The 72,089-nt window shown below is 33.4% G+C and overlaps 1 pseudogene across 1 annotated transcript; it reads right to left on the bottom strand.

Moving 5' to 3' along the window:
• Positions 32,925 to 68,271, bottom strand: LOC100738304 (annotated as a pseudogene). Its single transcript, XR_001298240.2, has 3 exons — positions 68,166 to 68,271; positions 54,556 to 54,730; positions 32,925 to 33,486 (listed from the first exon to the last, which is right to left on the bottom strand). The product of XR_001298240.2 is annotated as a 40S ribosomal protein S18 pseudogene (transcript).

Genomic DNA, 72,089 nt, shown 5'->3' with positions numbered 1-72,089 from the left:
TTTCACTTAATGCACATGTGTGGTATACATAAGAAAATTACATATACTTCCCCAATCAGTTACAACTACAAAAACTACAGTATTCTGGGGAAGTTGTTTTTATAAAATGTATTTATATTAGGTAGATAATTACATAATTTGATTATATTATTTAATTATATAAATTACTTAAATACTTCTGGGTACTAAGTCATGGTTGAATTTTCCAGAACATGCAATATATACATATAGTGGTTTTGTTTCTGGGGCAGTTCACACACTACCTCAAATCATCAATTAATCCATTCCTTAATTCATTTATGCATGTATTCATGTATCCATTCATTTATCTGTTTATTTGAAAAACATTTATTCAGTACTTTTTCTCAGCTTTACTAGAATTGGATAATAGAATAAGAAGCTTCAAAAAGAATGATGAAAAAATTATATATATAATATATCTGCACATGCTATATATGAGTAAAGTTAGAAGAATCTAGAAAAATAGGCAATTGAATTCCTACGATGGGAATGCTATTATGGAAAAAAGAGGATATATGTGAATTGCTTGGTATATGAAACATTATCTTGAATAATCTGGTATAGTTAATAACTATTTTTAAATTACTATTTATATGATTCATTTATGTTATAGTCTATTAACTTAGGGACAATCAGTCATTTATTTATTTAAGGGCTTATCTAGCCTGCTTTCCTTTTTTTTTCTTTTTAATTTTACTATTGCAATGAAGTGTTTGAGCCTACATGACTATCAGGCTAAAGTACACAGTTATAGGAAGGAGTTAACATACTTAAAAAACAGGGCAAGCACAAATCAAAACCAAACATTACATTCACAAAAAATGAAAAGTACTCAAGCATAAAATAAATGGAGACCATCCAACCAAAAAAAGAAAGGAAGAATGGAGAATCATAGAATCAACTGGAAAACGAGGTTTAAAATGGCATTAAAAAACATCAATTATCACCTTAAATGTCAATGGACTGAATGCTCCAATCAAAAGACACAGAGTGGCTGATTGGATAAAAAAAAAAGCAGTTTTATTTTTGAGTTAATTTTTTAGTGGTATCATTAATTTCCAGTGTACAACATAATGATTATCTATATCTATATCAAAATAACCTTTGATTTTACCAAATAAAATTACTAAATTCCCAGGTGAAATTGCTCATTTTTAAAGAATACCTCATACTACACAAGGATACATACTAATCATTTCTTAAAGATGCATATTTGTACATATTCATAAGTTATTTGGTGATCTCTAAAGAAAAATCATAGAAACATTTGCAGTTGCTGTCCCCTAGAATAGTCTTTTCCTAGATATCGTCAGCATGGTTATCAGCATGATTCACCTCCTTCTTCAATTTGCTCCACTACCTTATCTGAGAGACATTTCCTGATCAGCCTGTTGAAGAGTGGTGCTTCTCTTACATGCTTTGTTTTCCTTCATAATGCTTATCTCATTCTAAAATATTTTATACATTTTTTTCTGTCTTATTGCCAGTTTTGTTTACTGCAGCATTCTTCTAATCTAGAATAGAAGTAGTGTACACTTGATAAATCTTGGTTGAATTTTCTGCTTCTGTGCTGATCAAGCCCCATTCTTTCTTGACCTGTGATTTGCCTACTATACTGTTCTGTAGAGAACATCTTTGTTTTTCCTTTTTTGATAAATACTGCTATATTTTCCCCTGGTTTGGTGAGTAAGAAAAGTAAAACACTTTTCCTGTGTTATCAGAAATTTTAAACTGCAAATTATATCTCCTTTCTTAAATTATTTATTCTTGTGTATAAATTGTGGCAGAGATGTTTTCAGTCTTTTTTGAATGCTTATTTCAATGTTTATTTCAGTCTAATCTCTGGATACTAACATTGTATTTTGAATAGATATGTCTACTTAGTTGATGAACTAATATTATGTATAGCTACTTAGATTTCTAATATGATTGAACTAGTGGTCAGTAGTATATGGTTTAATGGCATTACCAAAAGGAAGTTCTTTGTTATAAAATCCTGAGGGTTCAGCTGCTCCTGTAACAAACTTTTGACACTAAAGGCTCCCATATTAACTTTTTTACCACTATCATATTTTAAAGAATTATTTTTATAGCTTTGTGTGGTGACAATTTAATGAATGCCAGCCTTTGTTTCAGACAGTGAAACTAGACACATGGCCTTGGGCAACCTTTTAATGATTTCAGATTTAAAATGAAGTTTCTACTCATGGTATTCATTATACCTTTTAAAACTAACCAATACTTTCCTATTGTCGTCTTTCAATCACTTACCTCATACAATTCTGCTTGCCTCTTATTACATCAAAACTTGACTGAAATTGAGGTCTACATTTTAATACATGGGATGGAAAATCAATAAAAGATCTAGAATTATATTTACCCTAACTAAAAACACTATTAAGGAGGTAAGGTGGAATAGTTTGGTCAGGATGCATTTCATTGTGTCTGCCGTCTTGTTGCTCTAAAATGAGACTTACTGGAGTTACACGCCTACTGGCAACTCTTCCTATCACTGCTGCAGCAAAAAACAACCTCCAGCTTTTTAGAAAATTAGATTTGTCAATGTTATTGAGTTGTGTGGCTAAATACACAGTAGATGAGGATGAAAGATTAAACTTAAGCCCTTAAAGTCCTTTTTATTTACTTATTATTTAAAAGTAAGATGTGTTTGCCTTCCCTGAATGTGCTCTGAATGCATTATTGTTTGGTTATTTATAAATGGCTTGTGAGATACTACGTTCATTATTTTGACTGTTCTTCATAGCATGCATTGGAATGTTTATTTTATTGTTTTCCTGTGTAGAATTCTGAGTGCATTGTTACCATGAGAAAGAACTCACAAATTCATATTTAAAATAAATTTGATTATATCGCAGATGGAAAACACCTCACATGGCACAAGAGGTGTATCGATTATATTCGGTATTTGGGAATTTTTGTATATAAATAACCAGTGTTATGAGTATGTGTATATATATTATATGTATGAATGTATAGATGCTTTGTGTTTATGAACACACATGGCTCCAAGGAAAGAATTCTCAGGAAATAGAATGTTCTATTAAACCCAAATTATTAATAAATATAGCTTAATCAGTCCATTTGGAAATTTTTACTTTATATTGATCTCAGGGCTTATTGAATAATTATTTTTGTTGTTTTAATGGCTAAATTTAAATATGTATTGTTAATTGATTATCTCTTTTAAACAAATTTTTCAAAACCTAAATTTTTTATTCAAGCTATGATTACATATAAAATAAATATCATAATAAAACACTAAATAATACATGAATGTAAAAGGTTAACTGCTTAATCACTTCATTTTTTCTATAATGTCTGATTTAATATCATCCATAGTATATCTGAATATTTATCAATCTATCTATATCCAAATTGCCATATTGAATAAGATCACAGAAGGATAAATTCAATGAATAACATTTATTTGACAAAAATGAATTTTAACTGATATAGTATAATTTAGGATATGAATCTCAATTTATAATTTATAAATTTATAAATTCAAGGGTACCAAAAAGAGTTAAATTTCTTTAGTTTATGTGTCAAAGTATCATTCTGAATTGACACTCTGGTGGATTAGTAAGAAATAAGTAACAGTGATTATCAAGTCGAAGTCCATTTGAATTGACTTCAAATTTGAATTTGAATTGATTTGAATTGCAGAAACCTTCTTTAGTCATTAAGTATTTGTTTATGCCACTTATTGAGGTGCCTATGGCTAATTTAATAAGTTGCTTTCGGGTCTGATAGATCTGTTGCTTTTACGAAATGACTGAGAATAAATCTTCGATCAGTTAATTGAAGTGAATTAGGACAATTCAAGAAAACTAACCCAGTTTTACTTCCAACCAAGTCAGTATCTTATTTTCAAAAAAAGAACAAATTTATAGCTATAAACCATTTTGTATAACCTTCCTCTTAATAATTTCAACAGCCTTGGACTGTCCCTATTTCTTAACTTGTCCTAACATCCTAGACAGTGAAATTGCAAATAATAGAGGACCTAGATTTTCTTTATTCAAACACCTTTTAATGGCCTTCTTCAATTAAACCTAAAATGGAGGAAGTGTTTTAAATATTAAAGATTTTTATCATGTAAAAATTAATAATAGTAAAATGAGCTTCCAGGGTTCACATGAATCTGAGGATGACATCAAGAAGATGGATTCTAAAACCATAGATGTGACTGTCTTTCATTGTAAAGAAAAAATAAAAGCTCCTTTTGAGAAAAAAATAATTTAGTTCATTAATTCTAACTTGTCTGCCATCTCTTGAATTTCAAGTATAGCTATGAGAATAATGAAAACAGTAAGAGATGACCTTGCAATTGATGAATCAGTTGACTCCAGGCTGGAACTATGCATCTGGCGATAGCAAGTTGTTTTAATGTTTGTTAGAGAGAAAGCTAAGTTCAGATGGGATTTTACATTCACGTCCCCAGAATTCTCAGAAAGATAGTATAGTGTGATGTGCTCTAATATAATAACTGTGATTGTTCGAGTATCATTTAGTATTTTCTAATATGTTATAAAGAATATAATTGAATAGATGAAAAGTATATAAAAATACTAAGAAAGATATAAAAGTTATTAATTTCCTAGCAATATTAAATGCAAATCTTCAGTGCTTATTAATATCATAGAAATCTGGATTCCACTATTAGCACATATCGTTATAAACCATGGATTCACAACTTGTGAATTACACTACCTAATTACCTTCTAGTTATTGTCTTCCTGGTCTAGGTTCTTTTTTTCCATTTCCCATTCTCATAGGTTATTTTAGGACTATAAAAACAACCCACTGAGTCATTTCTTCTTGTTATACATTATTTCCCCACGTCACTGCCGCTCTGTTCTCATTCAGTTTGATCATCTCACCTGATTGTGAAGATAATGGTAAACATCCATACTGATTTGCACTCCCGAAATAGAAGTTTGGAATAACCGAATGTCATTTTAGTTCAGTCCTCCAAGATAGTTGTCACTAAAAAAGGACATTTTAAACACTGCAGAACAAGTTTGTAAAAGTGGCACGTGGCAGCATGACTGTGCTGTGGCAGTAATTTTAAGAAGAGAATAGAGACTCTGTGAACTCCCTCACACCATGGATGGACAGTCTTCTTGTCTCATGGGTTGTCCCAATCGCTGCAGCCACCAAGCTCCATTCTTTACCTCTCTTCTGAACTGCATCGCATGTCCACAGTCTGCTCACCTCTCAAATTTCCTCCTGCTTTCCACTCTTTTTAGGGGTTGACAGAGGAAAGCCTTTATCTCCCTATCTGGAATCTTCCCTTCCTGTGTCTCTGTTATTGATGCCCCTTTTTCAGTTGCTTAAAAGAGAAACTTTCCTCTCTTGTCAAAAGTGAACCTGTCACAAATTCTTCTCCCTCTTTACAGTCTCGATGGTTTCTCTTTTTCAGGTATTCTGTCACCGGTGCTGTAAGCTTCTCCTTTCTGCAGTATTTTTGCTGGTAACCTCGAAACATCTTAACTTCTACATTTTTCAAAAGAAAACTAAATAAAACGAAACCCCTTTTGATCCTCACATCCCTCTGTGGCAACCGTTCTACCTCATTTATTCCCTTCATATCTAAAGTTCTCAAAAGACAGACCTGGACATACTGTTTCCATTTCCTGTGCTTCCCATTCATGTTGCAACCCCCGTATACACTTGCTCATACATCTGTCACTATAACAAACATGGAGTGATTTCAAGCCAACCAGTCACCTCAGTTTAGCTGTTGTACTGACTTAAATTTTAGATATTAAAGCAAGCCTTAACTGAACTAACCACTTCCTTAAGAAATTACTCTTCCCTTTTATGACTTGATTCCACTTTTTAGAGGTTTTTGAGCCACAGTCCAAACTCCTGTAGATTTCTACTCTTCCCCCCTCTAATTGATGCTATTCTTTGGGACTGTATTCTGACCCTTTCTTTCTCCTTTGCTTCTCTCTCCAGGAGATTTTGGCAACTTTGAATGCCATATAAATATATATATATATATATATATATATATATATATATATGCCATGTATATATATATATATACACACACGTGATCCCTAGGTGGTGACCTTTATTTGGGATAGAGATCTACCCACTTCACATGTCTACCTAGCTGCATTACACGTATCTACCAATCTGCCCACTTCACATGTCATCTTAGCTACATTACAGGTATCTCAAGTTTACTGCATGCAAACTCTGGCATGTCCTATCTTAATTCCATGTTTTTTCACTGTCAATGTCATTAGCATCCAACCACTTGCTAACCTTTGCCAGTCATCCAACCCAGAAAAAGATTGTTCCTTTAACCCATCTCTATCATTTCACATTTGAAAAGCCTATTTGTAAAATGCCCATAATTAGTCATTGTAAATATATATGCTAATTTAATTCTTCATTGCTTCTTTCCTTAGATGGAGTCTACTCTAATAGGTACTGATAGTGCTCATATAGTCTAGTTCATCTCTCCCTGTTCTACCAGTCGGGATAGGTGGAGCATCTTTGATCCAGGCCTTTAATCTGTTTGATTCCATTAAAGAGAATTTTCTTTAAATCACCAAAAAATTAGATTTTTCAAAGGATTTCAAAAACTCAAAAGGAATTTCATTTTACCTTTTGTCTACTTGCCAAAATTTTGTTTTTATGATGAGTTTCACCCCCTCACTAATTAGGAGCCCCATTTTGAACTCAAATTCTACCAGCCACCATGTATATGATCTTTGGCAAGTTATGCAGTGTCTCTGTGGTTTAGTTTTCTTGTCTGTAGAAAAAAGTCACTATTTTATAAGGAAACAACCTAAGAGTATTTCTTTTAGGTGCACAGTGAGAATTCCTGGTGCATAGTAAGCACTCAGTAAATGCTATGGCACTGGTTATCCTCTCCCTTCTCTTCCTCGTCATCATTTTCATTTTTAGTGCTAGGATAATACATAACCACTATTATATTACTTAAGAAGTGTGAGCATGTCTTACTTATCTTTGTATTCTCATAAATTAGTAATTCATGGTTTCTGTAACAGTTTACAACAAACTTAGTGACTTAGCAGAAGTTTGTATCTTATAGTTCTGTAGGTCAAGTCCAACATGGAAACATTGGGCTGAAATCAAGCAGTCAGGAGGGCTTCATTCCTTACTTAAGGCTCCATGAAAGAATCAGTTTCTTCCCCTTTTCTAAGTCTGAAGCTACTTATATTCATTGATTTGTGGCATCTTCTCCCTCTCTCCATCTCTCTCCCTTTCTCTTTCTCTCCCTCTTTCCCCTCTTTTTTCTTTTTTTGTCCCTTCATTTTTTCCTCTAACTACAGTCAGGAAACATTCTGTGCTTTTAGGATTTGTGTGATTAGATTGGATCTACCTAGGTAATCCAGGCTAATCTTCCCATTTCAAATACCTCAATAAAGATTACATCTGTCAAGTGTTTTTGGTTCTGGAGACTGGGAATCCATTATACTGATTACAATGCTTATTTTCTAATACTGCTCCTAACACATTGAGTCATAGGTGTTATATGGAAGATGAAGAAAATCGCTGATAGAAATACCTTATTTTTTCTCACAAATCTTTTCTTTCTTAATAACATTGTAATTAAAAGTTATTCTTGAAATTTATTTGCACTCCTTATATAGATTAATACTTTGGATATAATGCAGTTTAGAATGTCATATATTTCTTTTTGTTGTGCATAAACAATGTCTTAAGGGGAGGCAATTTAGTTCAAAGGATCATGCATTATTGAGAATGGTAAAATAATTAGCTTTAAATATTAAATTGTTACCAATATATATTAATATTCAAAGATGTTAAACTCTGAATAGAATTCCAAATTTATCCTCTGTGACCACTATTTTCTAATAGGAAGCCATCTGGAAGCCATTATGTGGGAGAGTAGGAAAGTCACAGCAGTTCAAAATGCTCGCACATTCTGTAGAGTACTTTTTCTTTAGGGGATGTTAGGGTTGTTACAGTTTTAGACTCTTTGAGACATTATATATATGCGTTATTTTCAGTTCATTAACACCTTTCCTTTATTTGCTGTTAGTTGCTTTATTGTGATTGCTACTGAGAAAGAGGTTGATTATTGGGAAGAGTGTATTTATACTAAAGAAGACAAGAAGAAGGATGAAGGTAGATTAATAAACTAAAATAGACAAAGCTATGTATGTATATATAGCAGGGAAGTTTTGGAAGGATAATACGAAACTTGAGACAAAAGAGTAAAGATAGCTTTCTGCTTGTGTTTTTAAAGTTTCTAAGCATTCAAATGAAAAATAAGCAATTTACAGATACTGAAAGAGGTTTCTCTTTACAAGTCATAGAAATGTATTGCTTTTTGTAGGTGTATTCATTATTCTTTTATTTTGTTGAAATTTGAATGTTTCTGACATATTGAACCTAGGTTGACATTTTCTGCTATTTTAAAAAAGAAAAGTGAAAGTAATACACGAATGCAATCTAACCATCAAAGATTCATGAAATACATAATTATATAGAATAAAAGTTTAAAATCTTTTGACCCTGGTCTATCACATTACCAAATTCTTGGCAGAAATAAACATGGCTAACATTTTGACAGGTGTAGTACACACACATACACACACGCATTACACCAAAAATTTCATTTTAATAGTGATTGAATCATGCTATACTTTTATATATATTTTAGTCTTTAGCTACTTAACAGATTTTCCCTCTTGTCCTATGTAGGTATTATTCTTTTTTAAATAGCTTGCATGAATCCCTATCAAATTACCCATGACATTTTTCACAGAACTAGAACAAACAATCCAAAAATTTATATAGAACCACAGAAGACCCAGAATTGCCAAAGCAATTCCAAAGCACAAAAACCAAACAGGAGGTATCACTCTCCCAGACTTCAGGCAATATTACAAAACCACAGTCATCAAGATAGCATGGTACTGGTACCAAAACAGACAGACAGACCAATGGAACAGAATAGAGAACCTGGAAAGAAATAATCCCAGACACCTATGGCCAATTAATCTTTGACAAAGGAGGCAAGAACATAAAATGGGAAAAATACAGACATTTCAGCACATATTGCTGGGAAACCTGGACAGCTGCATGCAGAAAAATGAAACTAGAACACACCCTTACACCATGCAGGAAAATAAACCCCAAATGGCTTAAAGACTTAAATATAAGAAAAGACACCATCAAACCCTTGGAAGAGAACATAGGCAAAACATTCTCTGACATCAACCTTATGAATATTTTCTCAGGTCAGTCTCCCAAAGCAACAGCAATAAGAGCAAAAATAAACCAATGGGTCCTAATCAAACTGACAAGTTTTGCACAGCAAAGGAAACCAAAAAGAAAAAAAAAAAAAGATAACTTACAGAATGGGAGAAAATAGTTTCAAAGGACCCAACTGACAAGGGCTTAATCTTTAAAATATGCAGGCAACTTATACAACTCAACAACACAAAAGCCAACCACCCAATGGAAAAATGGGCTAAAGACCTTTATAGACAATTTACCAAGGCAGATGTACAGATGACCAACAAGAACATGAAAAAATGCTCAGCATCACTGATTATTAGAGAAATTCAAATCAAAACTACCATGAGATACTACCTCACACCAGTCAGAATGGCCATCATTAAGAAGTCCACAAATAAGGACGGGGTGTGGAGAAAAGGAAACCCTACTGCACTGTTGGTGGAAATGTAGGCTGGTACAAACACTATGGAGGTATCTTAGAAACCTACACATAGAACTACCATATGACTCAGCAATGCCACTCTTGGGCATAATCTGGAGAAAACTTTCCTTGAAAAAGACACGTGCAACCACATGTTCATTGCAGTACTATTCACAATAGCCAAGTCATGGAAACAACCCAAATGTCCATCAATAGATGATTGGATTAGGAAGATGTGGTATATATACACAATGGAATACTACTCAGCCATAAAAAAGAAAAAAATCATGCCATTTGCAGGAACATGGATGGAACTAGACACTCTCATCCTGAGTGAGGTAAGTTAGAAAGACAAAGACAAATACCATAGAAAATCATGGACTTGGAGAATAGAGTTGTGATTGCCTAGGGGGAGGGTGAGGGAGTGGAGTGGTTGGGGAGCTTGGGGTTAATAGAGACAAACTATTCCCTTTGGAATGGATTAGCAATGGGATCCTGCTGTGCAGCACTGGGAACTATGTCTAGTCACTTATGATGGAGCATGATAATGTGCAAAAATAGAATGTGTACATGTATATGTAACTGGGTCACCATGCTGTGCAGTAGGAAAAAATTTGTATTGGGGAAATAGCTACTAAAAAATAATAACATAAATAGCTTTCATGGTAGTCATAGTACATAAATAACATTTTTCCATACTCTTCTTTTAAGGAATGTTTAAGTTGTTTCCGATCGATTGCCATTTCATATTCTGTTGTAACAACCCCATTTTGCACACATATTTTTATGCACAGGTGTGGTTATTATTTGAGGATTCCTTGGAAAGGGTTACTGTCAAATATGATTCTCAGTGTATATTTCTAGGCCACAATGGTGTTTAATTTCCAATGAGTAATATTCTGCCATAGTCCTTCAATAAGTATTATTTCTTTTTAGTACTACCTAGGACTTTAATGCTTATTTCCACCTATTGAAAAATTACCAAATCTTTGTACCTTTATTATCAGGAATGAATACATTTTACAAATCATTGTTAAGGTGGTATGCTTTCATTTAAAGTTGAAATGATCATCAGTTATCTTCCCTTACTATCTTCATTTACTTATTGAGCAGTTATTTATTGAATGTCTACTATGTGCCAGTCTGGGGATAAAGATGTAAGCAAAGTAGATGAGAAGTCTTGTTCTCATTGAGATTACATTCTAGAGAGAAAGAGGCATTCAATTTTAAAAAAAGGGAAAACAAATACCATGTAGAATGTCACATGGTGAAAGAACTACCAAAAAAATGTTTTTTAAATAAGAAGTGTATGGAGTCTGGATCTGTGAAGGGAGGGTATGTTGTAATTTTAAATGTAGAAATAAGGAAATATTAGCTTTCATTCCTGCCTCAGGTTGTTAGCCTGGAAAACTTTCTTATACATATGTTCATGACTTCCTCAGTTGTTTAGTGGATGGGATTTAAGCTAAAAAACTGAGGAAGTCATGAACATATGTATAAGAAAGTTTTCCAGGCTAACAACCTGAGACAGGAATGTGTCTGATATGTTTAAAGATCATCAATCTTGATGATGTGACAGGAAAGACTGATCTGGGGTGAGCAGTAGACAGTGAGATCAAATAGATGACAGGGGTAGGACCATGTCTATTCTTTTAGACAATAATGAGAACTTTGGTTTTAATTATGACTCATGTGGAGAGCAAAACTTTTGAAGGGTATTGAATGAGTGACTGTCAGCATAAAACACGTGTTTAAAAGATACTGGCTTCTGGGTTGAAAAAAGATCATAAGAATCTCATATTACAAGCAATGAGAACAAAATTAACTTGTATTTTCCTATGTGTGACATGATGGCATCTATTTTCAAAATGTTGACTAAACATGTCGTGATAAATATTCTGATTCCAGATACATGGTGAAAGGAAAGCCTGCCCAATCTTTAAGGAAAAAAACCCAGAAAACCAAAAACAACAACAACAAAATGCTAGAGAAATTCCAGAACGACTTCTCAGTGTCTCAGTGTTATAGAATGAGCAAATGTAAAAATAGAATTACCATTTATTAACGTAGAAGAGGGAGAATTTATGCAATGGAGGAAGAGGTGAATAGGGACTGATGATCACTGTACATTTTTCAAGCATGTTGCTTTTGAGTTGTCTGTTAGGGGAAATGTCAAGGATGTCATTGAAGTCATGGATGTCCTGGATGTCATTGAAGTCATGAATTCATAGTATTGTCAAGAGATAAACACTTATGAAAGAGATGATATTTAAGTAAGTTGTACTGAGTAAGTGTGAATAAAGAAGAGTGCCAAGGCTTGAATTCTGGAGCTTTCTAGCATTTAGTGATATCAGCTGCCTGGGATCGAACCTGCATCCCAGCACTCCCAAGACGCCTTCTATCTCATTGTGCCACAGCAGGAACTCCTACAAATTGTTTTAATAACTCATGAAGGGGTGAATGAAGAGAATATTAACTTTTATGAAGTTTTCGGTGTTTTGTCTTTGTTCTCTCTTTTTGGAAAATTATTTTATTCTACTTACTCAGAAATGACTTCTAAACCTTCCCGCTTCCTCTAGATCAGATTTCTTTTAGTAACTGTAGGCATTTCACCTTAGTCGTACTAATCAAAAATGGGGTGCAAATGTTGGGAACCAAAACCAGGGGATACCTTGGTATTCCTTATACAAGAACTTTGGCATTCTTACAGACTGGTTATATAATCATATACTTTTATTTTGTATATTGCAGGGGAAACTTTTTCTTTGCTAAAGAGAAAGCTAAGAGTACTAAAAGTAAAATATTAACCCATTTATATAACTCTTATTCTTTCTGTAGTAATTTTTCTTCTCCTTACTAATATTTTTCAAGTTTAATATTTTACAATGCAAATTACAAAAGCGTAAATTTAAATGATTAACATACTATTTCTGAGTAGCAAACAATAAATATATATTATTCAATTGTTTCTCAAATTTAAAATAATGTTGAATTTATACTAATGGAAAAATATAAACTTTAAATGTGCCCCTTTAAATCATAATTGTATATGGTTACAATTATAGAAAAAGTTTGTAGGGATAACTTGTTGGATGAAATATAATTTTGGACCTTCATGAAAATAAATAACACACACCTATTAGAATAGCTAAAAAATTATACTACTAATTATTGAGAACTTAGAGCAATTGTAATTTTCACATATTGCTAATAGGAATTCAAAATAATATAGCCAAGTATAAAATTAAATATTCACTTACATTTTTTTCATTTAATAGTCCCAGTTAAAGGTATTTATCCAAGAAAAAGAAAAATGTATATCCTCACAAAATTATTATGTAAATGTTTGTAATGATTTTATTCATAATCATTAAATATAGGATAAAATACAAATGTCCATCAGCTGATCAATGAACAAAAAATTATGACACGTGTACTAGATTAAGAAAAATTAATGATTGCATGCAACAACATGGAAATATCTCTAAAGCATAATGCGAGTGCAGTAAGTCAGAATAAAAGGGCTATAACCTGAGTGACCCCATTTATATGTTCTTATAGAAAAGGCAAAACTATAAGCACAGGAATCATATTAGTGGTTCCAGGATAACAGGGGTGGAGGGAAGAGAACTGACTACTAAGATGAACTGACTACTAATATATGTATTTGTGTGTATGTGTTTATGTATATATACCTTAAAAATAGGTGTTTTTATTGAATACATAGATTTAACTGAAAAACATATGGCTAAATGAGGTATATTTTACTGTGCTTAAATTATACCTCATAAAATATGACTTTCATAAAAGGAAAAATACAATTATAAATCTTACACTCTGCTACCTTATTTCATTTTGAAAAATTGCTAACTAAGCTTTGAGATAATGTGTCTACATATTCCCCCTACAAAGATCTTTAAAAGAGATATGTTTGACTAAAAAGTTTTTACTATTTTTATTACTTTCTTGTACAAACTCCTCACTATTACCTCTATTTCTCATAGTGTTCCTGAAATTTGACTGTCAGTGGAAATGAGATATATTATATTTTATCAGGTTCATTGGTATTTTATGGAAACTTACACTCCTTCATGTAACTTCCTACAATGCTGGCTTGGCTTTTTCATCAGTTTTACTAATAATTTAAATGTATAATGTATATAAGTGCTTAGCCTAAGTGCATAAGAAATACCATCAGCATTTATTAAATGTTAATTATTGTTATTACTATTGCATTTTAATAATTAATTGCAAAATCAATTATTTGCACAATCTAACATGTATAAAGAGTATAAGCTTTGTGAGAGGAGGCTCCATGGTTTATTCATGACTGCTTATATTCAGAATCTAGCATAATGCTATGCAAAAATGATATTAAGTATTTCTTAAATAAATAACTATGAATAAATAAGGTCATAAAGAAACATAAAATAATAATAGTGTTAAAATAAATTTAAATGGAATAATAGAAAAGATCCTAAACCTAAACTCTTATTTTGTATTTGAGCCTTATAGGAAAAAACCACCACCACCACCACCACCTAGAAAGATATGTAGAAGAAAACTGCTAAATTTAAATATCTACCGTAAAAATACTTGCAAAATTACCATCTAATAACCTACATTAGTTTTGGTCATAAGATATTTATACCTTTCCTAAGTGAAAAAGAAAACAAACAAAAACCAAATGCTGTTTTCATTTCATTTCAATGATTAAGATAATCCTTGAACCAATACATTTAAGTTGTCCTTTTCTTAGCACTGAGACTCTTTGGGACATCAAGGTTTATTCTTTCTAATGGGACTCACTTTCCTTAGCTCCTTTTTCTGAGATGGTGTTCCTGAATGATGTAGGGGAAGGCAGTGTCTAACACAGTCCTTCAGAAGATGGCAAGAGCAGGTATACTGGCTTGAAATCTTCTACTTCCCCATGACCTTTTCATCCCTCCAGTCACTCATTGCTAGAAGGGCATCTGTGGCTGAGGTCTGAAAATGTCCTTCAAATTGATCAGCCCATTAATCTTCCCAACTGTCTTGGTTTCACCATGGCTCTTGTGGCTGGTAAGTCCCCATCTTTTTCATAGCCTACCTCTTGTGGTGGTACTCTTATCCTGCCACAGTGAACCCCATGCTACATTCACTAGCACTCAACTCAATGTCCACCCACTCAAGAGTGGGACAAACCTTAGGGTCAACTTTGGCTGCAGTGTGTCAATAGGTTGATCTGTATCTACATGATGACTATCTACTGTGGAAGCCAGAGAGCAACTGTCTTTCTAGAATTTTAATTGGTGGGTGGGTGCATGAATTTACTCTTCACTTGTCTAGTCCTTTGAGCAGAAGCCCAAAGAACAGAAAAACGTGGACCAGATTGGTGCAATTTTATATCCCTTCCTCTCTCCTTTCTCTAATTTCCTCAGTTCTTAGGCTCTCTTGAGGTTTCTTTTTGTTATTGTTACTATGTTTATTATTACTGTTATTATTATTTGCCATGCATCTGATTCTTACCCTGCTCATAAGGAGCAGAAACCATGGTTCCACTATCACTGAGAGAAGGTTATTTTCTCCAGACAGCAGGAGAATTTTATATCATTTATAGGCCTCAGTCAATGGCACTTTAATGAAAGTTTGTAGGTGAGGAAAGAGGTCATAAAGCAATTTCAAACAGCTTCCTTCCAGGTAACAATCTAGATGAGGTTATAGGTTCCCTGAAAAGTTCTGCTTAATGTGTTGAAAACTGAACATTGTCTCTATTTTCCGTATAATCTTTCCAGTCAACCATATTTTTAACTTTAAGCAGAGATATTTCATACAATAACTAGAGTAAAGGTCATGTATTCTGAAGAAGATTGGGAGGGGAAATTTTCTTTAAGCTCACAATTTTGCCTTACAAATATTTTCTTCATAACATTTTTATATGCTATCTTATGCTATTTGTTTATATATCTTTACTTTCTGTCTCTAATGGAATGCAGGCTCCCAGAAATATGTGTTTAATCCTATTTATCAGTCTGCTCACAATGCCTACAATTGTGCCTGGCAAATAAGAGTTAAATTTAAAATTTTTGTAAGTTAAACTGGCAAAATCAGTTAAATTTTTAGATTCAGTAAATGAATGGAGTATAGTAAATAGTTTTAACAGCTTTTAACAAAAAGAATGAAAAATTTGAATGTATTTCATAAAAGAAGGTTTAAAAGACTGACAGCAGTTTTGGAATCTCAAGATTAATTCTAATTGTGTTTCTTAGTCTAGTGACTCAGTCAAACCCATGACTTAATTTACCACATTCATTCTTGCTACTTTTGCCATTCCCACTCTTGAAATCTCCTCTGTAATATTCCTTATGAATACTAATATTTTCCACAGGGGCAGAGCTTCTACATATTGTGTTTTGCTTGCCTTTCATCTTCCTGCAATATTGTTTTCTTTTTCTTTTTCCATTTCTTACATTTGTAATGCTAAAAAGAGTTTGATTTGATTTATGCATTACTATCTAGAGTAGAAATCTGGTATAGGCTTTGAATCCCACACTAGACCATATCATATGTCACTGACCTTCTATCAATGTCTATATTTGAGGCAAATATCAGACTACAGCCAACTTAGCAGGACTGTGCAATACAAAATATTGTAGAACATCCAAAAATAATTTCCTGCAGCATTAAGTGGAAGGAGAACTTCAGAAGAGCGATCATAAAAATTTTTGACTTCTAAAAATGAAGACAACCTACTGAATGGGAGAAAAATATCTACAGATCACATGGCCAATAAAGGGTTAATATCCAAAAATAAATAAATAGCTCATACAACTCAACATCAAAAAACAAATGACCTGATTTTAAAATTGGAAGAACTTAATTGAAAATTTTCCAAAGAGGACATGCATATGTCCAACAAGCATATGAAAAATAGTCAACATTGCTAATCGTCAGAGAAATACAAATCAAAAGCATAATGAGATATCACCTCACACATGGTAGAAGGGCTGTCATAAAGAAAAACAGCACATAAATAACAAATGTTGAAGAGGATGTGGAGAAAAGAGACCACTTTTACCCTGTTGCTGGCAATGTAAATTGATGTAACCACAGTGGAAAATAGTAGGGAAATTTCTCAAAATACTTAAAATAAAACTACCATATGACCCAGCAGTTCTTCTCCTGGGTACATAGCCAAAAAAAAGAAAAGAAAAGAAAACAATAATTCAGAAAAATACATACACCTCAATGTTTAAAGCAGCATTATTTACAATTGCCAAGTTATGGAAGCAACCTCAGTGTTCATCAACAGATGAATAAAGATGTGATTTTTATATATTTTACATGCACACACACAGAGTAGAATACTACTCAGCCATAAAAAAAGAATGGCATTTTGCCATCAGCTGCAACATGGATAGACTTGGAGGGTATTCTGCTAAGGGAAATAAGTCAGACAGAGAAAGATGAATACTGTATGATATTACTTACATGTGAAATCTAAAAAAAAATTAACAAACTAGTTAACAAAAAAGAAGCAGACTCACAGATACAGAGAACAAACTAGTACTTGCCAGTAGGGAGAGAATAGTGGGGCAATATAAGGGTAATGGATTAAAAGGTTCAAACATTATGTGTTAAATAAGCTCCAAGGATATATAGTACAACACAGGGAATATAATCAATATTTTATAATAACTATAAATAGAGAATAACCTTTAAAATATGAAAATCACTGTTGTACACCCATAATTTATATATCATACATCAATTATACTTCAACAAAACAAGTATCATTGACTTTTATTTAATGAATTTTAAATATTTTATTGAACTTGTGGAAAAAACTACTTATCCATTGGTTAATACAATCAATTATATCATTAGAATCCCTAACATTAAATTATCTTGACATTCTTAAGGTAAACCTTACTGTAGATGAAATTATTCTTTGAATATACACCTGCATTCTTTTTGCTTCTCTGTTATTTTTTAATATATATGTAGATTTATAAATGAGATCATTCTTTGTATTGCACAAATCAGTCTACATAATCAAGATTTATTTGCTTTAAGAAAATTCACAGCTTTCTGTCTTTTCATCTACTCTCTACTGTGTTTCAATGATAAAGTATCTGCCACTTAAAAGTTGAAAAGAATTCAGCAGTGAAACTTGCTGAAGAAATCAATTTAAATTAGATAAATTTTGTCCATTACTATTGGTCTGTTCATATTATATATGTATTATGAGATTGTTTGGTGTTTGTTTTGTTGAAGGAAAAAAGTGAAAAGTGACAGGAGGGAAAATTTCATGATTTCCAGACCTAAACCCACTGAGTCACACCACAATATATATTATAGCATGCCCTGTAGAATTGCTGAAATGTCAAACTCAGGTCAAAAGTGAACTTTGGGGGATATTTTTGTTTTGTTGGGTTTTTTTTTTTTTTGCTCTTTGTTTCCTCTTCCTGCTAATACATGACACATTCTTTAGACTAAGTCAGATTGAGATAATCTGCAAAGGCTCTAGGTAATAAAGTGAATGTGTTAATTCTCATTTTTCCTTCAAAATGAAAATAATAATAAAACAGCATTGTGAAGCATTATAGTTCTGATATTTTATGAAGACCTCGATGCTATTTTTGAAATATCAACTGTCAGATTCTTTTCAAAGTAATATTTGGTATTGCTACTTTGTAAATTCTTACACTATTTATTTGTTTATTTATTTAGATCTTTTTAGGGCTGCACCTGTGGCATAGGGAAGTTCCCAGGCTAGGGGTTGAATCAGAGCTGCAGCTGCTGGCCTACACCACAGCCACAGCAACACCAGATCCAAGCCGCATATAAGACGTACACCACAGCTTGCGTCAGTGCAGGATCCTTAATCCACTGATTGGGGCCAGGGATCGAATCAGCGTCCTCATGGATACTGGTCAGGTTTGTTACCATTGAGCCACAACAGGAACTCCTGCAATGCATTTTTGATTTCCCAAAATAGTATTGTAGCATTGTGAGGAGGATAAAAGGTCTTCATGTATATTTGCAGAAGATATTTTGAAATTCAGAATGTACATGGAATGTGATCCTATGTTTACCTATATGTTGGCAATGTGCTTTGAAACTTGAGTAATGTACATTTAGAGGAAAACTTATATTCTTTTTTTGATGTATATAATAATTAACTGTGTATTTTAACTCAACAAACTTTTAGAAATTGCATGTTTATAACCCAAATTCATGAGAATTTAGTATTTTGTCTTGTGCAGATAAGACATATGAATGCCAGGACTGTGAACGATTGTTTCTTACCAAGTTTTTAGAGATAAAAGTCTTTATGCACAATAAAATTTATTTAGTCTAAGAAAATAATTATCAAAGGTAATATACACTACTAAAAAACAGTATTGAATGAATTGAAGTTTACCTTTTTGAAGTTTTGGCATTTAAAATCCCATGAGATTTCATGCATGGACAAAAAAAAATCATAAACACAGTATAATTTTTTGTAAATTAAATCAATACAGAAGTTAAAAGTATGTTTCTCAAGTTGTTTTTAACAAAACTAAACATACACACAATTATATCTGAAATTGGCCTTTTATACATGCAAATTTATGATAAAGTATAAGTTTATAAGTTTGAATTCATCTTTGGGGATTTGTATTCGTTTACAAATGGAGTTTACATACAATTACAATTTACTTATGGCATTTAAAATATATTTTGGTGTTTTCCAATTACTATTATGGCATAATTAGTAAATAGTTAGCTGTCTTAGGAATCAAATAATTTTTAATTGACTTTACTGTTCAAAGAGTTTTAGGCTCATAGCAAAATTAAGTGGAATATACAGAGTTCTCATATCTTCCCAAACAACTTTAAGAATGAATTCTGTAGAAATTATGATTTTTTTCAAGCTTTGTATTTTTTGCGACATTTGACTAATACAAACCACTGTCTTTATTAAGTAACTGGTACCAAATATACACTTAAGTGAACTAAATTCAGTTTTAGCTCACTGTAATCTTTGAAAAACAGTTATCCAGGTGAAAGAATGCTACTTTAAGAACATGACATTAGCAAGCAAGTTCTATATAGTTGCGTATATTACAATAAACAGATGACTAAGCAGTGGAAATTCCAAAGCTGGAGGCATCATTGTGATTTTCCCTTTTAATAATTATTTAAATTCAGTTCTTGAAGTACCCTGGGGGTTCATCCAGTTAAGGAACTTGTGTTATCACTGCTATGACTCAGGTTGTTGCTGTGGCAACATCCCTGTCCCCAGAACTTCCGCATGCCACAAGTGAGGCCCCCCCAAATGTTCGGTTCTTGATTATTTCTGCTATAATATATGCACTTGACATATGGTCATTTTTAATGCAAATATTCTGTAGCTGAAGAGCAACAGTCTGTGCTTTTTTTGGATATTTTCAAGAAGCTGAAGTAGCTTGATGTTAGTTAAAATGTCTGAACATAAATTTGCCTTGAATGTCCATATAGAAGTAACTGGAAAAAATAAATTTAAAAAATGGAATGTTTATTTTCCTTCCACCTAGAGGAGAGGAAGAAGGGAAAAAAATTGATCTGGCCATCTATAAATAATGAACACATTATACAACAATACTTCTAATGCACACACATTGATTCTTTAAGTTAGAGTCATTAATCAGGAAATAATAGCACAGCTTCTCAAGTCAAAAGTGTAAAAATAATGAGAATATAATTCAGTTCCAAAATTTAATTTGGTTAGATATGCTAATGATACAGCCATCAGCCAGAAAACAAAAAGAGAACAAGATTTTCTAGTTAAATTGTTTTTGCAGTCTGGTTTTCTGATTTACTTTCAATAATAGTGTTATGAAGTAAGTTAAGCCACTAAATTTAATTCATTCTGCAGCTATTTTTTATGTAAGAGGAAAATATGATATCCATGCTATTCAGTCAAACATAATTAAAATTATTTTTAAAAATGTACTTCATGAGTTCCTTTTGTGGCTCAGCAGATTACGAACCTGACTAGTATTCATGATTGTGAGAGTTTAAGCCTTGGCCGGGTTTAGTGGATTAGGGATCCAGCATTGCTCTGATCTGCAGTATAGGTCTCAGATGTGGCTCAGATCCAGCACTGCTGTGGCTGTGGAGTAGGCTGGCAGCTGCAACTCTGATTTAAGCTCTGGGAACTTCCATGTGCCCTAAAAAGCAGTATATATCTATATCTAATTCAGTCATTTTATTAATTTCATTGAAATAAAACATAATGAATACTTAGTGACAAAGATAAATCTTTCAAACAAATATATCGCCTTTTTGTTCCTTTTAATGTACTGAATTTGTGGTTGAGGTAGGGTTAGATATTTCCTGTTTAATTTCAACTTAAAATTAATGCTTGATGTACATTTAAAAATTACTATTATGTTGATAACTGAGGAAGCTTAATCTTAAAATTAAGTCCAAAGGATTAATATATTTTAATATAGTATAATGAAGAAAAAACAATTCATTTAGGACTTAGACATGAGCTTACTGTGGTTTGCTAGAGTTCCAAGTATCTATTTTAGGCTTCCAGGTTTTTTTCTCTGGCATATAATGATCCTGAGAATAGCAAAAGAAATGATTGGAGTAATAAAACTGAGAATTTTCTAAAATAAATGACACACAGGGCTATAGATTAAGGAAGCTGAGAGAACTCCAAGCAGGATAAATACCAAAAAAAAAAAAAAAAAATGTATCTAATCTATCACATTCACACTCTAGAAAACTAAATGCAAAAAGAATCTTGAAAGAAATTAGATAAAGAAATTCCTTACCTCTAAAAGGATACAGATAAGAATTGTGGTGAATGTCATGTTTGACACAATGCAAGCAATCATTAAATGGATTGAAATATTTTAAATGTTGAACAGAAGAAACACCAGCCTGAAATTCTCTATCAAGTGATATCTCCTTCTAATGTGAATGAGAAATACAAATTTTCTAAGCCAAGCAAAAAGAGAAAGTTTGTTGTTAGCAGATTCTTGCCTGCAAGAAATACCTTTTTAAAAAAGTATTTCAGGAAAAGGAAAATTACATGAGTAAGAAGCTCAAGTCAATATTAAGAGAGAACATCAAAAAGGAATAAAAGAAGACAGAATGCATTCTTTTGTTATCCTTAAGTGATCCAAAATACAACTGTTTCTGTAAATTAATCGCAGTAACAATGTGCTGGATGCTTATAACATACAAATGAAATTAATGATAATAAAGACATATGGTGGGGGGGAAGTATTTGGAAACACTCTGTTATAAGGTAGCTGCAGTACCTACCAAACACTATATTGTTAAATAAATATTTTAGAGTAATAAAACAGGTAAACCCAAACAAAACATTAATTTTTTTTAAAAAAAGTGAAATGGATAAAATTATATAAAATGTTTAAAGCCAGAGAAGAAAAACAATTAAAAATAGGGAAATGTAAAAAAGAAAGAACAGGGAGTTCCCGTCGTGGCGCAGAGGTTAACGAATCCGACTAGGAACCATGAGGTTGCGGGTTCGGTCCCTGCCCTTGCTCAGTGGGTTAACGATCCGGCGTTGCCGTGAGCTGTGGTGTAGGTTGCAGACGCGGCTCGGATCCTGCGTTGCTGTGGCTCTGGCGTAGGCCGGTGGCTACAGCTCCTATTCAACCCCTAGCCTGGGAACCTCCATATGCCGCGGGAGCGGCCCAAGAAATAGTAACAACAACAACAACAACAAAAGGCAAAAAAAAAAAAAAAAAAAAAAAAAAAAAAAAAAAAAAAAAAAAAAAAAAAAAAAAAAAAAAAGAAAGAACAAAAAATACAATGAATGGAAAACAGTTACAAATATGGAAGATTAATTCAACTATATCCATAATGATATAAATGTAAACACTTCATATTCAGCAATTGAAAAACAGACTGTCAGAGTATATTTGAAAAACAGACTCAGCTATATGTCTATAAGAAATCCAATTTACACATAAGCAGTCAGGTTAAAAGTAAAGGGATGGAGAAAGATAGGTCATGCTGACACTAATCAGAAAAAAAGCTGAAGTAGCTATATCAATTGCAGGCAAAACAGACTTCAGAATAAAGAAAATTATTAGGGATGAGAGGCTTTACACAATGATATGGAGGTCAGTTCTCCAATGTACAATTTTTCAACCACTGCTTATTGTAGAGACTATCTTTTCTCCACTGCATATTCTTGCCTCCATTGTCATGAATTAGTTGGCCATATAAGCATGGATTTATTTCTGGGTTCTCCTATTCCTTTGATATATATCTATTTTTTGTGGCAGTACCATCATATTTTGATGAGTGTTGCTTTATAGTATTGTTTGAGGTCAAGGAGCATGATACTTTTAGATTTGGTCTTCTTTCTCAAAATTGCATTGTCTGTTTAGGTTCTTTCATGAAAGCAACCAATCTGTTTACAGTCAAAAAATTCCAAACTTTGCACAAGGAAAAAGAAAATTAATAGGCCTTTATCTTTTAAAGATATTGAAACAGTAACTAATAATTTTTTAAAACACATAGTACTAGTTCCAGGTGGTTTTCACTAGTGAATTCTACTAAACATTTAAGGAAAAAATGGAACCAATTCTCCACAATGGTTTGCAAAAGAAAGAAGCAAAGAGAATATTGACTCTAGCAATATTCTCCCAAGAAAAGATGGGCCCCTAAAATATGTGAATGTGACAGTGTTTGAAAAAAGAGTCCTTGAATATGTAAGTATTTTAAAGGTCTAGAGATTAGATCATCTTTAGTTAGAGTGGACACTAAGTCAAATGTCATTGTCTTTAAAAGGCAAGATAAAAGAAAAGAAGGAAAGTACTGAAACAAAGAAGAAGGAATGTGAAGATGGATGCAGAGTTATGTAGTCCCAAGCCAAGATATCTATAAACTTATTCTAAAGTTTATAGGGAAAGGCACAGAACTTAGAATCAGTAACCCGAAAGTGTAAATAAAGAACAAAGTTTTAAGCCTAATAGTACCTGATTTCAAAACTTACAATAAAGATACAGTAATCCAGACAGAATAGTATTGGATAGATCAATGAAACAGAATTGAGAGCCCAGATATAAACCCACATAAATATAGTCAAAATGTCCGATCTTGGGCAAAAATGCAAAGGCACTTTACTAGAGAAAGAATATTCTTTTCAAAATATGCTGGACCAGTTAGACATCTATAAGCAAAAAAAAAAATGAATCTAGATGAAGACCTTAAACCTTTGCAAAAATTAGCTCAAGATGGATCATAGACTTAAGTAAAAAACATCTATGAAAAAACATAGAAGAAAATCTAATGTTGTTAGTGGTGATGGGTTTTTAGATCCAACTCCAAAGGCTTGATCCAAGGAAGAAAAAAATAAATTGATAAGTTGAACTCTATTAAAATATCTTCTCTGTAAAAGATAATCTACTAACTGGGATATCATATTTGCTGAACACATAAAGTTTAAAACGCTTAACCTGTTCAAAATATATAAAGAATTCTTAAAAATCCCATATATGAGAATAAATAACTCAATTAAAAACCGAACATAATATCTGAGAAGACATTTCATCAAAGAAGACGCACAGGTAGTAATTATGAACATGCAAAGATGCTTTGCCTTACTTGTTATTAGGGCATCTCAAAATGATGTGATGTCACTACAGACCTATTAGAATGGTTAAAATCTAAGAATTAGATAATATCAAATGAAACAAGAACTCTCATCTATTCCTGGTAGAAATGCAAAATGGTATACCTATTTTGGAAGACAAGTTTGTCAAGTAATTTTTACAAAGGTGAAAGTTGTGTTATCATACACTCTAAGAATCATGCTCCTAGGAATTTACCTAATGGATTTGAAAACATGCTCACACAAAAGTCTTCACTCACATATTCACAGAAATTTTATTCATAATTGCCAAAAACTGAAAGCAATCTAGATGTCCTTAAATAGATGGATAAACAAATTACATTACTCTCATGCAATGGAATAATATTTGGTGATAACAAGAAATAAGTTATCAAGTCACAAAAGGACATGAGAAATTTTTAAATGTTACTAAGTGAAGTCATTTTGAAAATGCCACATGCTGTATAAATCCAATTATGTGGCATTTTTACAAAAGACAAAATTGTAATGATAGTAAAAAGATTAGTAATTATTTGAAATTTGGTGGAAGGGGAAGCCAATTGAATTGGTGAAGAACAGGGGAATTTTAGGGCGGCAGAACCATTCTCTTTGGCACAATAATTGTGAATACATGATTGTATGCATTTGTCAAAACTATAGGCATTTACAGCACAAAAAGTAACCTTAATGTATACAAAGTTTAAAGAATCACTTAGGAGTTCAGGGCACCCCAGGGAGAAATGCATAATATGACAAAACTATCTTTTTTTGTATTTTGTAAATCCAAAACTCTACTAAAAAAGTTTCAAGTATCTAATATTTCTGTCTAAATAATTATAGTAATCCTTTGTTATCAAATCTTTTTAATATATTAAATATATTAATATATTAATATTAATATATTAAAGGTAGCTTTAATATATTTTGAAAATGATTATTTAAAATCTTTAAGAAATCTTCACCCTCACTTTTCATTAAGCATGGAAAGATAAGGCAAAAATATTTACTAGTGTTCAAAAATAAGAATTCATTGTTTCACTACGCACGAGTGCTGGACTCTGGGATATAAATGATTGCTAGATGTCCACGTATAGGGTCTTTATGTATGCATTTAAAGTAAAATGAGATTGCGAAATAGTGTTGTGGGCAGAAGTAAAAGATAATTGTCTTTTCCTAGTTTTTTGCCATTTAAAGAGGACAGTGGATTTTTTGCCAGTGTTCCAAAGCCACCTTCCTTTTCCTTTTTTCCTCTGGAAAATGATATGTTTGAAGTAGGGTTATTTTCCACGTATTCCAAGAGGCTAGAATACCCCTCATCCAGCTTCTCACTGAAGCAATCTGATGTTTCTGTCAACAACCCAAATCTTTAGTCCTTAAAGTTTGACTAGAAAATATTTAATCAGTGGTAATAAATGTTAGAAGTAGTTTAATCTCAGTCACCACCCCCTCTCATCTCTCAACTACAGAAAACATCAGGCCCTAAACACTGAGATTTCATATTACCCAGAATTTACATTAGACTAAAATATCATAGATCTAGAAGATATAAAATAAGTTCAAGCAGTTCTAGTTCTGGATATTAACAAAAGGTTAACTAGCAGAATACATAAAATAGAAGGCAAAGGAATTAGCAAACAAATAGTGATTTTACTGGGAGATGTGATCATACATTTATTATCATGTGATACTGTATACAATCTTTTAAAGATTATTTATAAAAATAATAAAAATTGGCATTTTTGAGATTATATAATTATATACACATGTATATTAGAGTAATTAAAAAATAAAACCCTGTTATTAATGGGTACTTAAGGATTTGGAACATATTTTCAGAGAGCATAATATGTAATTTCCACAAGTACTTTATCTCATACTGTTAAGACATGTTGGAGGCTGAAACACTATAAATACTGTTAGATGACACCAAAAAATGTGTGTGATACTGAAAGCATCAGGTGTACAAATGATTTTAATTAAAATTTATTTATGAAATGGAACGTACAAAGGGAAGCGTTTCTAAGTTAACCCTTTGCAAATTTAATGTGTTTAGTAGTAATATGTGTTTATTCACTTATTAAATAATTCTATCACTTTTTGTACCCTTCAACATTCATGTATTTAAGTTTGACCAGTTTTTTGAGAGTTGATAAGGAAAGTGGGTATCTATTTTTATAAGTGGTCTAAATTATGGCATAGAATGGATGTGAGTATTGTATTAGTCTGCTTGTACAGCAGTGTAATAAAGCTCATAATAAAGGAACGTTTTAAAAAAGCACAAGCTAGGGAGAAATTCAGGGCAGAATTGATTCTAAAGTTTAACACTTTCCTTTACTGATTTGTATGTTTTCCAAAGGAAACCGTCACAGTATTGCCCTTGCCAGTAGGATAGACCCAGTATTTAACTAAAGAACATGAGCTATTATTATTACTAGGTCAAGTATTGTGACTGCCTTTAAGATTTAAAGATCTGAGAGCAAGAAGAGAGATCAAATGGGAATAAAGAACAAAGGAATTCACAAGAGAGATTTGTTTAATGTACTATTTTGTAATGTGAAGGACTCTAGTTGTCATTTTTCAGTTAGCTCAACATTATTTCAACTTGAGCATTTAAATTGGAAGTGTTAGTTACATCTACCTTCAGTGTGAAGAAGGAGAGAAGGAAAATGGTCCATTGTCCATTACTCAGAATACATATGCAAAAGGAAATTCTAGGGCACATCCGTCATTTCACAAGATCTATAATCAGAACTGCCTTGGAGCCACAACCCAATTGATTGTGGGCTAAGAAGTTGGTTTGTGGACCTCATAAATGTCATTAAGCTATATAGAGACATCTGTGAAAAGATGCTGGGTTATAAAAGCAGTTCTTTGAATGAGATTACTTCTTTGTCCACTAAACACAGTATTTAAATCACAAAACGAATATATGCAAGTGTTTAAAAAAACCAAATAGTAGCAAGTGATACATAATTTAAATATCCCTCTTCTGCTTTCTAGTCTTTATCAGTTGCACTTTTTCATTGAATCACAGAGCACAAAATGTAATTTGAGTATTTTCTCATTTCTCCCTAAAATGGTACATAACTAGTCAATGTGGATTAAAACATGTAAGATTACTGTATTGTATACATGGATATATTAGGACATGCATGATTAATCCTTACAGAAAACCCCACTTGAAAAACACTGTGGTGTTTATGTTCACTTATCCAGCCTCTTCTTGGATGGGCAATTTTCATTTGGTAGGTAAGAATCCATAAGAATCTAATGCATATACAGGTATGTAAGCAAGTGAGAATGGATGCATACATATGAGTGCATGTGTATGTATGCATGTGTGGCTCTATACTTTTATAAAAATACAAGTATGCTGTACTCCTAGCTACTCTAAATGTCCAACATCCCAAAAATCTACATTTGGGTTATTCCTTATCAGGTAACTTAAATAAATATTGTTGTTTTTTGTTTGCTTATTTTAATCTGCTTGTATTTATTTAAAAAAATTTTGGCCACACTTGCAGCATGTGGAAGTTCCTAGACTAGGGCTCAAACCTGTGTCACAGTTGTGACCTACTCCACAGCTGTGGCAACACTGGATCCTTAAGCTTCTTCATTACAGGGGAACTTGCTGCATTACAGGGGAACCAAATGACTGGTTTATGACATGGCTGTTATTTCTTTGCAAATATTGTACTGTTAATTATTTAACTTTGGCCCAACTTAACAAGCAATTAATTTGTTTTTAGTCTTTTATCATTAAATACAGTACTACAATGGATAACCTTGTTGTATTTTTTTGCGCATATGTATGTCTGTAAGATAAATTACCGTAAGCAGAAATTATGGGCAAAAAAATAAAAGCACCTTTCAAAAGTATTATATATTGTCACATTATTGCCTCAGGAAATGGCTCCAATTTATACCCTAAACATCAGTGTCTAGAGTTTATTCTGAATGTTTATTTCAGCTTGAGAATTTTATATACCTTGAATACTTCATATTATCTTATTTCTAGATATTTTATATTTGCAGTAGTAAATATCATTTCCCTTAACATTTTATAATTGGCAGCTCTTTGTATAGGGGAAGCTATAAGAAATCTCTTGCTTTGATAGCCTTACTTAATCCTTATATTGTTTAGAATAAGTTTTAATATATTATCTTGGATTAGTATTTTAAAACATTTTATCTTTCAGCCAAGTTGTAGCATCTAGAAATAATTAACTTTCTGCTTCTTTCCTATTGCCATGGTTCACTATTTTCTCTTATCTAATTTATTAGCTAGCCAGAAAACAAACATTTTAAATAATATAGGTGTTACTGTATGTATTGTCATTTTAGTCTTGACTTCAATGTTTATGCTAGGCATTTTGCTTATAACTTATTATGATTTAGATTCTTAGTTATTTCCCAATGATTTCAAATACTGACTTATTAATTAATTAATTTTGCTGTACCCACAGTATATTGGAAGTTTCCAGGCCAGGGACTGAATCTGAGCTGCAGCTGTGACCTACGCCACAGCTACAGCACCAGCTGGATACTTAACCCTTGGTGCCACAGTGGCAACACCAATTACCCTATCTATTTTTAATATTCTCCATTTTGAGGATAAAGAAGATAATAGAGATCTCTTTTCTCTCTTATTTTTTTTAAAGTATCTCATGTTGAGGGCACATGTACTGCATATGCATTGGAAATGACAAAAGGGTGTTGGAGATTTAGGGTAGCTAGTTATACACAATTTCCTTTCCTACGATTTCTACTAATTGCTAATTGAGGAAAATAAAGCAACAGTGGATCATTATTACTATTAATAATGGTAGTGAAGAAGGCGACTTCAGGTCAGAGTGGGATTGGGAGTAGAAAGAATTAGGGAGATGCTTTTCAAGGACATCTCAGCTTGCATTTCAGGCAACTAATCCTATGGTCTGACAAAACAGACCTTTATGTAGTCTAACCAATGCTGGTCTTGGGAAGAGATATTGAGGAATGGTAGGATAAGGGGAAGAGAGATTTAAGTCATCAAAAGATGTTTTCTATCTTTTCTGGGTACCCACAACTGTGCAGAGAGGATGGAATTGCCCTTCTCTAATGTTTCAAAATAAGTATATCATATATATATCACATTCTGGGGAGGGATTTATAAATACAGAATACATATTATGAGCCAGATAAAGACTCAAAGACTTGTTGTATCTCACCTGTAAAATATGAAATGAGGTAGAAAAGACATGTAGCTTCAGTAGCAGTTAGCATCATTATTAAATAGAGTACAGCAAGGCAGTCGCAAGTGGCTTGAAGTTTTTGATTTAGGTGAAAAAAAAACCTGATATCACTGGAGCGCTATCTTTCATCAATTAAAGTATTATACTTTCTATTAAAAAAAAATAAAAACCTAAGTAAGCAATATCTTTAGCCAAATAAAAACCCCAGAGACAATAGAGCCACTGCTGACTGTTGATTTATATAAGAACCTAAGGAGTTGAAAGGAATTATAGGCACACTGCTTCTCTTCCCTTCTCATTCATAACACATTTGAAATGTGAGAAAAATAAGGCCTTTAAGGGATACTGACCAGAGTTGAAGTAAAAGCATATTTTAGTTGGACAGCTACAACATTGGTTTTATTGAAAACAGCAACTAGTTCCCCTCTTACCCTGGAGGGGTAAAAAGAGAGGAAAATAAAGAAAATGAAAAAAATATAGCTCTAAAAATGGATGAAACCTATGTAGAGTTTTAGGATCTTAATTTTTAAAAAGTCTTGAGTTAATTTAATTCACTTTTCTAACTCATCTCTAGATCCTTCTTCATTTCACTGTATATAAAACACTGTTGCTCAAAGGACACCAATAATCTCTTCCAGCCAAACTCTTCTCTTTAGTCAATTGTGGTGCCTTACGCTCCCTTGATTAATATCATGAAAGTCCTTTTGAATTTTATTTTTTTTTTGGGGGGGTGGAATATTATAAAGTCAAGGAGGACTAAAACATTTACTAACAGTAATTAGGTAAGCTGTTTTTTTATACTACCATATTTTTAAGATAAATATATATTTGAATTTAATTTCTTTGAGAGTTTGAACGTGCACTGAAATAAAACTCTAAATAAAAATGAAACTATATTTCATTAGGGAAAGGTGATTTTTTTTTTTTTTTTTTTTTTTTTTTTGCTATTTCTTGGGCCGCTTCCACGGCATATGGAGGTTTTCAGGCTAGGAGTCTAATCGGAGCTGTAGCTGCCAGCCTACACCAGAGCCACAGCAACGTGGGATCCGAGCCGCGTCTGCAACCTACACCACAGCTCACGGCAATGCCTGATCGTTAACCCACTGAGCAAGGGCAGAGACCGAACCTGCAACCTCATGGTTCCTAGTCGGATTTGTTAACCACTGCGCCACGACGGGAACTCCGAAAGTTGATGTTTATAAACATGCTATTTTATATTTTCTAAGAGATAGTGCATTTTATGTGACACATTTTAATTCATTGTACTGAGAACTGCTGAGAGCATTTCTTCCAGAACACTTCCTAAAATATCAGAAAATTAAGGGAGTTCCCACTGTGGTGCAGCAGAAATGAATCCAACTACTATCCATGAAGATGCAGGTTTGATCCCTGACCTTGCACAATGGGTCAAGCATCTGGTGTTGCCATGAGCTGTGGTGTAGTTTGCAGAGGCAGCTTGCATCCTGTGTTGCTGTGGCTGTGGTGTACGCTGGCAGATGTAGCTCTGATTCAACCCCTAGCCTGGGAATGTCCATATGCCACAGGTGTGGTCTTAAAAAGCAATAGAAAAGAAGTAAATTAAAAATAAAATGTTGGGAAATTAGAATGAATCTAATAAATATGATTAAGTCCACTATGATTACATTTCATAGGTAGTCACATTTTAACTCTTTAGTATATGTATCATCTATCTCTATTTCTGCAACACAATTGACACCAAGGTTAAACATTCTGTAGTGAAGTGTAGATATTGTATTCTATGGCTAGGTAGTGTCATAACATCAGTTATAAGTAGTATTCTCTGCAGTTGAGTTTGAATCAGCCACTCTTTCCATGGATGTTAAGTCTGTAGTGTTGGTAATTGATAAAATTATATTTCTTAATATAACTTTTTAAAAATTGTGATTCGTGACTAGTTGATTAGTGTCAATCTTTTTTTCAGGTTTGTCTTGTTTTAAAAACACACAAATTAACTCATTTTTGGTATAACATAGCCTGTATTGATTTTAAATTTTAATCAATAAGCAACCTCACTTAAAAATGACCTTAAATAAGTTTTTTTTTGTTTGTTTTTGGTTTGTTTGCATTAAACATAAGGATATTTAGAAGAAATCTATTAACTCAGCTATTATATCAATATTACATCAATAAGCAAGTAGATGAAACACATTGGAGTGCTTGTGTAATATAGTCAGTCACAAGAACAAGATCTTGTATGTTTATGTGATTAAAGTATTGTTATAATTAAAATATTTAGAGTTTAAAAACCAACATCCATCTGAATAAACATAATTTTATTTATATAATTTGAAGAATCATTTAATAATAATTCATTTCCTTTCTCTGATTTAATGTTATCAGCAATAATAAAGTTGAAAGTACTGCATTCATCTGTATTTACCCCTACTTACTAGTAAGAAATCAGCTACTCCCCAGGAATTTTTTTATTTTTAGCCTTAAAATTTAACTTCCTAGAGTATATAGTTATGTTAACACATTCCAGTAAATAAGTTAGCATTTACAGTTATATCTTAAAAACATTATTTAATTTTATATTTATGCCATAAAGAATGAACCAGAAAAAAGAACCTCAATATTTTATGATGTCTATGATGTCAGTTTACTGGCTGTCTTGGGAATACTAATTTTTCTCTTTTAATTGATTCATTTTCATAAACCCCACTATGACATAATACTTTCTAAATCAAATAAATATAGCCCCAATTTCTCCCCAGTATTTTTGAAACAAATAAATATGGCCAGTTAGTCATAGTTTAGTTTATTATTGGCTAAAATAGCTCTCATTTGTTGCAGTCTCTCAGAAGGTTTTCCACTTTCAAAGTCTTAATTACCAGCTTGCCTAGACCAGCTCACCAGGTGAGGGCTGAAGAACGGGTGCTGTGAAACTTAAGAAAAGGTTAACATAAAAGAAGAGACAGAGACATTTAACTTAATCAAAGGTGGGAGCTGGGGAATCAAGGTCTCAGGGACCAAGCGCCCCGCCTCAAGAAACCACACTGCTTTTACAGTGCTCTTTAGGATTATGTCAAATGAGGTGGTGGCTGTAGGTGCAGGATGTAGTTTTTTTATTTATTTATTTTTTAAGTCATGGAGCTGGTAGCTGGTTAAGCTTTTACTCTGACTTTTAGGCATTTAACAATCATTAGCATTGAGGAAGCCTGGCTTCAGCTATCTATGCATAGCATCTAGAGAATCACCATTGTGCTTCCACAGAAGGCAACCCTGCTTGCCTAGGTTTGCACCTCCTTCTCCTTGCTGATTCATATCCTGCTAAAGACTCTTTATAAACCCCTTGGGGCCATGAGGCTCATCTTCCTCTTATTCTTTTTTTTTTATGAATATGTAAACTATTTATTAACAGGCAGCACCGACACATTTATTTCTTCTTGGACACACCCACGGTGTGGCCACGGCGGCCTGTGGTCTTGGTGTGCTGGCCTCCGACACGCAGTCCCCAGAAGTGGCGCAGCCCTCTGTGGGCCCGAATCTTCTTCAGTCGCTCCACGTCTTCATGGAGTTTGTTATCCAGACCGTTGGCCAGGACCTGGCTGTACTTCCCATCCTTCACATCCTTCTGTCTATTTAAGAACCAGTCTGGAATCTTGTATTGGCCTGGATTCTGCATAATGGTGATTACATGTTCCACCTCATCCTCTGTGAGCTCTCCTGCCCTCTTGGTGAGGTCAATGTCTGCTTTCCTCAACACCACGTGAGCATATCTCCGTCCTACACCCTTAATCGCAGTGGTAGCAAAGGCAATTTTCTGCCACCCATCAATGGTGGTGTTGAGTACTCGCAAAATGTGCTGGAACTTCTCAAGGATTACTAGAGACAGGGCTGCAGCGCGGGTGGCGGCGTGTAGGCCTCCAGTGGAAGAGCTCTTATTCTTAAGAGGACATATCAAGCTGTGTAAAAGGTGTGCCTATCTGCACAGGTCCAGCTTGCCTAGACCAATGCATTGTCTTCATTCAGCTGACCACATGAATAACTTATGCCTTTTGGTCTTTGTTCTTAAGCTTAAGTTATTTACCAACACTGCGATTGTTTTTCAAGCAGGAATATAGGATAAAGCTAAAGGGGGACAAGATGGAGTTTTCAGCACAGAAAATAGAAGCAGAGAGGCTAAGAAAAGATTGTAGAAACATGCCTCCCAACACCAGCTGTATGTTGATGATGTCCCAATCTGTATGTTCAGTTCATACCTTGCTTCTAGTGCCTAGGCCTATGCAATTAATTACTGGATGGATGCATCTTGAAATACCTAGTATACACACAAATTACAACTTACAATTCTCCTTTCAAACTTTTAGTTTCCTTTATCAGTATTATTTTATCATTACTATTTTGGCTTGCTTCATTAGCTGATAGCATTGCCATCTGCATAGTCATCCACAACTCATCCATCGCCTTTGTTCTTAAAATATAGATGATCATTAAATCCTTAGCTTCAACCTCTACTTTCTCAGTTGGTTCAATTCTAACAGATCATTGCAACATTCTTTTAACTGTATTTTGTTTTGCTTTGTTGTCTTTTTTTGCATTTGCCAAAATTCCTCTATTTCTCTACAGACTCTTCTTTAGTGTTCTCTGAGTTGTTTTTTACCAAAAGAGATTTAATATTGTCATCTCTTGATTAAAGATGTGCACTTTTTTTCATGAACCAACTGTTTGAATACAGTGATCTTAGCTTATGCCTTTCTGTCATGCTACTGCATGTGCCATTCTCTCTAAACTGAAATAATTTTCTTTCTTAGTTCAATCATGAAAATCATGAATTTCCTTTAAGATTCAGCCTAAACACTGGTTTTTCTGTGAACTTTTTCTGATACTTCAAGGAAGGCAGTTCATATCTCTTTTTATGTATCTACTGGTATTAATAATAATTAGTTCTCTATTATCAAACATCAATCCAGTCAGTGATCACTGATTGATGATAAATTAATGATTGATAATTTACTCTCTGCTGTGGTGTTAATAATTGTGTCCCCTCAAAATATGTATGTTTAAATCCCTAAAACTATATATGTTTGAAACCTAATATCTAAGGTGATGATATTAGGTAAGCCTTTGGGGTGGTTAGATCATGAGGGTAGACCCCTCATAAATGGGATTAATGTCCTTCTAAAAGATGACTGAGCGAACCCCCTCAATTCTTCCACCATATGAGGACATAGGAAGATGTTGGCATACATCAATCTGGAAGAGGGCCTTTAGCAGAACCATGGCATTTGCCTTCCAGACTCCAGAACTATGATAGTAAATTTCTGTTGTTTGTAGCCCACTCAGTCTATGGCATTTTATTATAGCATCTCACAAGTACTAAGGCATTCTTCAACTCAGTTGTGATCACCTTAGTATCAGAGGTTTTTGTTTGCTTTTGTTCTGTATTTTCTATAGTGTCTATCATGGCACCTTTCAAGTGTTATACTTAACTGAGAAAATGTCCATTAAATTGATAGGTAGAAATAACTTAGTGTCTGAAGATCTGTGTTCAAATTCTGTCCATAACATTTAAAGTTCATTAATTTAAGAGCAATTTTTTAAAGCTACAGTTTAGTAGCATACAAAAGTAGAAATAATATTGATAAAAATAATGCATGGACTACCTAATTCATGGATTTAGTTCTATGCAAACATATTATTGCAAAGAGCATTCAGAGCATTACAGCACAGAACAAAACACTAATCTTTAAGCAGTAGTTTTTAGGACTACAAACCAAAATAACAAATGAGTTAGTAGTTATAATCAGGGTCTACAAATTAATTAGATCGAAAAGCTCAAAGTTCAAAACTGGAAAGTATAATTTCCTAGATAGAATGTACAAAGTTAGATCATTGATTTGTAGTTGTTAGGATGGATATGTTGACATATGAGTATACAGTGTGTGCAGTTGTTTATTTTACACTAAGACTTAGCACCTAACATTTGTTGATATAAGTAGTGGATTGATTCATGGTCAGCAAAGCAGATGACCAAAGTGAATCTAGGTAAATCATATTATCACTCCTCAATTTCAATCTAATAGTCCCTGGAGTGTAGTCTATTGTCGTAAGTGAACCTGAGCCAAAGGAATTTTAAGACTTGATACAGAGAGAGCATCAAGGTCAGTTATCTAAACAAGAAAAAAAAAAATCTCACATACAGTCTTGAAGCTAAAGTCTTTTTCTTTGGGTAAGAGACATATGTATGCCTTTAGCAAATTAGTTAATCCAAATCTAAGGTCTAGGATGTTTATCAAGAAAATCCTCAAAAGAAGTCATACAGGGAACATCAGTTACCCAATTAGTAGGTGATTAAGACAAATAAGGAAAAATAGAAGCCAGTCAGAAAATAGGCTTCCATTGAGGAAAATATAAAGTCATAGGCTATAAGGCATTAACTTGCTCATAAAGGAATGAGAATAACAAACTACTAAGAGAAGCATTCAGAATAACAGAGTTCAGAATGGACTACAGAGTGGTGAATATTATAACAACGTAGTCATGTTTGAGAACAACTTTTAATGAGCCAAGATACTTAGCATATTTTTTTGTAAAGAGTTATAATTCTCAAAATAACACTATTTTTTCTTTTTATTTCTTTTTTAACCTCAATTTTTTGAAATATAGATTTTTTTATATTACTCAATGAATTTTATTACATTTATATTTGTACAGAGATCATCAGAACCAAATTTTATAGCATTTCCATCACTATTTTTTCTAAAAAATAGTGTAATAAAATGCAGCAGATAAAAAAAGACACATTCAACTTTCTCCAAGCCAACTCTTCAAGCCTTCTTGATAATTAGAATATTGGCACAATAAAATATGTAATCTTATGCCTTTTAAATTATATGAAACTTTTTGCAAATTCCAGAACCAAGAATGGAAAATAGAAATTTAGTGTCAGCTTCCACAAACTCTGATGGAAATATGTGGGAAGCTATTTTATAAAGTACTCAGATCACATTGCCCAATACTGCAAGGAAGAAAGATCTACAAATTAGGTTATGGATGGTACATATCTCACCTCCACAGCACATCTTATTTATTTATTTTTAATTAATATATTTATTACTTTTAATTCTTTTATTTATTTATTTTAATAAATATCTTTTATTCTTTATATGTTCTAACAACTGCCATCCTCAAAAATGCTTATTTCTTATTTAAATTAGATGAAATTATCTTGCCTTATCAAATATATTTTTTGTAACTAAAAAGTATTTATTTATTTATTTATTTATTTATTTGTCTTTTTAGGGCCACACCCATGGCATTTGGAGGTTCCCAGGCTAAGGGTCCAATCAGAGGTACAGCCATTGGCCTGTATCACAGCCACAGCAACTCCAGATCTGAGCCATGTCTGCATCCTCAACCACAGATCATGGCAACTCTGGATCCTTAAGCCACTGAGCAAGGCCTGGGATCGAACTTCCATCCTCATGGATGCCAGTCAGATTTGTTTCCACTGAGCCACAATGGGAACTCCTGCAAATAAAAATTTTTGAATAAAATTTTCTAGTTACTGGCATAGTTAAGAAATATTGTTTAATTAACTAAAAGTTTTGCCTAAAAATGAAGTAATTGAAAGTCTAGATTTTCCATATATATAGTTAATATTTACAGCTTAAATATTTTATCTTTATTGTTTGTAATTATATAGGATTTAATAACCAAAAAAGATCCTCAAAATCTTCACATTTGAGCCTTTTAATTCACAGATGAGGAAAATGATGGTGAAATACAGACAGCTGTTTAGTAAGAAACCATTCAAGCCTTTGTTCATACTCTTCATACCATAGCATGTTGACACATTTCAACATTTATCAAACCTCAAAGAAAGCAATCCTGACATCTCAGATTCCAGAGAGCACAGGAGTAAGTTTTTTTAGATTTCTTTGTGATATGTGAGCATTATGTATTGAGGATTCTTAGTTTTAAAGACGTTTTTCAAGATAATCTTTAAAAAAGACTGTAAGCATATTGTGCGTCACTTGGATTCATATGGTCAGGCAAGTGAATTCAGTGCTTCCATTTGTTTTATTTGGCAATGTTGGTACTCATTATTGCTAATTTAATGTCTCTCATTTGCATGAAATACTTTTTAAAAGAGAGAAATATTTTATTATGTAACTAAATTCAATTGGATGTAAATCTATATAGTATCTTCTTGAGTTATTTTAACAGACAAACTTGTGTGAGAATTGTGTCATTTCATTGTAAATCATGGTACAGCCGTGGTAAATTCAAAAGACCATTCTTGAGAACAAAGTCCTTTACATGTTCGCTCATCACTGTAATTCTAGGATAGACTGCAATACCTGAACCAATGTTTATATTCAGTAACCATTGTAGGTTGATTTAATTAATATGAAAAACTATTTAAATTTACAAATAAGATCATTTGTCACATTAAATTGGTGTACTAATTTAAATTTAACTTTTGGATATTTTGTATTTAATTTCTAAATTTATGTTTGTTTCATAGTTGCATGTGTGTAAAAACATAATATAATTAAATCTACCTCTATATTTGCAGATATTTAACATTTTAATAAAATAACATAATTCAGAAGTTCCTACTGTGGCTAAACAGGTTAAAAACCCAAGTAGTATCCATGAGGATGCAGGTTTGTTCCCTGACCCCACTCAGTGGGTTAAGCATCCAACCTTGCCATGAGCTGGTGTAGGTCACAGACATGGTTCAGATCTGGTGTTGCTGTGGTGTAGGCTGGCAGCTGCAGCTCTGATTTGACCCCTAGCGCAGGAACTTCCATATGCAGCACCTGCGACCCTAAAATAAATAAATAAATAAATAAAATAATTCAAGTGGAAATCTATAAAAAATTAAAGCACCTTTAATATTATTCCAGAATGAAAAACATCATACTATTAATAATATAAAACAATCTCACTCAGAGAAGTTACTATATGGATAAGTTCACATGTCCAACTCTAAGTATAAGGGGGAATTTACCTCTCATCTTCTCTGTTTAAAGGCGTAATTCTTTATATTTGAGCTTTTGTCTAGAGAATCAGTAAACTATCACTGTTATATTTTCTTCCCAGTTATGTACTTAAGTAATTATAGCAGCTATAGCTTTCCCTTGATAGCTGAGAAGGATTGTTTCTAGGGCCTATTGGGAATACCAAAATCCATGGTGGCCTCTATATTCCAAGGTCTACAAGTTCCACCTCTGTGGATTCAACCAACTATGTATCATATATTAAGTCTGTGATCTACGATTGGCTGAATCCATGGATGTGAAGGCCAAGATACGGAGGATTAACTGTATATTTATTTTAAAAATACATGTATAAGTGGACCCACACAGTTTAAATCCATGTTGTTCAAAGGTCAACTGTACCATTTTCTCAGGAAAAGAATATAAGTCCAAAGCCTTTAGTAATACCAAAAAGATGCAAAATTATATGAAAAACTGATCTGAAGCTAGAGAAACAAAATGGCAAAAAAACCCTAGCAATCAAATGCCTTGAAAGCCCCTCCCCAGTGTGCTAAAAAATGGACAGGGCTTAAAAATATCTAAAAATTACGTAGGTTAAAAAGCAACTTGTTTATAAGTATATATATTTTTAATCTGTGTTAATATTCATGAGTAAGAAACAAACCCAGAAATAAAAATATAAATATCAAGTTGTCTCTGGATCTACTAACAAGGAAGAAAAGAATCCCATTTTCCTAAAGCAATGTTAGATCATAACTGCAGTTTCATATGCCAAAATCATAGAAATGTAAGGTTTGAGGAATGTTTATCCAGTGGACTCTGTAAATTTTTAACAAAGGAATTATTCAGGGTAACAGAATAGTTGGTAAAACTTCCTTTTTTGCCTTGTGTAGTTGATCTTATTGGAGTTATACCATGTGTATGTTATGACCCTCCCTAATGAAGGTAATTAATATATGTAAAATATAAGAAGAAAAATTCATGAAAAGACATCAAAGAAACAAATACATAATACATAATACTAATTGAAAGAAACTATTCTGAAAAGGCTACACACTGTATAATTACAATTCTATACATTATTTTCATGTTTCATTTTTTTGTTTTTTGTTTCTTTTGCTGTGCAAAAGCTTTTAAGTTTATCAAGTTCCCATTTGTTATTTTCATTACTCTTGGAGGTATATCCAAAAAGATATTGCTTTGATTTATGTCAAAGAATGTTCTGACCATGTCTGGCTTAGGTCTTTAATCCATTAATCCATTTTGAGTTTAGTTGTTATGCAGTGTGATAGAATGTTCTAATTTCAGTCTTTTCCATATGGCTTTCCAGTTTTCCGAGTGCCAGTTATTGAAGAGGCTGTTTTTTCTACATTGTATATTCTTGCCTCCACTGTTGTACATTAATTGACCATATGTAGTTGGGTTTATGAGTGGGTTTTCTATTCTGTTCCATTGATCTATACTTCTATCTTTGTGCCTACACCATACTATTCTGATGACTGTAGTTTTGTGGTAAAGTCTGAAGTTGGGGAGCCTGATTCCTTTAGCTCTATTTTTCTTTCTCAAGATTGATTTGGCTATTCGGGGTCTTTTGTGTTTCCATACAATTTAATTTTTTTGTTCCAGTTCTGTGAAAAATGCCATTTGTAGTTTGATAGGAATCTAGCTGAATCTATGGGTTGCCTTGGGTAGTACAGTCAATTTGACAATGTTGATTCTTCTGATCCAAGAGCATGGGGTAATCTTTCCATCTGTTTGTGACACCTTCAATTTTATTCATCAGTGTCTTATAATTTTCAGAGTACAGGTCTTTTATCTCTTTAGGCAGGTTTATCCCTAGATATTCTATTCCTTTTGATATGATGGTAAATGGGATTGTTTCCTTAATTTCTCTCTCTAATCTTTTGCTAAATTCTGTGTATTAATTTTATATCCTGCAATTTCCCCACATTAAGGAATGAGCTCGAGTAGTTTTCCTTTAGGATTTTCTATACATAGTACCATGTCATCTGTAAAGAAAGAAATTTTACTTCTTTTCCAATTTATATTCCTTTTATATATTTTTCTTCTCTGATTGTCATGGCTAATACTTGCAAAACAAAAATACAACACACAGGATGGGAGAAAAATCTTTGCAAATGAAGCAACTGGCAAGGGATTAATATATAAAATACACAAACATCTCATGCAGCCATTGGCATATACACACTACTATATACAAGAATCTGTCAGTAACAAGGACCTACTACATAGCTCAAGGAAATTTATTCATTACTCTGTGATAGCCTATGTGGGGATATAATTTAGAAAAGAACATATATACATGGCTGAATCATTTTGCTGTACACCTGAAACTAACACAACTTTGTAAATCACCTATACTCCAATAAGATGTATTAAAAATATATACATGACATCCTAAAAAGAAAAAACTATGGATACATTAAAAAGATTTGTGGTTGCCAGAGCTGGTAGAGGAAGAGATGAATTGGCAAAGACAGAAGATTTTTTTAGGGCAAATATTAAAGAGGATTTTAGTGAAGAATACTCTGTATAATATTACAGTGATGAATACATGCCCTTATATTTTTGTTCAAATCCATTCAATGTACAACACCAAGAGTAAACCTTAGTGTAAACCTATGGACATGAGGTGATTTTGATGTGTTTATGTTAAATTCATCCTTGGTGGAAAAAAAAAAACACAAAAAAATAAAAACACACAAAAAAGCATTTAATGATATTGATAATAAGGAGGCTATGTATATGTGGAGATAGGGAGCATATGAGTAACCTCTGTACCCTCTTCTCAATTTTGTCCTATACCAAAAACTGCTCTTAAAAAAATGTAATGCCTTTAACAAGCAAAGAAAGAAGGGAAGGAGGAAGGGGGAGGATAGAAGAAAGGAAGGGAAGGAAGGAAGGAAGGAAATTGGATATACCTAAGGAGTGAAACCTAGAGAGTCCTCCCACTGAAATTATCTTGCACCTGCCTTATACAGTCCTAGATTTCTAGATGAAAAGCGAAATGATTTCCTGACAAGCCAAGAAGTTTAGCTGCTTTGGGAGCCATAACAAAGAGAGGAATCCACTCTAATTTTTATATACTAAAGATAAAATAGGATGGACAGATTTTCCTAGCCTCACAATAGCAAATAATAGACATTATTAAAAGTCCAACTGAAGATATATGATGAAAACTTACAAGTGTATATTAATGTTTTGCCCTAAATAATTTTTAAATACTATATGGATTTGCAAAACAAACCTAAGAAATATTATATGATAAATTAATACTCTTGACATAGCTAAAGAGATCAATCATCCTAATTTTGCTTGTCTAGAAAAATTGTGAAGATTAAAAGATATTAAATTGGTAAAGAATTCTACTGAGCATCCTGTCTGTCACACCCTTTCAAGTTACCTGGTTTTGTCATTGTCCTTGAGCTTTTAAAAACCCTGTAATTGATAGATAACTACTAACAGTGTAAATGAATCATATATAAATATGCAAACAATATCTTATCAAGGAAAAAATGATTCTCTCTACTTCCAGAATCTCTCTTTCCCCTGAAGAGCAGTTTTGTATCTATTTCTCAACTCATTTAAGCATTTCTCAATACTTAGTATTCTGAATCCTCCTGTGGGCAAACTATAGATTGTCATTAATTAATGACTTGAAAAAATATTTGACATATTTTATACTTATATGAGAGACATGGCGTTATCTTTTTAAAAAGAATGTCCTTTAACAACTTCTTTTTTATCAATATTATGTTCATGAAATTTGTCATTTATTCCAAGTAGCTGTAGATCAAGTTAGAATACTACATTGTCAATAGTCTGATGTCTCTATTTTGAGAGGCAACATATTTTATTTTTATATGTATTCAGCTGATAATTTGTATTAATTGCTAATTTGCAAAGTCTCATCTAGAATATATAAGTAAATTATAATCCGATATAGCTGATTGCATATAAGTATCAAGATAACTAGTTGATATCACAAATTTCCCAAACTTATAATCTTGACTATGATTCAAGACACACATTTGAACATATTTACCTATAGTAGAGAGAAGGATTAAATATATATATTTTTTCAATTCATTTTTTCATATAATGTTTTCAAGGTCATACAAATTTTTCCAACCAGATTGGAAAAATTTATTTCTCTACTTACCTAACATTTAATTTTTACATTATGAAATTTATTCTTAAGAGAAAAGTAGTGATAAAAGAGCAAAAAAAAACCCCACAAAGTGTTGGAGCTTCCTATTCAAGTTACTAGAGCTCTCAACAGATGGACTCTCCAGGTAGAGAACAACCGTTTCAGTACATTTCATCCTTTGTCAACTGGTCCACTTATAAAATACTCCTTTGGGTGCTTTTTATTAGGAAACTTGAGTTTCCTGTTTCTTTTTTTACTCATGGTTCTGTTGTCTTAATCATTACGTAGTCACTGGTTCACTAGAAAGAGTTCCAAAAGGATTTGGAAATCTCTGCTAGGTCTCTTTCTCCCAGGAATATTTTCTTAATTCCTGATTTTCCTTCAATCAGATATTGCTTCTTTGATGTTCTGTTTTGGGATCTTCATCAGGACATATATTCCATGGCCAAAATTCCAAGCATGAAGGAGAAAGGAGAAGCAAATAAAAGCCTTAATTTCTGCTGAGGCAAACATTTTATTCTAGGTCACAACTGACCTTTACTGAAAAAGTCAGTAATTCCCTTCATCAACTGATTTGTAGGTACCTAAAGAATTTGTTGCTGCTATAAAAACTAACAGAAGATGTAATTGAAATACAAAACTATGATGAATGGTTTACAGGGCTTCAGATAGGAGGGAAGAAGGGATAATACATAGAGTACAAGACATTTTCAGGGAAGTGAAACTATTGTTTGATACTGTAATGGGAGATGAATGACATGATTTTCCAAACCCATAGAGCTGTACAACACAAAGAAGAAATGCTAATGTAAACCAGGGAATTCAGTTGCTAATAATGTATCCGTATTGGTTGACCAGTTATAATAAATATATCAACCTAAGAAAGATGCTATTAGTAGGGGGAATTGAATGGGGAGAGAGTATATGGCCACTCCCCTACTTTTTGTAAATCTAAAACTGTTCTTTAAAAAAATGTATTAAGGTTGTGATATGCTGTCTCAATATTTGAAATAATCATATGCAAAAAAGTGGACAGTTCATAAGACTTTGGCGTTAAATAAACATTATCAAAATGTGAGAAATATTTTTAAAACTAGACTTGGTTTCACTCCACAGCTATTAAAATAGTAGATTTCTCTTTATTTGTTCTACTTATATTCTATAATTATGTCTTTGATTTTATTTTCTTTTTAAAATATTTTCTATTTTAATTATTGTTGATTATATTTATGATCTATAAGACAGCTATATATGGAAAGATATTAGACTTCATACCATCAAAGTTTCATTTTTAGGAATAAAAACAAAGATAATGTGTAGCATTATTTAAGAAAAGTTACCTCCATTGCAAGATGGTAGAAAATTTCTTCTATTTAATATTAATAAAAGTCTAGAAGAGAATATAGGGTACAAACTACCAACTAACTCAAAACCACTTACTGCTAGACGTATAAAGTGCTTTTAACTGAATATATTTGGAAATTCAGAAGAAAGGAATCATCATGAATAAGTAACTGTTTTATTCACTTGTGAAATAAGCAAAAGTATTTGGCTTTTCCACTTGGAATTTAACTGTAAAATTGCTTGTGTGTTAAGTTGGGAGAAAACAGAGCAAGTAAACTCTCTAAAATTGAAATTTGATAGACATTCTTCTTTGTATAGAAATAAGATTTTCAGTTACTCAGTGCCCAGCATGCTCAAAGTCTTGTATTTATCACCTTATTAAGTTGAGACTAAAGGAACTTATGAAAATATAAAATGTTACCTCTGGAAATATTAAGCCCAGTTTGCAAAGATGAGTCATACTGCAGAGGTAGGGCCATGCTTACTTAATGAAAAGTTCCCCTGGGAACTTACTATAGTATAAAGATCCCATATGCTATAGATATATAGAAGCTTCTGAATAAAAACAGTGATACAACTTCATTTTTAGCATTTCTGGCTGTTTTTCAGTTTCTAATCAGTGGCAGCATGCCACTGTCAGAGAATTTTCTGGGGACGCTATTACTGCTTCAGACTCTTGGACAGAGAGCCTAAAGTGAATGAAAGTATATGTTGCCTTTATTCAAACCACAGCCAACGACTGTCAGTATAGAATTGTGAAAACTGACTTTACTTGACTCTAGGATTGATGATTGATAAACCTTAATGGTAAATTTACACTCTAGAACTCACTATAGGATTGACTTCACTGAATCTTCCTCAGAAATAGCACCTTTGCTTGGCTCTCTGCCATCCCTAGTCCTGCTCCTTCACACTCTACCTTAACAAGTCACTAGCTTATGAATCTTTATTTCAGTGTCTGCCTCTGGCAAATTTTATCTAAGACAGACTCATAGTTGTGCTCTGTCTTATTCAGGATTCAAAGCCAAAAATGTAAAGAGAAACTAGAGGAGAGCTATAGATATAGAGATATGTAAACATACATGTATGTATGAGTACATATACAAGTGTATAAGGATATAGAGAGAAATATAGATATTTCTATATGTCCTTTTTCTTAACACCTTTACTTTAGAAAATTTGTAAATTCCTTTTCAGCACCTCTGCACCTTTGAGATGTAAATTCTTTAAAAAGCCTCTTGCTACTTTCAAAACTTGGAATGTCTCTGAAGAACCTGGGGAAACATCCTTTTGAACTAGAATCCTCAAGGAAGATAGCACATTTACTGCACACACGTCTGTGGGAGTGGTGAAACTTAACTTCTCTGCATGTCTTGCCCAAATTTGTAAAACTACCTTCTGTCTTAAAAGATATGAGAAGCTATTTTGCCTTTGGATAAATCCAATTAGCAAACATAGTGCCTTACCATCCTCCAGTATTTTTCCATTAGCTCACTACAGTGCTTATGTATCCCCTTGCCCTTTATTTCAGTCAAGTTGTGTTCAGACTGAAACAATGGTTTCTCTTCTCTTTTGCAATAGCCTTGAATAGTTATCCTTCTCTGTTGCTCTTTGGTGCAAGTTTTGCTATAGCAGTGATAAGAACTTTACCTTTTAATAAGATGTTGAAGAACTTTGAGCAGATAAGAGACATTATATGTTTTGTGTTTAATTAATACAAAATATATGGAAAGAAAGCGAAGACATGAGTAGTTAGAAGAGTTGGAAAGATATTATAATAATATTATCTAGAAATGGCAGTGGTTAGATGAGGAAGTTCCCAAAAGGAGTAAATGATCACATATGTATATATTTTGTAATTATAGCCAAAAGTATTTGTTGGTAGCTTCTATGTGTTGGTGAAGCAGAGAAAGAGGGATGGAGGGAGAGAGGAGGAAAGAGTGAAATAGTGATAGAGACAGAAAGATGACCAGTCATTGATGACTTCAAGATTATTTTTGTTCCTGAGTTTCATTTAATAAGATGAAAAGATTGTAAGAGGAACACATTTGGGGCATAGGAGTTCATTTTTTCACATATTGGACATGACAAATTTGAATTCAATAGGAAATCAAAGTTGGGAATATAACTATGGCAGATATCAGCACAGGAAGTTATTTAAAGAGAGGAGAGTCAATCAAATTACCAAGGAAGAAGCATAGACATTAAAAAAAAAAAAAATCCAAGGATTAACACTGAGGGCATTTCAGCAGGCAGTTGAAGAAGAATCAGCAAAGGAGTTTGAGTGCATAGAGAGGTAGGAAAAAAAAATGGAAAAGGTATTTTCTGGAGAACAATTAAAGTGCAAGAATGTAATAAACTTTACTGGAGTTGTAACATCGCAATTGTAAGAATGTAATCAACTTTACAGAAGATATGTTAGAAGTTAAGTGAAAAAAGTACTGAAAAATTGGTCCTTGGATATAGCAATTTTGAGGCCACCTATGCCTGTAATATGAGCAATTATAATGAAATTCAGAGGACAAAAGGCTGAAAGGAGTGGGTTGAAGAAAGAATATAGGGAGACAAATTACAGACACCAATTATAGAAAAAAAACTTTAATGAATTTTAAATAGGAAACAAATGGTTCAAAACCTGGTGTGAAAATTGGGTTTAAAAAGGCATACTTATATTGGAAAAATAACATCTGGTTTTTATGCTCCTAGAGATGCTCCTGTAGAGAGGAGATTGATATTATAAGAGCAAGACAGTAGGATTGCTGTAGAAATGTTCCCATGTTCTCATGTAGTAAAGAAAAATGAGGTATAATATAAAATGAAAGTGCTGCTCTTTGCTAGGACAGACAGTTCATTCATCCTGACATGAATCACAGAAGATATGGGTACAGGTACATGCAAGTAGCAGGGTTTTTGGATTTTCTCTTGTGATTGCTTCTCTTAGATCATATTTTGAGAGTGGAAATAAGGAAAGATATAGGTCAAAAAAAAAGGAGAAGTACTGAAGTAGTCACTTAGAAGAATGAGGAAGAAAAAGGACTAGGGAGATATTATAGAATTGCCTATTAAAATAAGAAATGTTACCACTTGAGGTAAGTGATCATCAGTTTAGCTTCAGAACAGTTGGAGTGGTTATGTGTGTATGGTGCTTTTCTAGCTGAGTTTTTCAGTGTTAATATGTGGATGCCATGTGAGTAGAGATTTGATATAGTCAGGGTTGTAATTTGCCATATTACTACAGCAAAGCAAAAAATGAGAAAACAATTAGATGTTATATAATAATTAAACATAGGATTAAAGCTGTGAACAAAAAAAGAAGGCTAGAATCAGGATGAGGGGTATTAGTGGAATCAATGTTTTATAGAGCTCACTGAGACAAGTATATTCAGTGAAGAAATTGGGAGAATGGGAGGTGGTAGCTGGAGAGTGAGGTTCTTGTAATTGAGTTAACATAGTAGGTGGAGCTATTGATAATGAAAACGTCTCATATATAACACTCACAAGAGTGCTAAGATTGGGATGGAGACCTGATAATTTCAAGAGATAACATCAGGAAACTGAGAGACCAGGATAATGGGAGAGTAATTCACAAAGACATTGAAATTACTGAGATTCAGGACAGTAGCTGTGCTGGAGACTGCATCAGTGTGGCACGAGCTAAAGTCTCCATGTCAGGGAGGTGACCCATCGAAAAGGAGATGATTAAGCAATAATGGTGACAGAGTCTGATTTCATAGCTGAATAACTTTTTATTTGTCTGGTGGAGAGAGAAAGAACAATTTGAAGGAGACCTCAGGAAGAGCAAGGAAGAAAACTACCCTACCTTGAGTTTCAGTAGATCAGAAGTACAGAAAAAAATAAAACACTGATACTTTGTCATTGCAACAGTCAACTCAAATAAGAATCAGGTTTCAGAGCAAAATAAAGAAAGGAAAAAAAAGGAAGGAAGGAAGGAAGGAAGAATTGTTGAAGAAAATGTTCCAAAATGTCACAGAGTTTGCTTTTGGGTGACTATGACTTATATAAATGGTTTAGCGCAATATTTTGGTAATTGATGAGGTTTGGGAGATGGAAACAAGGAACTCAGTGTATAAAATCCTATGGGGGATAAAATCCCAGGCAAAAGGGCTTATCTGGCATCTGGCAGAATTGAAGTTCTTGTGTTGATGACAGAGACAGGTTTAAAATGCACAGTGAGATTATACCTGGTATAAAGGAAATTGAAAAAGAAAGAGGAGTAAGTGATGTGGCCAGACACTCAGAGTTCAGGGGATCTAAAAGACACATACTGGCAAAACAAAGATCTTATTCCAATAGCATAGACTCCCTTTTGGTGATAGAGGCCTTGACATTTTTTGCGTCTGAGAATATCTCTCATTTAACGGATGTCAGTTGAGAATTACAAGCTACTGATCTAGCTTTAAAGGGATGAACATTCCCTTGACTCTTGCCAATAAGCATTAATTTGAACCTTCTGAGATCCTAGGTGGTATTTCCAGCAACATGCTAATGAATAAAGATATATATGTAACAAGAGCTAAATAAGATGGTATATTGCATAGCAATTAAAATGTAAATCTTCTTAGTATATTTAATCATACATATTTATTGAATGTGCATGGAATACACTGTGGCTAAATGCTGAAAGAACTACAACAAACAGGACCTCAAGGAAGACTTAAAAATAGCAGAGTATATCAGAGATCTGATCCCTAAGAAACTTCATACTCAGTGTTTTACTTTGTAATTATAACATGTTTTGAGAAGACTATAAGAAACGGAATGTAAAGCAAATTCCTATTACTATTTTCGAAAACCCAAAGTTTTTCTAAATTACTCAAAAAAGTGGTTTTACTAGAACATATTAGTGACTGAATAATTTGCAGAGTCTTCAGCAATTCATCCAACAGATATTGTTGAAATACCATATTGGGTGCAGTAAAACAAATACAAAGCTTTTCTTCCCCCTCAGAACTCAGAGATTATTAGAAGAACGAATTACAGTAGCAAATAACCCTAGTACTGAATGATAGGTATAACCTACTATTAGAGCCCCAAGAATGATTTACCTACTTACTCTGGCACAAGGGTGAAGGGAATTTGAGAGGATTGGCTTAAGAACATAATGTCTGACCTATGTTTTAAATGATGTTTAAGGTTAGGGAATCCGCCCTAGCAAGTTCATAGGCAAAATAATAGCCATTCCCTCATTGTTTCTATTTAATAAAATTCCAATTTTGTTCAAGTGCCATATCTCCCACAGTTTCCATTCCCCAACTCAGACCTTCAGTGGTAGCTCTGATTATTCTAGAGATAATCCCATTCCTCACTGAATGTGACTGGTTCAGAAATGATTATGTTATCCAATTCTAACATGCCTGATGATATATGAGGAAAAATGTACAATTTCCTGTCTCCTAAAGAAAAATCACAGAAAATTATCATACCTTTCATTTCTAAAAATATTGTTATGTGTATATGTGAAGGTTGAATGGCTACTATTATGGCAGTGAAATCAGTACCAAAAGTGGTAGAGTTGAAAGATTGAAAGTTCCTAGATATTGCATACACACACACACACACACACACACACACACACACACACACAGTCTCTTTAGGTCTGCACTTGCAGCATATGGAAGTTCCCAGGCTAGGGGTCTAATCAGAGCTACAGCTGCCAGCCTACACCACAGCCTCAGCAACGTGGGATCCAAAACATCTGCAACCTACAGCTCAAGGCAATGCCGGATCCTTAACCCACTGAGTGAGGCCAGGGATTGAACCCACAACCTCATGGTTCCTAGTCAGGTTCATCAACCACTGAGCCACGATGGGAACTCCTAGTTATATTTCTTGTAATAGCGAGTTGATCAGCTCTGAAGTTTGTCTTACTTTTAGAATTCTTATTATTGGCAATAATAAGTATTATTAGCCAGGTTGAGCCAAGAGCTAAGACACATGCTGTAGAATGCATCCTAAGGTCAGTCACATGTGTATGGAGATACTCAGTTGTTTATTTCATGAAGTTCCAACAGATAAAGCTTGATCATAGGCAGAGGTCATGTTGTATAACTCTTTGTACATATACATAAGAAGGAGCCCAAACTCTGATAGTAACTGATTATGACTTGTTGAAAGGTGGGGAATAAGATGTCAAGTTTGGACTTTAGAGAAGAATTATTGATTTTTATGAGGAAAAAAAAATCTGGAATTAGAATAGTAAGATGTTACTTCAGTAATTTAGACAAATAATTTAAGTCTGAACTAGGGAGGTCAGAAGGCAATGAAAAGGTAGAGTTTTATGAAAATTTTTTTATGAGTTAAAAGTAGCAAAACATGATTGATGACTACAGAGCAAGTAAAATTAGGGATTATTAGGGATTATTTCTGTTTTTCTTCCTTGAGTTAGTGAGAGGCTAAAAACAACATACATTTGATTAGTTTGAAACACAAATGACTAAATTTTAATTTAATGTGTAAATTTAATAGTCCCTGGCTAAAATTCTGAATTTTACTTGCAAGTCAATTGTTAATATTAATTACTTTTTCTAATTGTATACAATTCACATTATACCAACCTTTATAAACATTGAGTTGTAACACATGGGAAAGCTTAAATATAAATATAGAATGTTTCTTCTGGATGTTATATTTGCTAATTTTGAATCAGGTTATCACATATTTTAAGAAAAAACATGTTTTAACATTTTTTCACATATCAGTGTTAGAATCCTTTCTATTTTCTGTGGACTGTGAAATTCTTAACAACTTGGGATGGCCACTTTATGGTTGAGATATACTTCAGTGACCTGAAATCAATGCCCATTTGTCACCACTTCTTTTCATTTGACCTTCCTAATTCCCATTGTCACATAGTTTGATTATGTAGCTAAGCATCAAAGCACTTCTCACTCAATGTTCTTGGCTAGATTATCCAACCCTGACTTTGTGTGTGAAAAAGGTCTTTAAAGTACAAGAGTCTACCAGTGGATTATGTAACACATTGTGAGTTTTTAAAATATGTTACCAATGTCTAAAAAATCCTCATGTTTTTTCTTTTTTTCAAAAATATAGCTACAATGTATTTTCAAGTCATCAAGCATGAACATGAAATTCAAGATATGTTGTATTTCTTCATGTTAATGGAAAGAATCCCATATAGATAGAATTAGTTGGTCACACTAATATTCTTATGAACTGGACTATAAATAAATATAAAAATTTCAGGAGTTCCTATTGTATCTCAGTGGAAAAGAATGTGACCAGTATCCATGAGGATGCAGGTTTCATCCTTGACCTGCTCATTGGGTTTGGGATCTGGTGTTGCTGTGAGCTGTGGTGCAGGGCTCAGATCTGGTATGGCTGTGGCTGTGCCTGTGGCGTAGGCAGACAGCTGTAGCTCTGTTTTGACCTCTAGCCTGGGAACTTTGATATGCTATGGGTGAGGCCCTTAAATATATAATTTCAATATCTAGATAGGCTCTGCAAAAAAATTTTTTTAGATATTTCTTAAAAAATTCCTCTTTGTTCAAATGAATTTGGTAAAATACAATAATATGCAGAAGGCATATCTTGATTCCTCATTTTCTTTAAGGCCTCTTTTTTGCTTCCTAAGCCAACCATGTAACCCTTGTTGGGCAAGTAATTGTACTGCTTGCATCAGAGATCATTTCATTGACAAGCCCAAGACCTAGATGGGTCTAGTTAAAGCCCTTTACCAATCAGAGTGAATGCAAACCTACATAGGTCCTTTTCATACTATACAAAGAAGTTCCCTCTACAGAATGAAGCAACATATAGGAATAAAGAAGTAAAAGCATGATAGCCCTTGATGATGTAAATTTTGCTTTTGGATCTAGACTGTTTATCCTATGGATTAAGTAGTATAATAAATGCATTCTTTAGAAAATTTGGGTAGAGTTGATATTACTTTTTTTAAAGTCCTGGATATTAGAACATATTTCTTTACACTATGGGGCATCACAGAAAATTTTAAGGGTAATTTGTCTCAAGAATCTCCAAACATGTTCACCTAATGTAACTTATTTAACTGTAGAATTTATTTTCTTTTTCTGAAGAAAATACATATTAGATTACACTACTTTATAGCTGTGCAACTAAAAACCTTAGGCTAATAATAGTTAGCCAAGAGGGTCACTGACACATTTGCTTGAAAAGTTAACATTTAGGTTCATTTTTCCTTCTTTGCCATATCTCCAACAAAGATATTTCAGAAAGAAATAATATAGATATTCATAGGTTTTCAATTAGACTGGCTTATTCTGAACAAAGACTAGACAAGCTGGTATAAAGAGGAAAAGATCTGGAAAGAAAACATGCCCGTTTTAAAAGATAGGGAATCTATTTTTCTGTTCTCTGATAGATGCATCTGGAGTTCCACAGAGTGTGTGTAATCACCACATAGCTATTGACTTCATCCATCATAACACAGCATGCCAGGGTTTTAATGCTCATATCTTTGATGTGTTCAGAACAACCATTGATACTACTGATGTTTCCTTCATTCACAGTGATAAATGGGAAATAACAACAGGAGAAGTCTTAAGTTGTAAGTGATAATAGGAAGGATATACATCTAGTTAGATATCTGTGACATCAGATTGGTGCAACCCCTGTGGAAAACAGTATGGAGATTCCTCAGAAAACTAAAAATAGAATTACCATTTGATCCAGCAATCCCATTCCTGGGCATCTATCCAGAGAAAACTATGACTTGAAAAGATGCATGTACTCCAATGTTCATTGCACTACTCTATACAATAGCAAAGACATGGAAACAACCTAAATGTCCATAGACAGAGGAGTGGATAGAGAAGATGTTATACATATACACAATGGAATGTTACTCAGCCATTAAAAGGAAAAAATAATGGCATTTGCAGCAGAATGGATGGACATAGAAATTATCATAAGTGAAGTTAGACAGTGAGACACAAACAACATATGCTATCACTTACATGTGGAATCTAAAAAAAGGACACAATGAACTTTGCATAATAGATACTGACTCACATACTTTGAAAAACTTCTGCTTTCCAAATGAGACAGGTTGGGGGGGTGGGGAGATGGGCTGGGGGTTTGGGATGGAAATGATATAAAATTTGGTTGTGATGATCATTGTACAACTATAAATGTAATAAAATTCATTGATTAATAAAAAATGTTTCTGCTTTATAGCAAAGTGACCCAGTAAACACACACACACACACACACACACATTCTTTTTCTCACATTTTCCTCCATCATGTTCTGTCACAAGTGACTATAATTCACTGTGCTACACAGCAGGATCTCATTGTTAATCCATTCCAAAGGCAATAGTTTGCATCTACTAACCCAAAATTCTAAGCCCATTCCACTCCCTCCCCCTCCCCACTTGGCACCCACAAGTCTGTTCTCCATGTCCATGATTTTTTTTTCTTTTCCTTAGATAGGTTAATTTGTTCCATATATTAGATTCCAGATATGTGATATCATATGGTATTTGTCTTTCTGACTTCACTCAGTATGAGAGTCTCTAGTTCCATATTGCTGCAAATGTCATTATTTTGTTCTTTTTATGGCTGAGTAGTATTCCACTGTGTATATATACTATAGCTTCTTGATCCATTCATCTGTCAATGGACATTTAGGTTGTTTCCATGTCTTGGCTATTGTGAATAGTGCTACAGTGGCGTGTATCTTCTTCAATGAAAGTTCTGTCTGGATATATGCCCAGGAGTGGGATTGCTAGGTCATATGATAGTTCTATATTTAGTTTTCTGAGGTACCTCCACACTGTTTTCCCTAGTGGTTGTACCAATTTACATTCCCACCAACAGTGAAGGAGGGTATTCTTTTCTCCATACCCTCTCCATCATTTGTTATTTGTTGTCTTGTTAATGATGGCCATTCTCACTGGTGTGAGATGGTATGTCATTGTAGTTTTGATTTTCCTAATAGACACTTTCCTAAGTACTTTCACTATGTTAAACATTCATCCTATAACATAGTTGCTATGGTAACTATGATGACAATGGCGGTGGTGATGATGAAGAAAATGATGATGAAGATTCTCATTTTACAAATGACCCAAATATAAAGGCTCAAGAAAGATCCCCAAATGTTAAATAGTAGTCCCTTGCTTACACAGCTAGTACTTGGCAATTTAAAATCAGAATTCTGACTCTAAAGCTTGTGCTTTAACTCATTTATTCAATGATTGCATGAACCTAAATATTAACCACTTTGTTTTTTTTTCTCTATTGGGAATATAAAATTACTTTTTATACAATATTTTTGATGTTCTGTAGATAATTTGAATTACAAATAAATTATTTATGATTAGTTGGACTAAAGCAGACTTACTAACAACATATGTCTTCCAGAGAGTAATGTTCTCTTCTACCCCACAAGAAAATCAGAGGTTCAAATAATTTGAAAATATTTTAAGGATGTCTTTATAGTGAACATCCTAAGATACAGTGTCTCCTTCTAGATGAGAGGGTTACTTTTGCTGTCCAAAAAATAAAAGTAATGGCTCCCTCCAGAACAAAGACTGAGTATATTTGCTATCAGCTCCCTTATAAGCACAAAAGTTCTCTAAGCTCATTTCTGACATATAACATGGACATATTGTGTACATGTCTGCCTGGACATCTGCATCTTCCTTTTCCTCCATGGGACCTGAGGGCAAAAGGAACAAAAAAGAAGAGGAAGTTCTTGCTGCCTGCTGTACCATGAGAATAATGTGCCATGAGACAAGAATCCTCAGAATAGAATCCTGGTCATTCGAACTGAGGCAAATTCACCCATCCCTTATGAATTTTACACTATATGCTTAAAGTTTCTTAATTTTTTATAAATGCATTTAAGCACATTTATAAAATATTCTCTTGGGCCCTGAATCTTCCTGCTCATTAAGATTGTTGTCGGTGTATTGGTCTCAATACTTTTTCTCTTCCTACAAATCTTAAGTATAGACGCCAAGTTTGTACAGGTTTATTTCTGTGAAACTTTGGATATAATTTCCCTAATTTGATTTTTTTAGAAAAATATTGAGCTTGATTATATGATGTTTTTACTTCATCTTAGGACTCTACTTCCCAGTTTTTAGCTCTGAACTTGGCTCTGTGACTTGCTTTGAATAGTGGGAGGGTAATTTTCATAGGTTTACTTACTAGGGCTTGGCTCTTGCAAATCTATCATCTCATAAAAATAACACCACTGGGGTGGTGCCACCACTTCAGCCGGGGACATAGAATGCACATGCATGATGCAAACTTAAGCCTAATCAAGATAAGGAGCCAAGCCCAGATGGAGCTTCAGCTTTAGCAGAAGAGCTCAGCCAAACCCAGCATAGATTAGCCAACCCCATAGCCAGCCTAAAACCTGCCTAATGAGAATAAATGAGTATTGGTGTTTATTATTTAGAAATAGCTGGCCAATAAGAATATATACAGAGAAAGTTGGGGGGAAAGAAAGAGACAGAGAGCATGAGAGAGATGTGACATTTTAGTAAAATTTTTGATTGCTTATCCAAATCATATTCTTCTTTCTTAATAACAGAAATAAAATTAACTATATAAACTTGAAGAAGATGATTTTTTTGAAATTCCATGACAGTTCAGTTGTTCATAATTACTAGTTTTTTGCTTTTTGCTTTGTTTTTCTTTGCTTTTGTACGTAGAGGGATAATATTTAGAGGATATTAAGGGCTACATTTCTTCCTTCCTTCCTTTTTTCCTTCCTTTCTTTTTTACAATATTGAAAGTGTGAAAGCCAGTCTCAAACCAAAATCTTCTACTGTATGTAGATCATATATTAATAATGAGGCATGTAAGCATACTGATCATTTAATCTGTTGTGTCACTTAATGCACTCCCACTCTTTGAATTACTTACTTTAAACCAGTGGTATACTATTAAGCCAGTTCAATGATTGTATGAACGAATACATACAAACATGCATCATACATACCAAAAATTTTATCTAGCATTTTTTTTTTAATTTCCAGGAGGTAGATCCTCTTACTCTGGCCAATTTTAAACACTGGATATTACATCTCTGCAGATGGTACAAGAAAGAGATACTAACCACTGGTACTTCAAACTGACAAGAGCACATCTGTCTTTAAACTTACTCTTCATGAAAAGTTTTATATAAGGCAACATGATTCTATTCTAGGGGCTGAGTCAGTCCTATAAAAGGGATCAAATGCCACCTGTCTTCTATAATCTGTATCTGGACACAGAAATATCCCGCCCCCCCCAAAAAAAAACCCTCACACAGTGTTCTGAATGCTAAAAAATGGAGGGCTTACTAAATTCTTATATTTCATTCATGCACATGCACTGTCTCTCTACAGTATTTTAGCTGATGCACACGTTAACCAATTCACTAATTTAAGCAATTTAATTCAATTCATAAAATTGATTTTGCTAATTAGCAAGCTGTCAATTTGTTCCATAAAAATTATTTCAAACTTTGATTTCATTAATTAGCAACATCTCTGGAACTGCTCAATGGCAAGTATACCTTAATTGTGGAATATGGACCTCAGATTTAATAAAGATTTTAGGTTATGTAACTGACAAACCCAAGGATGTACATTAAAAAAAAACACATACACGCTAGCACACATAGCAATATAATTTATGTACTTACATAGAGTGACTGCCTCCAGATGTAGACTAAATTAGAATAGCTTAAACCAATGATGATCATTTTTGTTAACAATGATTATTCTTTTGAATCATAATTTGATTCAGTTTGGGCCAATGAGAAGAGTTCTGCTGTAGGATAACCAAGAAAAAATGTTTTTTCTCTTAAAAAGAAACACATGGAAGATGGACATTATATTTTTTGGTTTATATTACATCTGTAAATGGAATGCCAGAGTTATAATAGTCACATTGTGCTTATGATGAGAACTAAATTAAGAGGCAAATGAAACATGCTGTGGCCCATACAACAAAAAAATGAAAAGTACCCTTGTTCTTAATAATACCATGGATACAGAATTAAAAGCACTATTGGCTTTCCTAGTTCCCAATTTTTAACATATAAGATAATTTATATAATTTGAATGTGTTTGGATTACTTTTTTGGTAACCTAGCTAAAATACATATGACTTGATATAAATTTGTGTTTTTATCTAAAGATGTCAATTTTGTTCGATTTTATTTTTAATTGTTTTATTTCTTCTACTATAGTTGGTTTACACTGTTCTGTCAGTTTTCTACTGTACAGCAAAGTGACCCAGTCACACATTTGTATATACATTCTTTTTCTCATATTATCCTCCCTCGTGTTCCAGTACAAGTGACTAGATACAGTTCCCTGTGCTCAACAGCAGAATCTCATTGCTTATCCATTCCAAATGCAATAGTTTGCAACTATTAACCACAAGCTTCCAGTCCATCCCACTCCCTCCCCCTCGGCAAGCACAAGTCTGTTCTCCAAATCCATTCACTTCTTTTTTGTGGAAAGTTTCATTTGTGTCATATATTAGATTCCAGATATATGTAATATCATATGGTATTTGTCTTTCTCTTTCTAACCTACTTCACTTAGTGTGAGAGTTCCATCCATATTGCTGCAAATGGCATTATTTTGTTCTTATTTATGGCTGAGTAGTATGGCATCGTGTATATATACCACATAAAGATACTGATTTTAATATTTCCTCAAATTACAATATAAAACCACCAAGGGAGTTCCCATTGTAGCTCAGCAGTAGTGAACCCAACTAGTATTGATGAGGACACAGGTTTGATCCCTGGCCCTGTTCATGGGTTAAGGATCTAACATTGCCACGGCTTTGGTATAGGTCACAGATGCAGCTTGGATCCTGCATTGCCATGGCTGTAGTGTAGGCCAGCAACTGCAGTTTCCATTCAACCTATAGCCTGTGAACTTCCATGTGTCACCAGTGTGGCCCTATAAAGCAAGATAAAACCACCAACTTAGGGAAGCAAACATCTAAATAATTCTCAACATAGAATGGTTAGATATAAAAGTCTAATAATACCATCTGAATATTTTGATGGTATCATATTCCAGAATACACACTAGCATATAGATCTGTAATCACTGTACACATAAGAGATGAATGTTGAAAAAGTTAAAAAGAAAGTCAGATATAACTAAAAGCATATCTGTTGGCATTATTCCTAACATTGTAGATGGAGAGATGGAGTTGACTAATTTTTTTTTCTACATGTTTGAAAATTATTTTCTATCCAAGACAAATATTGTTACATTCCCAAGATCTGTTTTTATAGCCATGAAAAGGAATTTCTTTTGTAGTATAATATCACCTTTTTAAAAAATTACTAGAGTAGAATATATTTACAGTTTTCTTTTCCCAAAGAACATGTAAAATGTTTAGTGAGATATCCATAGTAGGATACAATTATAAAAAGTTATCTTTTTTCTTTTGGATTTGGATATAATTTTATTTAAGCAGGAAGTTCATCCATGATTTTTTCCATCCTTCTTACCTCTTTTAAGTACTGTACTGCCAGAGTGATATATTTAGAAAAGATGAAATCCTATATATTTCCTTCCAAACCAATGTCCTTCAACTAAATTAAAAATAACTCTTGATTCTTTCACTGAGGACTACTTTCTTATTTTATTTTGTTTTCATTTTTTTAATTTCCCCAATACATTATTTTTTTTTTGTACTGTACAGCATGGTGACCCAGTTACACATACATGTATACATTCTTTTTTCTCAATTATCATGCTCCATCATAAGTGACTAGACATAGTTCCCAGTGCTACACAGCAGGATCTCATTGCTAATCCATTCCAAAGGCAATAGTCTGCATCTATTAACCCCAAGCATCCAAACCTTCCTACTCCTGCCCCCTATCCTTGGGCAACCACAAGTCTATTCTCCAAGTCCATGAGTTTATTTTCGGTGGAAAGGTTCATTTGTGCCTTATATTAGATTCCAGATATAAGTGATATCATATGGTATTTGTCTTTCTGACTTCACTCAGGATGAGAGTCTCTAGTTCCATCTCTGTTGCTGCAAATGGCATTATTTCATTCTTTTTATGAGTGAGTAGTATTCCATTGTGTATATATACCACATCTTCCTAATCTAATCATCTATTGATGGACATTTGGGTTGTTTCCATGTCTTGGCTATTGTGAATAGTGCTGCGATGAACATGTGGGTGCATGTGTCTATTACAAGGAAAGTTTTGTCTGGATATATGCCCAAGAGTGGGATGGCTGTGTCATATGGCAGTTCCATGTATGGTTTTCTAAGGTACCTCCATACTGTTCTCCATAGTGGTTGTACCAGCTTACATTCCCACCACCAGTGCAGGAAGGTTCCCTTTTCTCCACAGCCTTTCCAGCATTTGTGGACTTCTTAATGATGGCCATTGTGACTGGTGTGAGGTGGTATCTCATGGTAGTCGTGATTTGCGTTTCTCTAATAATCAGTGATGTTGAGCATTTTTTCATGTGCTTATTGCTCATCCGTATGTCTTCCTTGGAGAAATGTCTATTCAGGTCTTTTGCCCATTTTCCCATTTGGTTGTTGGCTTTTGTGCTGTTGAGTTGTATAAATTGCTTGTATATTCTAGAGATTAAGCCCTTGTCAGTTGGGTCCTTTGAAACTATTTTCTCCCATTCTGTAAGTTGTCTTTTTGTTTTCTTTTTGGTTTCCTTTGCTGTGCAAAAGCTTGTCAGGTCCCACTGGTTTCTTTTTGGTTTCCTTTGCTGTGCAAAAGCTTGTCAGGTCCCACTGGTTTATTTTTTCTTTTATTTCTGTTGCTTTGGGAGACTGACCTGAGAAAACATTTGTAATGGTGATATCAGAGAATACTTTGCCTATGTTCTCTTCCAGGAATTTGATGGTGTCTTATCTTATCTTTAAGTCTTTCAGCCATTTTGAGTTTAGTTTTGTGCATGGTGTGTATATTTATAGTTTTTAATATTCCCAGTTTCTTTGAGTTTTGGTTTTGGAAACAAAACAGGAATGGTACTCTCCTATTGTAGTTGACTCCTGTAGATGTTGGAAAGGATTAAACCTCAAAATTTAAAAATCATATTTCTTAGTTTTGCCACAATATATCAACTTTGGAAGTCTGTTTATTTTACTCTTAGTTAATTTTGAATCTTTTGCCTTGTGATGAAGAATGGAAAATAACACTCTTAAAAACTGTAAGATTAGAGTGAGGGGTGATTAGCAGCAATAACATCCAAGAATATAAAGCTTAACCAAAAGAGGTATAAATGTTTCAAACAGATAAGAAGTGATGCTGTCACTGCCACAACATAAAAGGACTGAAATTGGAAAAACACAAATCTGAAATGCAGTTGGAAATTTTAACACCCCTCTTCCTGTAATTGACAAAAGTAATGGACTTCAGAAAATCAGTAAAACTATAAAACATATAAGTAATGCCATCAAACAATAGCTTCAAATTTATATTTGTAAAACATCAGACCTAACAATGGAATAATGTACATTCTGTTCAGGTACATGATGATATTGATTATGATATATCACCTCCTAAGCATAAAATAAATTTTAATGAATTTATATTTATTGATTTATGGAGAATATATAAATTTAACTAGATGATAACAATTATATTTTTAAATATTCAAATATTTGAAATTTAAAAGTATTAAAATCCATAAGAAAAAGAAAAACTTAAGATGAAATTTGAAGTGTTTTCTACTGAATTAAAATGAAACAAAACATGCCAAATTTTGTGGAAGCAAGATAAATCCATACTTAGAACTTTATGGCTTTAAATGCTTATCTAAGAGAAACATAGCCAAAGATTTTTAATATAATAGAAAAATAAGAAAACCTAATTAAGTGGGAAAAACAACAAAAAAGAATAGGGAGATGACCAAGATTTGTGTTTGTGTATATATATACACATATACATATATACATGTATGTATATATATACACACATGCACATAGACATGCATACACTGCCATACCCTACCCATCCTCTTGGCTCTTGTCATAAATGATTGTAGACTTACCCTTCTTATCTATCATATGTTTATCAGTGTGTATAAATAAATATTCGTGAGCAGTAAACTAACAGTTAAAAATACTTTGAACTCCATTTTAGGCTATGTATACTATAGTACCTACAATTGGTTTGAATTCATTAAAAACAGTTACCTACAAGTAATATTTGCAGTGTTATTTAGACAGCAAAATGAAAACAACTTGGGGGGAAAATCTTTAAGAAAGTTTTAACACCTTTCTGAAATGCGAGTAAATTATAACTAATAGCTTTTGAATTCACAATTACTCATTCTTTCATTTTGGTGATAAAGTTCTATGGTAAAAAAGGTAAACTATTATAGAAGTGTGAAAATGCTTTCTGTAGGCAGTTTTTTTTTTGTTTTCTTTTTCTCTCTTTTCTAGGGCCGCACCCGCAGCATATGGAGGTTCCCAGGCTAGGGGTCTAATCAGAGCTGTAGCCACCAGCCTACATCACAGCCACAGCAACTCCAGATCCGAGCTGCGTCTGTGACCTACACCACAGCTCATGGCAACACCGGATCCTCAACCCCCTGAGCAAGGCCAGGGATCGAAACTGCAACCTCATGGTTCCTAGTCAGATTCGTTAACCACTGAGCCATGACGGGAACTCCTCTGTAGGCAGTTTTGATGAGTGCTTGAAAAGCGGTGGATAGCTTGAAATATAATATTTTTAGTTCTCCTTCCAGCTACATGAAATACTTGCGAACTCAAAAATATTAAATCAAATCAAGACAAAACTTACAAATAATTTTACTATGATTTGCTAGATGTTTCTATAGAGGAAAGGTATTCATTTTTTGTTAATGAAAGTTAATTGTTTCTTTGGCAAAAGTATAAATAGTTATAACTATAAATGTTGGAACAATGATATTTTGTTTTATTCATGTTAAGTAAATAATAAAAATAATTTGATTTTCAAATTTTAAATTTTTATAGATTAGTTGTATATAGATGAATGATGTCATAAGTTTTTTGTTGGGAGAGTAGATATTCTTTTTTGAAGCATATTTATACATGTGTCTTTTTTGACCTCTGGACTACCCATTCAGTTATCTGAAGAATTCTAAAGCAATTCTCAATATTTATAACCATGGTCATTAATGTATAAAACTAAATGGGGACCTGTTAAGTTATAGGACAAGAAAAAAATCATTTTAAAAGCAAAATTCTAGTCATCTGGTTATAATCAATTCATCTAATTCTTCTAGAAAGTTTTAAAATATGTGAATTAAAAATAAAGTATCTTTTTAAGTATATAAAATGCTAAGTAAAAAACAAAGCTGCCCCAAAGCAAAAGCAGTTATTATTTTCTCATGAATAAGCTCATTGTGCTAGGTCAACTGAGTTGTATCAAGTTCATTTTCAGGAAAAGGAAATTTATCCATGTTGAGTTCAGGAAGAATTTTGGAACTTTTAATTGGATTAAAGAGTGCCTGTTGTGGCTCAGTGGGTTAGAAACCTGACATAGTGTCCATGAGCATGAAGGCTGACAGCATGTCCATGAGGATGCGGGTTCTATACCTGGCCTTACTCAGTGGGTTAAGGACCCAATATTGCCACGAACTGCAGTGTAGGTGACAGATGTGACTGGGATCTGGTGTTGCTGTAGCTGTGGTGTAGGCTGCCTGCTGCAGTTCTGATTTGACCCCTAGAATGAGAACTTCCATGTGATGCAGATATGGCCAAAAAGAAAAAAAGGAAAAAAAAAAAAAAGAATAGGATTAAAATGGATACTGGTAAGAAAAGTGCCATGGAAACTCAAAATGCAAATTTACATATAGCAAAGATTATTTGTTTTAATGATGAAGTGAAAACAAGTTAAGGGAAAGTCCTCTAAGTACATTTATATTTAAAATAGAAATGGCAACAGATATACATAACCAGATTTTTACTCAAGAAAACACATTCAAAGGAATGTTCTGGCTTTAATTACAGTTAGTCAATTTTCCAATCACATCTATGCCAGACAAAAGTAATTTGTCAGAATTACAACCTATCTAAGGAGAATAGACACCTCACTTCAGATGTTTACCATTTTCTAAACAAAGCCATGCATGTGGTAGCTACAACAAAAGTATTTGTTCAATGAATAATCATCCTAAGACAACAGTTTAAAGGATCAAAGTGTTACTATAACACAAGTGGTTTATAATTAATGATTTAAAAAAACAAGAAAAAAATATAATGTTTTATCAAAAATGATCTTAGAGAAACTAGTAAGTATAGAGGATAAGCAAAGAGGGGCCAACATGTGCATAATAGAAAGCTACAAATTAGGAAACTAAAGCTAGAGAATAAATGTGCAATTATATACTCATGTATATTTAAGAGAACTTAACCTTTTTGAAATAACTGCCTTATAATTCAAATTTAATATATGTGAGTAATTGATTTAACATTACATTTTAACTTAAAATCATTAAATATATGCATGATACTACACCATGGAAGAGAACTTAGGATCACTGCATTTGTAAATTTCATTTATTGTAGTTTTTATCCATTTTAAAAATTTTAATTTTATACAGGAATATGGTATATTTGCAGTGTTGTATTAGTTTCAGGTGTACAGCAAAATATTCAATTATGTGTTTGGATTTATCCATTCTTTTTCAAAGCCTTTTCCCATATATGTTATCAGAGTATTGAGTAGATTTCCCTGTGCTATGAAGTAGGTCCTTGTTACTTAACTAGTTTGTATATAGTAATATGTATACGGTAATTCCTAATTTATGCCCTTCACATTTCCCCTTTAACAACCATAAGTTTATTGTTGAAGATTGTTTCTTTAGTCTTCTGTTGTTGAAGACTGTTGTCTGTTCCTCTTTTCTAAGTTCATTTGTATCAATTTTTTAGTTTCCGCATATAAGTGATATCATATATTTGTCTCTGTCTGACTTCACTTAGTATAATAATCTCTAGGTCCATCCATGTTGGACATCATTTTATTATTTTTTTATGGCCGAATAGAGTTCCGTAATGTATATGTACCACATTCTCATTATCCATTTATTTGTCTGTCAGTGGACATTTAAGTTGTTTACACAGCTTAGCTATTGTAAATAGTGCTACTATGAACACTGGGCTTCATGTATCTTTTGTTATTAGAGTTTTCATCTTTTCCAGATATATGCCCATGAGTGGGAGTGTTGGATCATATGGCAACTCTGTTTTTAGTTTGTTGATGTGTCTCGACATTATTTTCCATAGCAGATATACCAATATACATTCCCACCAACAGTGAGTGTAGGAGGGCTCCCTTTTCTCTGTACCCTCTCCAGCATTTATTATTTATGGACTTTTTAATGATGGCCATTCTAACTGGTGTGAGGTTGTACTTCATTGTAGTTTTGATTTGCATTTCTCTAATAATTAGTAGTGTTGAGCACCTTTTCATGTGCCTATTAGCCATCTGTATGTCTTCATTGGATAAATGTCTGTTTGGGTCTTTTACCTATTTTTTGATTCGGTTGTTTGTTTTTTTTTGTTTGTTTGTTATTGAGTTTGAGCTATTTGTACAATTTGGAAATTAAGCCTTTATGGGTCACATCATTTGCAATGATTTTCTCCAAGTCCATAGTTTGTCTTTTTGCTTTGTACATAGTTTACTGTGCAAAAGTTTAACTAGGTCCTGCTTTGGTAGACTGAACTTAGAAAACATTGGTACAATTTATGTCAGAGAATAGCTTATCTATGATATCTTCTAGAAGTTTTATGATGTCATGTCTTATATTTAAATCTTTAGGCCGTTTTGAGTTTATTTTTCTGTGATGTGAGGGTGTGTTCTAATTTAATTGATTTATATGTTGTTTCCCAACTCCCCCAACACTGATTACTAAAGAGACTGTTTTTTCCCATTGTATGTTCTTGCCTCCTTTGTTGAAGATTAATTAACCAAAGGTGTGTGTTTATTACGTGGTTCTCTATTCTTTTCCATTGACTCATATGTCTGTTTTTGTTCCAAAACCATACGGTTTTAATTACTGTAGCTTTGTAGGATTGTCTGAATTCTGTAGCTTTGTAGGATTATGCCTCTTGCTTTGTTCTTTTGCCTCAGGCTTGCTTTGGCAATTCTTGGTCTTTTATGGTTCCATATAAATTTTTATATTATTTATTCTAATTCTGTTAAAAATGTCATGGATAATTAAATATTAAATTTGATAAGATTCAATCTTATCCAATATGTTGATAAGATTTTATAAAATTAAATTTGTAGATTGCTTTGGGTAGTATGGTCTTTTTTAAAAAAAAATTATGGCCACATTCTCAGCATATGGAAGTTCTCAAGTAGGGGTCAAATCAGAGCTTCAGCTGCCAGTCTACACCACAGCCACAGCAACACAGAATCTGAGCTGCATCTGTGACCTACACCACAGCTCACTGCAACTCCAGATCCATAACCCACTGAGTGAGTGAGGCCAGGGACTGAACCCACATCCTCATGGATACTAGTAAGATTCATTACCTCTGTGCCACAATGGGAACTCCAGTATGGCCATTTTAACATTATTCTTCCAGTCCAAGAGCATGGGATGTCTTTCCACTTCTTGAATCATCTTCAATTTCTTTATTAATATTTTGTATTACTCAGCATACAAATCTTTCTCCTCCTTGATCAGGTTTATCACTAAGTATTTTCTTTTTGTTGTGATCTCAAAATGTATTGTTTTGTACCTTCCCTTTCTGATATTTCATTGTTAGTCTAAAGAAGTGCAAATGATTTCTGTTTGTTAATCTTGAATCCTGCTACCATGCTGACTTTATTTATCAATTCTAGTAGTTTTCATGTGGAGTCTTTAGGGTTTAATAAATAGTATCATGCCATCCACATAAAATGAAAATTTTACCTCTTTTCTTCCAATTTGGATACTTTTTATTTATATTTCTTGCCTGGTTGCTATGGCTAAGGCCTCAAGCATTATGTTGAATAGGTGAGAGTGGGCATCCTTATCCTTCTTGTTTCAGATTTTACCAGGAAGATTTTCAGGTTTTCACTGTTGTATATTATGCTGGCTATGGGTTTGTCACAAATACCTTTTATTATGTTCAGGTATGTTCCCTCTATACCCACTTTGGTGAAATTTTATCATGAATAGATGTTGTATTTTATCAAATATGTTTTCTTTATCTGTTGAGATGATCATGTAGCTTTTGTCTATTTACATAGTGTATCACTTGACTAACTTATGTATATTGAACTATCTTTGTGACCCTGGAATGAATCCAGCTTGGTTGTGGTGTATGATCCTTTTTATGTATTTTTCAATGGGTTCAGTTTGTTAATACTGTGTTGATTTTTGCATAAGTATTTATCAAAGATAATGGCACGTAATTTTCTTTTTGCATAGTGTCTTTGGTTTTGGTGTCAAGGTAATGACTTCGAGGGTGTTCCCTCCTCCTTAGTCTTTTTGAAAATTTTGAGAAGGGTAGGTATATGATCTTCCTTGTATGTTTGGTAGAACTTCTCTTTGAAGCCATCTAGTCTTGGACTTTTTCTGCAGGGAAAATTTTTGTTACAGATTCTATTTCACTTCCAGTGATAAGTCTGCTCAAATTATCTTTTCCCCAAATACACACTACTTTATTTAAAATAATCAATAAGAATCTACTGTATAGCTTAGGGAATTCTACTAAATATTCTGTAATAACCTACATAATAAAATAATCTGAAAAAGAATGGATACATGTATAACTGAATTTTTCACTGTACACTTGAAATTTGCAAATAAACTACATTTCAATATAAAATTTGTTCTTTTAAAAATTGTTTCTTTTTGATTCAGTTTTGTCAGGCTCTATGTATTTTAGAAACTTGTCCATTTCATCTACATTTTTCATTTTGTTGGTATATATCTGTTCATAGTATTTTCTTACAGTATTTTGTGTTTCTGCAATATTGGTCGTTACTTCTCCTCTTGCATTTCTTATTTATTTGTGTATCATTTCTTCTTGGTGATCCTGGCCAGAGATTTTTTTCACTGTGCTTATCCTTTCAAAAAAAAAAAAAAAAAAAAAAACCCTCGATTTTATTGATTTGTTTCTATTGCTTTTATTTATTTTCCCTCTGATCTTTATTATTTCCTTTCTTTTTCTGACTTTAAGATTTTTTCGGTTCTTCTTTTTCTTGTTCTTTTATTCAAAAGTTAGATTCTTTAAGATTTCCCTTGTTTATTGGAGAGGGTCTGTATTGCTATGAACCTGCTGCATCTTTTCTGTGTTTTATCCCCTTGATAGGGGATTTAACTAGTGTTGTGGTGGCCAGAGCCTGCAGTGAATTTTGAGTAGGGTTTTTCTCTACTCTGTGGTTGTCATAGCCTTCTTGGGGCTGGATCTCCTCCCCAGTTGTTGGCGTTAAAGCCCCCATATTCATCAGAGCTTTGGTGTGAAGTGGGCAGGATCAGAGCATTCCCAGTGGGAGAGGAGCCCCTGAGTATTCCTCTGTCAGACCTGTCCACAGGGGAGTGAGCACTGCAGTATCACCTGTCACCCATTATGTGGGCTTGCAAAGTACTCTGTTGGTACTGCCATTAGCCCTCCCTTAATCATGTGAATTCAGGCAATCAACCTTGCTGTCCCTCAGGCATTGTATTCACAAATATACCAGGCAAATCTGTAGGCACAGATCCAATGAAGTCAGGTATCAGGAACACAGTAGTTATGCATCTAGACCCATCATGGGATACACAGAAACAACCCAGACCCTGGCCCCTGCATCCATGAGTCATGCCCGCTAAGCCCACAGCTGCTAATTCCAGACCTGCCCCAGCCACTGGATCACCTGTAGTCCACTGGGAAGTTCAACAGCCTCTGAGTTTACAAACCCAGTGACAGCAGTATAAGTCCGTGGATGGCACAGCTGTTTGAGAGGGCTCAGACTTCAGCCCTGATCCCTAAGTCATGGGCCCCTAAGAATCAGCTCTGATTTTTAATTCTGCCTCTATGGGTAACCCACTGTTGCTTGCACATTTCCAGAACTCATAGAGGTGGAATTGTGACAGCTGAGAGCCTGCTAAGAAAGAGGCTACTATGGAAGGCCTGGGCTTCTTCTGTGTACACCCATATATTGTGGGCCTTACCACACTCCAGCCCCTTCAGGCTTTCTCCAACAGCCAACTCCAGTACTCTCCCTGTGTCTGTCATCTGAAGCTTGGGTTTCAGCTCCCAGCCACTGCCCATACCCATGTTGTATATCTGTGGCTAGGAAGTGCAGGGAGGTAGCTAGGACCCTCTGTTCTATTCATTTCCAATTCTGCCTGCCACAAACCAGAGGGCACACTATCCTCTGAGCCTCTGAAGCTGCCCTTCTTTTTCTTTTTTTTTTTTAATCTTTTTATTATAGTTCATTTACAAAGTTATGTCAATTTCTGGTGTATAGCAAAGTGACCCAGTTATACACATATATACATTCTTTTGTGATGGAACATGATGGAGGATAATGTGAAAAAAGAATGTGTGTGTGTATGTGTGTGTGTGTGTGTGTGTATCTCTCTGAAGTTTCCTTTCTGTCTGGACTGATCTCCCCACCAGTGAGGGGCTTCCCATGTTGAAGGATCCTTTCCCCTTTCATAGCTCCCTCACAGGGTGCAAGTCCAGCCCTAATTCCTTTTTGTTTGTTTGTCCTGCTCAGGTACATGGTGATTTTTCTTATAATGTGGGCTGTCTGAGATCTTTTGCCAGCTTTCAGTAAGTATTCCATGAGAATTATCCACAAGTAGACATATTTTTGTGTATTTGTGGGAGGAGGTGAGCTCATGTCCTTCTCTTCTGCTGTCTTGATTGGAACCCCCATTTAATATATTTTTAAGAATTATTTAGATACCCAGAAGATAATACATCTGAAAATTGAATTCTAGAGAATAAATCAAATATATTAAATATATAAATGTTTAAAAATATTTAATTTGTTTTGTAGATGAGAACAATATTACTCAAAATTCATTAAAATTTGTTAGATCCATGCATAGTCTAGTGAGACTTGTAAGCTGAATATAAAAGTCTAAGATAGAGGTCAAGTTTTGGAACAGTGACATTCATAAATTGAATACTAATTGTTAAATTCCTAAGCAGACTTTTCTATATTCAAAACCACCCTTGTGGACAACAAAAAGTGCACCAATAGGCTTACGGAGTTTTAGTTCTTGGAGCATAATTATGCCCTAGAAATTTTAGATGTGGCTTGTCTGTGAGGCTTTCTTAGAAGTTTGTCACTTATCTTTGTTGTTAAGAAAAAGAACAGTTGCACATTGTAGAAAGGTTTTTTCATCCCTTTTGCTGTATGCTCCTATGGTAGTTTATCTTATGAAGAATGTCTACTACTTAGCAGAAGGTCCACAGTTCTAACTTTGATTCTGCACTGTAGTGGTAGTGCAGTACTGAGGGGGGAAGCAAAGTTCAGAATATTTAGGCCAGAGGCAATGAGCCTGCATCATTAGCACTTCAGTAGATCACTCTAAAGAAATTAGCATCAGTTTGAATGATGTCTGCAGTGCCCTTTCTCTGGGAGCAACTGCTCCACTTTCCCTTTTTTTGAACTAATTACATGAAAGAGACAACTCTTTCTTTAGGAGGTACCCAGATTGAAGGAGTCAGGAAAGACTCCCACAGCAGGAAACCTGTGAGGGAAGAGTGATTTCTTTTAAAAGAACGCATTTATTCTCACAAACATTCACCTCTACTGATAGACACTGGTATTTCAATATGCAAATGTGTATGTTTTCCTTAATCCAGGTAGTATACAGCTGATTGGAAAAAAAATACTTTCAAATTTAAAGATCAAACAAAGGGGAACAATTCAGAATGTTTAATCCTGGGGGGAACAACTTCAAAGATTATTGAGACTTGTTCTCTTATTTTAGTGTCAGTTGCACAAAATTTTATCAGGACTAACACCCTGTTAGTCCAGGAAAGACATGTTTATCTTCCAGTTCAGTGTTTATTTCAATTTAACAACTATAGAGCTAAGATGAAGCTGTTTCTCAGAATATACCCAGCTTAGACGACATATGTCATATATAATATCCTACTGGCTTTATCACAGGAACTTTATTTGGTGTTTGTCTATGGAAACTGTGCACTGTTACTGTTACATTTCTTCCACTTGTTTACCTAGATACATGTTTCCACCAAATTTACAAGTAATTTGTGGGCCTTTCTCACTTACTCTCCTGTTACACATAGTCTTACCCTCACTTTCTTCTGATATCTTTACAGGATTTAAAGTTGAGGCCTGATTGATATGTGTCCATGGGATATTGAGCATAGCATAGAGAACATGGAGCATATTCAAAGCAAAAAAAAAGTATGATCTCTGTGCTGTCTTCTCTACTTCTAGTGGGAAATCCTATTATTTTTTCCCAAATTCTTCCTCCTTATGGAAAGAATCAAGCAATTAAGCAACCTGACCCAGGTCCTCAATCATTCAGTGATTCCCCTTCTGACAAGATCAACATTTGGCTCACAAGAGTTTGACCTACTAAGACTAAAGCAAAATGGTAATCAAAACAGATTGGTTATAGGGCTTTCAAAATAGTAGGTAAAGGCAGAGAGCTTTGTCCTTTTCACAAAAGAACCACTTTTTCCACTCTCCATCCTGTAAAGTGCTCCTGTAGGATCTTGTTCCCAGTGATTTTTCTTGAATTATGGCCTTAAAATTGATGCGTGGACAGACCAAGAAAAGCTGTTCTTATACAATTAATGAGTGAAAGTTCAAAAAATCTGTTTTTATGAGGAGAAGCCGACGTATATAAAGTCGTCAGCAGTTCTTTCGATTTGGGGCAATACTATTTTATTCAAAGGTATTCCTTATTCAATTTGTAAACAACTCTCAAGGTGTAGATATAGAATATTCTGTGTAGATAGGTCAGTAATTGGAGAATATAAGGACCAGGAATCCCTTGGAAAGCCTCTGAAGTCTTTTTCATTAGCCAGAAACTGTTAAGGATATCCCACTGAAGTTATTAATATATCAATTCTGTATTTTGCAATATGAAAAAACAGGTGGAAAAATAAAAATAAAACAAAGACAAAGTAATACAATCAGACAAGTAGAGTAGGGAGCCTCTCTTTTGGATATTTTAAATCCAATGTTAACAAAATTGTTATAACTAATATTATTGATTAATAAAACTTTTATTCTAATAACATACAAATAATATCAAAGAAATGCTTATTCTTAGAAATTAAAGTGCTGAGATTATTTGTTACTTTTAGATAATACAGTAAAACATCACATCTAATGTTTGCATATGCTTAATTAGTTCCACACGACCAATTCCTGTAAATAAAAGTGTTAGATCTAATATAAATCATATTTAAAAAATTGGTGCATGTAAGCAAGTTTCCCTTAAAAATCATCCATCAATTCATAATTTCCAGAGCACTGTATGAAGATGCCATATATCCCCCCAAATACAAATGACCCTTAAGCAATGCTGAAATTAGGGGCATGGACCCCTGTGCAGTCACATAACCTCACAGTCAGCCCCTGGTTTCTGTAGCTCTGCAGCCATGGATCCTACCAGCTGTTGATGATATAGTATGGTACTACTATTTATTGAAAGAATTTGCCTGTAACTGATTCACACAATTAAACCCTTATTGTTCAAGGATCAACTGTACTTCATAAAGTACCTCCCTAAAAACTTCATAAATTATATGGATATTGAAATGTATTTTATTTTTCTTTTTACTACATTGATGATTTTACATTTCTTTCAAAATATGCATTGGTATTTCTTATTTATTGAGTTAATACTTTTCAATATCTTCACAATTTTCCATTAAAAATGTGTTATAATTTATTTCAAAAATGTATATATTTTCAATTAACCTACTGTCTCTAAATATTGAAAGATTTCCCAATAAGCCATTTGAATTTATTTATTATAATCAAAATTTTTAGACTTATTATTAATCACATTTACTTTGTTTGTCTCTTTTGAATTTCTACCTTTACAATGTAGAAAGTCCTTCCCTACTTTCTACCTTTTAAAAAATCTTTT

Source organism: Sus scrofa, chromosome 8 (genome assembly GCF_000003025.6).
Source record: "Sus scrofa isolate TJ Tabasco breed Duroc chromosome 8, Sscrofa11.1, whole genome shotgun sequence".
Classification (NCBI taxonomy): domain Eukaryota; kingdom Metazoa; phylum Chordata; class Mammalia; order Artiodactyla; family Suidae; genus Sus; species Sus scrofa.
Note: the sequence above shows the minus strand (reverse complement) of the source record. Positions and strands in the feature narration are given on the sequence as shown.